At 37.6% G+C, this 71,638-nt stretch overlaps 1 protein-coding gene across 1 annotated transcript; it reads left to right on the top strand.

Annotated features, from left to right (window-relative positions):
• The first annotated feature begins 25,707 nt into the window (after positions 1-25,707).
• On the top strand, positions 25,708-27,182 carry LOC131030814 (ferritin-like catalase Nec2). The gene is made up of 3 exons (XM_057961729.2): positions 25,708-26,042; positions 26,212-26,437; positions 26,778-27,182. The coding sequence occupies exons 1-3, from the start codon at positions 25,708-25,710 to the stop codon at positions 27,159-27,161; spliced, it is 945 nt and encodes a 314-aa protein (XP_057817712.2). The 3' UTR covers positions 27,162-27,182.
• The last annotated feature ends 44,456 nt before the right edge of the window (positions 27,183-71,638 follow it).

Here is a 71,638-nt window from a genome sequence, read left to right as displayed (position 1 = left end):
AACCATCAATTAATAATTAATTAAATTAATATTTAATTAATTCATCTTAACCCTCTTCTCCTATTAATTAAATAAATTATTCAATTTATTTGATTTAATTCACTTAACCAAATTCAGACCATTAATTAAATAAATAAATGATATTTATTTAATTAAATATTCTCTCACATTTAAATATATTAATATTTATTTAAATCCCCCAAAATCCCACCTCTCACATTTAAATAAATTAACATTTATTTAAATCACCTTTATCCTCTACCCACTTGCATTTTCCTACAAATGCAAGTTGCACAATTATTTTAAATAAATTATTTATTTAAATCACCTTTATCCTCCACCCACTTGCATTTTCCTACAAATGCAAGTTGCACAACTATTTTAAATAAATTATTTATTTAAAATCCTATTTATCCTCACCCACTTGAAACCTTTAATGGTTTCCCTTAAAGTCTTCAAAACTTGATGGCTTTAAAGTTTTCAAACTTGATGGCTTCCTTCTACAGTCTTCTTAAGCCTTTAATGGTTTCCCTTAAAGTCTTCAAACTTAATGGCTTCCCTTAAAGTCTTCTTAAGACTTTAATGGTTTTCCTTAAAGTCTTCAAGCCTTTAATGGTTTCCCTCAAAGTCTTCAAGCATTTTAATGCTTTATCTTCCTTTTTCTCATTTAAATAAATTAATATTTATTTAAATATTTATCCAAATGCAACTTACACCATTTAATTGAAATAAATGATTTTATTTTAATTGAAAATACCAAAATTCCTCCCACTTGCATTTTCCTACGAAATCCACTTGCATGCTTAAACCCCTTCTAGATTCTTCTAAACCCTTCCTAATTAACTTAATCCATCCCCTAAATATTGTCACATTCCTAAGCAAATTGGAGTCACTTCTCAAAGACTCCAAAGTCTTTGAAAAACAATTAATGCTTTGTGTGTTCAACAAATTAACCTCTAAAGTCTTCCAAACCACGTATGGCTCTTACATGACCATTAATGGTTAATTCCACTTGCATGCCTAAACCCCTTCTAGATTCTTCTAAACCTTTCCTAATTAACCTAATCCATCCCCTAAATATTGTCACATTCCTAAGCAAATTGGAGTCACTTCTCAAAGACTCCAAAGTCTTTGAAAATCAATTAATGCTTTGTGTGTTCAACAAATTAACCTCTAAAGTCTTCCAAACCACTTATGGCTCTTACATGACCATTAATGGTTAATTCCACTTGCATACCTAAACCCCTTCTAGATTCTTCTAAACCTTTCCTAATTAACCTAATCCATCCCCTAAATATTGTCACATTCCTAAGCAAATTGGAGTCACTTCTCAAAGACTCCAAAGTCTTTGAAAAGCAATTAATGCTTTGTGTGTTCAACAAATTAACCTCTAAAGTCTTCCAAACCACTTATGGCTCTTACATGACCATTAATGGTTAATTCCACTTGCACCCATGGTTAAGGACTTTGACCCCTAACTTAACCCTCATGTAACCCATGTGTCTCTTCAAAGCATTTATTTCTTTGACTAGGGTAACCATCATGTCCCCTCAAACATTTAATGCTCCTTATCTCTCCTCTCAAGCCTCCTCATGGTGACACTTGTCAACATGGGATTGGGTTGAAAGTCTCACATGGATTGAATATCTTTCAATCCTAACCCTTGTTAAGATTACTCAATCTTAACCCTTCATTTCCCCATTTCATCTATAAATAGAACCCTTCTCCTCAAGCAAAGGAGGAAGCATTAGAGTATTGTTGTTATACTGGTATTAGCATAGAGCTTTCTCATAGCATCACTATCTACACTTTCATAGCATTTGCTTATCATATTCAACCATCTTGAATCTCCATATGGCATCCATGGCTAGTGCTAACAGCTGAGAGCTACACTCATTTGGGACTTGGAGAGGAGAGGAACAAGGGAGGAGCAACTATGAGCATCTTGATTAGCTATTTTATTCTATTTTTATATGCTTTCTATTTCATGCTTAATATCTCTCTTGATATGCCTGTTTAGGATAATCTTTTGTTGCTAACACTAACGTTTGTTTCTTGTGCTCTTGTGTGTGTTTCCATCAAACAAATTAACCAAGCCTCCTCTCAAGCCTCCTCATGGTGACACTTGTCAAAATGGGATTGGGTTGAAAGTCTCACATGGATTGAATATCTTTCAATCCTAACCCTTGTTAAGATTACTCAATCTTAACCCTTCATTTCCCCATTTCTTCTATAAATAGAACCCTTCTCCTCAAGCAAAGGAGGAAGCATTAGAGTATTGTTGTTATACTAGTATTAGCATAGAGCTTTCTCATAGCATCACTATCTACACTTTCATAGCATTTGCTTATCATATTCAACCATCTTGAATCTCCATATGGCATCCATGGCTAGTGCTAACAGCTGAGAGCTACACTCATTTGGGACTTGGAGAGGAGAGGAACAAGGGAGGAGCAACTATGAGCATCTTGATTAGCTATTTTATTCTATGTTTATATGCTTTCTATTTCATGCTTAATATCTCTCTTGATATGCCTGTTTAGGATAATCTTTTGTTGCTAACACTAACGTTTGTTTCTTGTGTTCTTGTGTGTGTTGCCATCAAACAAATTAACAGCTGAGAGCTACACTCATTTGGGACTTGGAGAGGAGAGGAACAAGGGAGGAGCAACTATGAGCATCTTGATTAGCTATTTTATTCTATGTTTATATGCTTTCTATTTCATGCTTAATATCTCTCTTGATATGCCTGTTTAGGATAATCTTTTGTTGCTAACACTAACGTTTGTTTCTTGTGCTTTGTGTGTTCAACAAATTAACCTCTAAAGTCTTCCAAACCACTTATGGCTCTTACATGACCATTAATGGTTAATTCCACTTGCATGCCTAAACCCCTTCTAGATTCTTCTAAACCTTTCCTAATTAACCTAATCCATCCCCTAAATATTGTCACATTCCTAAGAAAATTGGAGTCACTTCTCAAAGACTCCAAAGTCTTTGAAAAACAATTAATGCTTTGTGTGTTCAACAAAATAACCTCTAAAGTCTTCCAAACCACTTATGGCTCTTACATGACCATTAATGGTTAATTCCACTTGCACCCATGGTTAAGGACTTTGACCCCTAACTTAACCCTCATGTAACCCATGTGTCTCTTCAAAGCATTTATTTCTTTGACTAGGGTAACCATCATGTCCCCTCAAACATTTAATGCTCCTTATCTCTCCTCTCAAGCCTCCTCATGGTGACACTTGTCAACATGGGATTGGGTTGAAAGTCTCACATGGATTGAATATCTTTCAATCCTAACCCTTGTTAAGATTACTCAATCTTAACCTTTCATTTCCCCATTTCTTCTATAAATAGAACCCTTCTCCTCAAGCAAAAAAAAGAAGCATTAGAGTATTGTTGTTATACTGGCATTAGCATAGAGCTTTCTCATAGCATCACTATCTACACTTGCATAGCATTTGCTTATCATATTCAACCATCTTGAATCTCCATATGGCATCCATGGCTAGTGCTAAAAGCTGAGAGCTACACTCATTTGGGACTTGGAGAGGAGAGGAACAAGGGAGGAGAAACTATGAGCATCTTGATTAGCTATTTTATTCTATGTTTATATGCTTTCTATTTCATGCTTAATATCTCTCTTGATATGCCTGTTTAGGATAATCTTTTGTTGCTAACACTAACGTTTGTTTCTTGTGCTTTTGTGTGTGTTGCCATCAAACAGATTTTCTAATCCTTATTGCAGAGCATCATCTGGTGAACCCGACGTGAATCGAACACGCAAAAAGATCAACTTTTTTTTTTTTAACCAATAACATGTTTGAATGTTGAAAATGTGACACAGGTTGCGCTTTTGACACTGTTTTGGCGTGTTTGACATTATTTTGGCGCTATTCACCCTGTTTCAATGCTTTTGCCTTCTTTGTCTTTCCCTTTCTTTTAGCGCGTTTGTGTTAAATAGCACCTCTGTTCAAACACAGACTAGCGCTATTGTAACAGAACGTTGTACAAATCACCTTGTAACCAAAAAAAAAAAAAAACACCAAAAAAAAAAATTAGGCTTGTAGAAGCCCACCAAATAGGCGGATTTTACTAACTATTTTTCTCTTTTGTGCAGATTTAAATTAGATTAAAAAGTAGATTTATATTTTTTACTAACTTGTTTTTGAAGTTGGTTTTAAAAATGAATTCACTTTTTATTTTGGTTTAAAATTAACTTCACATTTCAAATTTGGGCTTTTAAAAAAGAATCACACATTTGTTTGGGCTCTTAAAAAGAATTTCATTGTTCCAAGGTAAAAAGAACCACAAACTTATACAAAACAACTTTATTTCTTGCAAGTTAGGAAACAAACTTCATTTTGGTGCTTAAAATCAACAAAACAAAATTTATTTTCTTGCATCAACTTAAAAGAAATTTACAATCAACACTTTGTTTTGGGCAATCTAAAAAGAACAAGCCATTTTTCCTTCAAGCTCAAAAACAATTTTACTTCAAGCAAGACGTGTTTTTAATTCAGTTGACTAGGATTTCAAAGTTCCTAGTTTACAAAATATTTTGCCTTTGAAGTTAAAAAGAACACCATGACTGTTGGAGCAACATCTCCAAATAGTTAGATCACATTGCAATGACAGATTAAAAAGAACAAGTGTTTTTTGTGCTTGGCACACTTGTGCAAAGAGTTGGTCGAGTGGTCCTACTTCTAACACACACTATCCTCTCCCTTGGCTTTCGTGGTCCTAGGCGCAAGAGAAAAGTGTTAGTAACACTCGAAATTTTATCTTTTTAAGAGAGGCCTGCCAAGAGACACATCACTCTTGGGAACGACCTCGAGCGATAAATCCTTCGAGCCGCTATAGAAATCAGGTGAGAGCGAAAGCTGTAGCCTTGGGTATAGCTGTTCCTACAGTGTAACTAGCCGAAAGGACAAATGGGCCCCACCACCAGTTACAAGGCTCTTAAGTGAGTCACTGCAGAATGAACTTATGTCCAAAAACATCGAACATGACTAAACACCTTTAAGTAGTAGCCCACCCATTCTATTGATTGAGGATATTTGCGATATAATTTAGTGCAAGAGCATAGATGGTTTTGCTCCCAAGATACTCACCATACATATTTCCTTGAGTAGAAACATAGCTTTTTGAAAAGTCACTTGTGGCTTGATAAAAGTGGTGACTCCCCCATCATAGGGGTCATCTATTTGTTATGCTCGTGCAAGACTTAGTATATCACATCCTTACTTGCCACGACGGGATTCATAAGGTATGTAGTACCAAAGTCGAAGAAATATCAAGATGTGGGCTAAATTTATCACAACTGGCCATTTGACCTTAGGAATAAAAAGTGTTTGAAGTGTGTTCGTTTTAAAGACCAAGTGCAAATTGAGCCGACTTCAGGCTTTGGAAATACACTTTAAAATACATCTAAAGGAAGGGTCATATACAAGTCCAAGGATTGGGTTGATTTAGACCCATACTCATTTGTGCCTTTGAATTCAACATTCTTGTGTTTGTGTGCTTGCTTTGTTTTCTTGTCAAAGAAAAATTAGAAAATAAATCCCAAAAACAAAGTATTCATCCAACCAAACATTTCTCAAAACAACCAAACACATCAAAAACAAAGTGCAAACAACAAAGAGTCAAATTTTATGACCATTCTTCACATCTTGCGAAAGAAGAAGCGTCATCAGAATATCAACTTGAAAAGAAGACCATTGAGCTCAAAGGCTTTGATCAAAAGGAGGAAATTCTTCTATATAAATAGACAAATCTTTGTCTCACATAGAGTCTTTCTGCATCACATAGAGTCTCTACCTTCAAGGAAAAACAAATGAATTTGATTCCGAATCATTGAACCGCAGAGCTTTTATGCAATCTAGAGCTCTGAGTTATCACAAAAGCCAAGGAGGAAAGATTAATCCCAACTTCTTCCCAAACGTATGTATCACATACAACACAGCTCGAGAAATACCACCAACACTCGAAAGAGAAGAGATAGAGTTTGTCCCATTTGTAACACAAAGTTTTTATTGAAGTTGAAAACATTTTCATCCATCATCTCACTCATACATCATCACTTCATCATCAATCCGTCCCAACTCTCAAAACATTAAGAGGTTCTTGTCCCAAGTTCTCTTTTAGATATTGCTTGAAATCAAACACATCACATCACTTTTTAGATTGTTTCTACATCTAGGATAAGCTCATCCTAAGAGACACATCTACGCAGGTTAAAACTAGTTCATGAGTGAATCCTCTCATTACTAGGTAGTTAAATCTGTAACACATCTCAGATTTCTCTACACCTTATCACATCAAAACTTATCAAACAAACAAGCAATTCAAAGAAGGAATTTCGGTTACATCCACCTTAAAGGTGCTAGAGATCCACGTGAAACACAATTCACCAACCATCAATCTCTCATTTCAACAAAAACTCATCATCATTTTCACACAACTTCAACAAAAAGCTTATAAACAAAATGGCCCAAACCCGATCACAGTCCAGGCAACGAGAAATAGAAAGGGAAGAAGAAGAAGAGGAAAATCTCAATGAATTTCAAGAACCACTTGGAGGAAATGCAGATGACGAAAACCCAAGTACTCCCACTCCTGCAACAATAGAAAGGGCTCAGCATAACCCTCTCTTTAACAGACTGTTTGATGAAATACTCAGGAGCAATGCGGATGCTCACTTCTTAAAACTCGCTCAAGAAGGAGCAAAACTCCCCTTTGAATTTGATCTTGCCCAATTAAGACAAGCATCAGAAAGACAAAGTCACCATGAAGAAGAAAGAGGTAGAGATCCCATCAGATATAAAATTCCTCGAGGTAACCCACCACCTCCTCCTCCAAATGAAATGGAGCTGTTGCGGCAACAAGTCGAGAATCTCACCCAACAACTTCATAGTGGTGTCAAGACTAACCAATTCTCACTCAATGACATCTGTCCCTATCCTTTTGATAGGAATCTTTATATGCCACCCTTTCCACGAGGATTCGAAACACCCAAATTTGAAAAATATAGAGGAAAGGGGGATCCCTGCGATCATGTCCGAGAATTTCATTCCGCTTGTCTCGAAGTGGCATATGAAGACACCTACCTAATGCACCTTTTTCCCCAAAGCTTGGGAGGAACAACCACATCATGGTTTTCCCAACTAACAGGTGGCATTCGAACATTTGAGGAACTCATCCAGAAGTTCCTAGCTCATTACTCTCATAACATTGAACGCAACATCACCATGGCTGATCTGTGCAACACCAAACAAAAACCCAGTGAACTATTCTCAGTATTCCTGCAAATATGGCGCCAAATGTCTAGCAGACGTTCTCTTCAGTTGCCTGAACGAGAACTAGTGGAAATATTCATTTCCAACTTAAACGAAGAAATAGAATTTCACCTGGATGTCAAAGACACAGACTCTTTTAATGATATGATCACCAAGGGTTTAAAATGTGAACGGGCACTCATCAAGAAAGGACTCATCAAAATCTTTAATGAACCAAAAGATGGTCCTCGCCCGCGCTTCAATAGTGATAAACTGAACTTCTGGAACAAAAACAAGAATATCGTCAATGATGGGGTTGTGGATGCCTGAACTATCCAAAACGCACAACCTGTGGTTCGGTTTGCAGGACAAAATCTTCCACCTTAGAATAACACAAATATTCCTTCCAATCAAGGTCACATCACATCTCACGATGAACCTAGACCTCGTCAGCAAAAATAGAAACGCACATACACTCCCTTAGGGGAACCCATTGAAACGGTGTTGCGACAACTCATTTCTCAAAATTTGGTCACTCTACCTAAACTATCAAACTATGAGCCTCAGGTCAAACCGGCATGGTGGATAGATACTGAACACTGTGAATTCCATCAAGGAAGAGGACACAAGAGAAGTAATTGTCACTGATTGAAAGATCTCATTTAGGATCTTATAGATCGAGGAGAAATTGAAATTGAAGGACATGACCCAAAAACAACCAATAATGATCATCTGATGTTCAAAAATCCACTTCCATCACAAGATCAAAGGGGTCCTTCCACTTCCAGGTGAGGCACTGATACCACTGATTATACACAGGTTGCGTATAATTACACTGTAAATCATCTGTATGATGCCAGTGAACAAGTTGCAACTATAACCTTCAAAAATCCCAACTCAAATTGCAATGTTGTTACACGTCGTGGCAAAGTTACCATAAAGGCAGCTCCACAAGGCACCACCTCCATCCCAAAGTAGTACAACCTTGTGGAACAATTAGACAAAATACCTGCGCTTATATCCATTTTAGAGCTATTGCGCCTATCGCCCTCTCATAAAACTATCTTGGATCAAGCACTCCAAGAGGCGTCAGTCCCTGCAAATCTGAATACAGACCAATTTCAAGCCATGGTTGGAAGTCTCAAGTCATCACCTTGTCTCACTTTTTCTGAAAGCGACAACTCTTCCTTCCAGCAACCTCATAACGCCTCACTCCACATTGAAGGATTTATTAACCAGCATAGGATCAAGCGAGTCTTGATCGATAATGGAGCAGGCTTGAACATTTGTACACTACAGTTGGTCACAGCATTGGGCTATGCAGTAGAATCAGTGGATCCTCGTCAAAAGATCACAATCAAAGCCTATGACGATGCGGAACGGTCATCCAAAGGAGCTGTGGTACTACCAATCCGAGTGGGCCCTATGGTAAAGCATATCATTTGTCAGGTTCTGGACCTTCCTCTGTCGTATAATCTATTGTTAGGGAGACCCTGGATACATGCCATGCAAGCCGTTCCATCTACCTGCCATCAATGTATCAAGTTCCCACATAACGGTGTAGAGATCATAATCCTGGGCGATGCAAACCCCTTTGCATACTGTCATAATATCAACCATCAACCAGAGATTACCATTCCTAATAATAGAGAAGCCATTTCCTCCACATCATATATAAGTCCCACCTCTCTTGCCAGTTCAAACACCACTATACCCAAGCAAGAAATGCTTAAAATGAAAGTAGCAGAGGAAGGTCCTTGGGAATACAACTTGAGTCAACTCTTTTGTGTAGGACAAATGTCCACTTCTCCTATAACACATGGTAAACCACAGCAGGTACTCCAGCAACCACTAAACACGCCAGCATGTGCTTTGATGCCTTTCATTCTTGGAAAGAGTCAAGAAGAAGAGACACAAGATGAGGATCTCACGGAATGGATCTATAAAGATCCCATCACCACTGATATACCGCGAGTTACACTTCCTACGGATCAGTATGGCAAAGGTCTCCTCATTATGCAACGAATGGGGTATGATGTTCAGAGTGCTTTGGGATATTGCAAACAAGGACGACATGAACCGCTGCTGCCAGAATTAAAGCCCAAAGGTAATATAGGCTTAGGTTTTGAAAAGGAGATCTTTCCTAAACTCAAATTCAAACCTAGCAAACCACTATGTCAGCCTACTGCAAAGAGGACACCTTTCATCATCAAAGCACCATCACAACTGCCCCATCGAGGCTCAGAATCCCAACACAACCATCACCAATGTCACTCATCCCACCAAACAAACCAATAATCCCATCAGCAACACCATTAGCAGCAGCAGTTGTATCAGAACCCGCAACAGCATCTATGGCACCAGCAGTTCTAGCAGAAGCAACTGAGTCAACACTACCGATACTCCCCGTATTGGATTCCTTAATCCCCATCGACCTTCCTGTAGCACCAATCACTACAAAGGTACATCAACCAATCACACCTGCAGTATTTAACTCCAAAGACATCCCAGTATGGTATAGTAATCGGATGCTGGAAAGTGACTCAGAGACTGACTCACATGAGTGGGAATTTGATTCTGTACAGCTTAACACTTCAGATGAGGAAGACACATCACCGCCTCCACCACGCAAAGACATCCCTGTTTATGGAGAAGCACAGATAAAGACCACTTGGGTTCCTGAACTGGAAACATCTTCCACAGACCCTACGTCTCATCCTACGCCTGATTTTGACAGGGAGAGTACCATCAACGACCTTCACCATAACATTTTAACCCTCATTGATACCTCTAACGAACTTAACCTAATCGATGAAGTAATGCCCATTATTCACCCCGAACTCATCGAATGGAACCAACCAAATTCCCCATGTCTTGACTTCTTCCAAAATGATGAGGCTATCATAGACTTTTTGGAATTAAGGGATAACCTACCAAGCGGGGATCACAAAGCTGGATTCGCCATTGAACTTAATAGCGCAGCATACTTCGGGGCGGATGCCAAACCTTTTAGCTGCAAAAATATAACAATAAAACATGGATCTTCCAGTGAAAACCACACTGTGGCACTGTTTGATCTGACAAAAGTAAAAAGAAAGAGCGTATCCAATGGTGAAAACCTCTCTAAGGCGCCTGAGGATGAAGGGTTTGACATTCTCCCTGATAGTACACAACAAGAACGATCAAAGATTCTCATCGAGGAAACCAAAGAGTACAATGTGGGGACTCTTGAAAATCCTCATATCATACATCTGGCATCTCTTCTCACTCCAAAGGAACAACCTAGGTTTATAGAGTTCTTTCAGTAGCATCAGATCAACTTTGCATGGTCATATGCAGACATGCCTGGGCTTGATCCTAATTTAGTCATGCATCACCTCACCGTCGTAGAAGGAGCCAAACCTATCAAGCAAAAGCTTCGTAAGATGCATCCTCAAATTGCAGTGCTAGTCAAAATAGAACTCAAGAAACTCCTGGATATTGGTTTCATTAGACCAATTGATTATGCAGAATGGATCTCCAATATTGTGCCTGTTGGCAAACCAAAAGGGGGCATCCGCATTTGTACTGACTTCAGAGATCTAAATAAGGCCTGTCCTAAGGATGACTTCCCCCTACCAAATATCGACATCATAGTCGATCTGACAGCAGGACATGCCATGCTTTCACTCATGGATGGCTTTTCAGGATACAATCAGATAAAGATCGCACCAGACGATCAACATAAGACAACCTTCACATGTCCATGGGGCACATATTGCTGGGATGTAATGCCTTTCGTTCTAAAGAATGCAGGAGCAACCTATCAAAGAGCAATGACCACCATCTTCCATGACATGATGCATACTATGATGGAAGATTATGTTGATGACTTACTAGCAAAATCACTCACTAGAGAAGGGCATCTCCACATCTTAGATAAAATCTTTGATAGACTGGAACAATACCATGTTCAACTCAACCCAAAGAAATGTGTCTTTGGAGTGACCTCCGGGAAGCTTCTAGGATACATTGTCTCAAGCAAAGGTATTGAGGTCGACCCAGCAAAGGTAAAAGCAATCATGGACATGCCACCTCCAAAGAATATCAGTCAGCTAAGAACATTACAAGGACAGCTTCAATCCATCCGAAGATTCATTGCACAATTGGCTGATAAGTGTCACCCATTCACACACCTGCTACACAAGAACATCCGCTTTCAGTGGGATGCCCGATGCCATCAAGCATTTCAAACACTTAAAGACTATCTCATGAATCCACCATTGTTGATGCCATCAGATCCAAGTAGACCGTTGTTACTCTATATCTCAGCAACAAGTATAGCATTGGGTGTACTACTGGCACAACATAATGCAAAAGGAAAAGAGTGTGTTGTTTACTACATCTCTCGCACACTGGTGGGCTATGAACTCAATTACACACTTATTGAGCGAGCTTGCTTAGCAGTAATCTTAGCAGCCACTAAATTAAGGCACTATCTGTTAACACACAAAGTACAACTCATTAGAAAGATTGATCCACTCAAGTATTTACTTAACAAAGCAACATTGACAGGCTGCTTGGCCAAATGGGTGATGATTCTAAGTGAATTTGACATTGAGTACGTGGACCATAAAGCTATCAAAGGTCAAGTTATTGCAGATCAGTTGGCTGATGCACCACTCATAGGTGATCATCCTCTCATTTCCAATTTTCCAGATGAAGAGATATTCATGATCACAACAACACAACCATGGAAACTATATTTTGATGGTTCATACACTAGGCACGGCTCAGGGGCAGGCATTCTGTTTATCACACCTCAGGGTGATAGCATCCTGAAGTCTTACTCAGGTTAGCCGTACAATGGAAATTACAAGAACTGCAAGTATATGGCGACTCACAACTGGTCATTCGACAAGCAACAGATGAATATGAGACCAAAGATGATAAACTCATGCCATATAAGCAAATGGTGGACAATCTAAAGACATCATTTACTACTATCACTTTTGAGCAGATACCAAGAGATCAGAATCGAGCTGCTGACGCTATGGCTACCATCGCATCTCTACTCGATCTACCACAAAATTCAACACGCTACGAGTTCTTGGTAGAACAGCTTTGGATCCCCGCTTATGATATCCCCGAATCCGAAATGATATGTCGCCTTGTCGGTTCTGAATCCCCATGGTATGGTGAATTCTACACCTATCTCCATGATCACACCCTTCCTCCCAACCAATCGAATAACCAACGAAAAACCTTCATTCGCCAAACTGCTCGATATACCATTATTGCTGAAACCCTATACCGACGCAGTCTTGATGGTACTCTCCTTCGATGTCTGGAACAGGATGAGATAACAAAGGCTTTGGAAGAAGTCCATGAAGGCATTTGTGAGACTCACTCAAGTGGTCCGTCACTCGCTAAGAAACTCCTGCGCAATGGATACTATTGGCCATCTATGGAAAAGGATTCCTACTACTTTGTCAGAAAATGCAAGAAATGTCAAGTTCATGGTGACCTGATACATGCACCGGCCCAGGAACTGCAACCAATCACAACACCATGGCCTTTTTGTCAATGGGGCGTTGACCTTGTGGGTAAGATTCATCCATCTTCATCTAATGGCCATAAGTTCATTATCACCGCCACCGAATATTTCACCAAGTGGATCGAAGCTGTTCCACTTACCCAAGTCACTAGCAAGCAGATTGCCTCATTCATCCTCAACTACATCATCTGCCGGTATGGTGTACCCATGTCCATCATCACAGATAATGGTCTTCCTTTCAAAAATCAGGATGTCCGTGAACTTTGTGAGAAATTTCATATCCAACACCGCTTTTCCACTCCCTACTACCCACAAGGCAACGATCAGGCCGAAGCATCCAATAAAAACATATTGAGGATCCTCAAGAAGACAGTCAATGATGCCGGTCGTGATTGGCATGTTCAACAGAATCCAACGCTATGGGCATATCGAACTAGCATTCGAACCCCTACTGGTGCAACTCCTTACTCATTGGTCTATGGTGCAGAGGCTATCTTACCTATTGAGGTTGAGATACCATCATTATGGGTTTCCTTGCACAATCTCATCGATGATGAAGCATACAGAGTATCCCGTCTTCAGGACTTAGAGTTCCTTGATGAGAAATGACAAGCTGCATACAATCACCTCAAAGCCTATCAGCAGCGCATGAGTAGAAGCTACAATCACTGCGTTAGACCTCATACATTTGAGGTAGGTGATCTTGTTCTACGAGAAAATCCTCGCAACCAACCAAACCGAGAACATCAAGGCAAGTTTGAATCAAACTGGCTGGGCCCATATGTTGTCACTGCTGTGTTCGGGTCCGGGGCATATCAGTTGGCTACATCAGAAGGAGAACTGCTTGCAGATCCAATCAACAGCATGCACCTCAAATGGTTTTATACCTAAGTTGTACAGAGCATCAGGCTCCCCTACATACCAGAAAATACCAAAAACATTCAGAAAAATGTCCTGAAGAAAATACAAAAACATTCAAAAAAAGTAAAGAAAAATCATGCATCCAAACGGTGAACAACCACTCCGGTGGCACCTTGGGTAAGTACAGTGGTGAAAACCTGGCAAATAGGCGCCACTCGTAAAGGCTATGGTTCCATTGTCTTTCAGACTTGTTGCGATCACATCTACTTCATACATACATCCATCCATTCGAAAACCATGGCTTGTTGTTTCTCTGCAATTATGATAAATACTTCATGCGTCTAAGCATCCCGCTTTTTCATAGTCATGTCTAAAACTGGGGGCAATGCCCTTAACCTATTGATGGAAGTGGATTCTACATTGTATTATGATTCATTAAAGTTCTTCATTTAGAACTATCTCACAAAATCCAAAAAACATTCAAAACATTTCAAAAAACCAAAAAATCCAAAAACATCAAAAAACATCAAAAATAAAAACAAAAACATGGCAACACATTGTACATACTCATCCACATAGATACCAAACAAACATTGTGATATACTCCACAAAATGACCACTTATCAATTGACCACACAATCAACATCAACACTCAAAACTGTCTTCAACAAGGATGCATCCTTCCTTACCAAAACAAAGACAAGATGACATTTTCTTTGACAAGAAAATTTTGTTTACGCTATCAAATACTTGGTTGATTTATGGTCTAGTAATTTATATCAAGTTCCTACGGCATTGTTTGTGTATCTTCGACACATTCTTCCGATGAAGTTCTGGGGCATGTACTAATGGTGTCTACATGGGAAGTTCACTAAGCTATGTGATCATAGGCAAAAATACAATCATAGATCACTACGGCTTGCTGACTACAGCATATACCTCGACCATATGAGCATGAACCATTACCAAGGATCTATATTCTTTATTCTTTATGTATATATTGTTTGTTTGTAGGTACAATGTTTTTTATTTGGTTCCTCCTACCTCATCCAAACTGGATAAAGGTTTTATCTCTTATTACAGTATGCACTTGTCTCAGGATATGATCAACCTAAGATCAAGGAGGACGATCCAAGTCATGCATGAAAGGAGATAATCCTTGTCTGTTCTGCAAGCAATACTCAGGTCAACTTGATCCATTATATCAAGTTGCTTGTATTAACTTGCTATATCAAAATCCATGTAAGAAATACTCAGGTCATCTTGAATCATTATGTCAAGTTGCTTGTATTTTCTTACAACATTTTAAAGCTCAATGATGAAAAATAAAGCACCATGGATCGTCATTCCATCTCATTTGTATATATTGCATTCCGTTGCATTCCATCCATCCATACATTCATAAATAGCTGCATATCATTCATACATAGTAATGACAATGGATACTCTATTTTCCTCTTCTTCCATAGGAATGTAATAGGTCCTCCATTTCTTCTATCTAACATTGAACCCCCCCCTACCCTCCCCATCTTGATAATCAGCATCACATACCCTACATCGTGTCCCAATTAACCTACTCAAGCCATGTTCATCACCATCCATCTCTAAATAGGAGGGATTGTGTTTCCTATCCTAAGTCATCCAATAAGTCAAGACAGTTACTCTGTCTACACAGATACATCAACTCCCACACACCTAGATTATCAACAGATACTCTGATCAAGTATCTTTGGGTCTCAATAGGTAATCGATCATGGTAATCCTAGACTACATCAGGCATTTATCATAATGACCTAGTCTCAACGGGGCTGCCATGATTCCCCACAACCATCCATCACACGCACATACTATCAATTGATCAACCAATCAAACACAATCCAACGGATAATTACATCAATTGTCTACGTCTCAACGAGTATTTTGCTTCATATACCTTGACTTCATCGGGCAATTACATCAATTGTCTAAGTCACATCAGGTCACTTTGATTCACTTACTCAGACTTTATCATGTCCAAGCAAACAACTGACATTAACTGTCACGCTTTGACTTGATCGGGGCAATTAAACCGATTGCACCAGATTGTCCAGCCAATTTTGATCAATTGTATAGCATCAATCCAAACCCCACACTACATCTGCTATGTATCTCTTGCATGACCTCATGGTACTCGCTGGCTTGTTATTTCTTCATATTCACTCCATTTTCTCCCATTCTTTCATCATTAGTTCTAATTTCTTCTATTTTACCTCTCCTCCACTTTTCATTCTTTTTCAAGAGATCGCCCAATTTTTCAAAAAAAATAAAATTCGGCCCATCTCTTGAGGGGGCATACCACCCACTAAATTTACATTTTATGGGGCATTTCTTCACACCTATCTTTCTTTCTTTGAAACGACGCGATAAACCGCACCGTCTCAAAGAGGGGCAAATGTAATCACATAAATCTGTCCACTTAATTAAATGAATATTTAATATTTATTTGATTATTTAACCATCAATTAATAATTAATTAAATTAATATTTAATTAATTCATCTTAACCCTCTTCTCCTATTAATTAAATAAATTATTCAATTTATTTGATTTAATTCACTTAACCAAATTCAGACCATTAATTAAATAAATAAATGATATTTATTTAATTAAATATTCTCTCACATTTAAATATATTAATATTTATTTAAATCCCCCAAAATCCCACCTCTCACATTTAAATAAATTAACATTTATTTAAATCACCTTTATCCTCTACCCACTTGCATTTTCCTACAAATGCAAGTTGCACAATTATTTTAAATAAATTATTTATTTAAATCACCTTTATCCTCCACCCACTTGCATTTTCCTACAAATGCAAGTTGCACAACTATTTTAAATAAATTATTTATTTAAAATCCTATTTATCCTCACCCACTTGAAACCTTTAATGGTTTCCCTTAAAGTCTTCAAAACTTGATGGCTTTAAAGTTTTCAAACTTGATGGCTTCCTTCTACAGTCTTCTTAAGCCTTTAATGGTTTCCCTTAAAGTCTTCAAACTTAATGGCTTCCCTTAAAGTCTTCTTAAGACTTTAATGGTTTTCCTTAAAGTCTTCAAGCCTTTAATGGTTTCCCTCAAAGTCTTCAAGCATTTTAATGCTTTATCTTCCTTTTTCTCATTTAAATAAATTAATATTTATTTAAATATTTATCCAAATGCAACTTACACCATTTAATTGAAATAAATGATTTTATTTTAATTGAAAATACCAAAATTCCTCCCACTTGCATTTTCCTACGAAATCCACTTGCATGCTTAAACCCCTTCTAGATTCTTCTAAACCCTTCCTAATTAACTTAATCCAACCCCTAAATATTGTCACATTCCTAAGCAAATTGGAGTCACTTCTCAAAGACTCCAAAGTCTTTGAAAAACAATTAATGCTTTGTGTGTTCAACAAATTAACCTCTAAAGTCTTCCAAACCACGTATGGCTCTTACATGACCATTAATGGTTAATTCCACTTGCATGCCTAAACCCCTTCTAGATTCTTCTAAACCTTTCCTAATTAACCTAATCCATCCCCTAAATATTGTCACATTCCTAAGCAAATTGGAGTCACTTCTCAAAGACTCCAAAGTCTTTGAAAATCAATTAATGCTTTGTGTGTTCAACAAATTAACCTCTAAAGTCTTCCAAACCACTTATGGCTCTTACATGACCATTAATGGTTAATTCCACTTGCATACCTAAACCCCTTCTAGATTCTTCTAAACCTTTCCTAATTAACCTAATCCATCCCCTAAATATTGTCACATTCCTAAGCAAATTGGAGTCACTTCTCAAAGACTCCAAAGTCTTTGAAAAGCAATTAATGCTTTGTGTGTTCAACAAATTAACCTCTAAAGTCTTCCAAACCACTTATGGCTCTTACATGACCATTAATGGTTAATTCCACTTGCACCCATGGTTAAGGACTTTGACCCCTAACTTAACCCTCATGTAACCCATGTGTCTCTTCAAAGCATTTATTTCTTTGACTAGGGTAACCATCATGTCCCCTCAAACATTTAATGCTCCTTATCTCTCCTCTCAAGCCTCCTCATGGTGACACTTGTCAACATGGGATTGGGTTGAAAGTCTCACATGGATTGAATATCTTTCAATCCTAACCCTTGTTAAGATTACTCAATCTTAACCTTTCATTTCCCCATTTCATCTATAAATAGAACCCTTCTCCTCAAGCAAAGGAGGAAGCATTAGAGTATTGTTGTTATACTGGTATTAGCATAGAGCTTTCTCATAGCATCACTATCTACACTTTCATAGCATTTGCTTATCATATTCAACCATCTTGAATCTCCATATGGCATCCATGGCTAGTGCTAACAGCTGAGAGCTACACTCATTTGGGACTTGGAGAGGAGAGGAACAAGGGAGGAGCAACTATGAGCATCTTGATTAGCTATTTTATTCTATTTTTATATGCTTTCTATTTCATGCTTAATATCTCTCTTGATATGCCTGTTTAGGATAATCTTTTGTTGCTAACACTAACGTTTGTTTCTTGTGCTCTTGTGTGTGTTGCCATCAAACAAATTAACCAAGCCTCCTCTCAAGCCTCCTCATGGTGACACTTGTCAAAATGGGATTGGGTTGAAAGTCTCACATGGATTGAATATCTTTCAATCCTAACCCTTGTTAAGATTACTCAATCTTAACCCTTCATTTCCCCATTTCTTCTATAAATAGAACCCTTCTCCTCAAGCAAAGGAGGAAGCATTAGAGTATTGTTGTTATACTGGTATTAGCATAGAGCTTTCTCATAGCATCACTATCTACACTTTCATAGCATTTGCTTATCATATTCAACCATCTTGAATCTCCATATGGCATCCATGGCTAGTGCTAACAGCTGAGAGCTACACTCATTTGGGACTTGGAGAGGAGAGGAACAAGGGAGGAGCAACTATGAGCATCTTGATTAGCTATTTTATTCTATGTTTATATGCTTTCTATTTCATGCTTAATATCTCTCTTGATATGCCTGTTTAGGATAATCTTTTGTTGCTAACACTAACGTTTGTTTCTTGTGCTCTTGTGTGTGTTGCCATCAAACAAATTAACAGCTGAGAGCTACACTCATTTGGGACTTGGAGAGGAGAGGAACAAGGGAGGAGCAACTATGAGCATCTTGATTAGCTATTTTATTCTATGTTTATATGCTTTCTATTTCATGCTTAATATCTCTCTTGATATGCCTGTTTAGGATAATCTTTTGTTGCTAACACTAACGTTTGTTTCTTGTGCTTTGTGTGTTCAACAAATTAACCTCTAAAGTCTTCCAAACCACTTATGGCTCTTACATGACCATTAATGGTTAATTCCACTTGCATGCCTAAACCCCTTCTAGATTCTTCTAAACCTTTCCTAATTAACCTAATCCATCCCCTAAATATTGTCACATTCCTAAGCAAATTGGAGTCACTTCTCAAAGACTCCAAAGTCTTTGAAAAACAATTAATGCTTTGTGTGTTCAACAAAATAACCTCTAAAGTCTTCCAAACCACTTATGGCTCTTACATGACCATTAATGGTTAATTCCACTTGCACCCATGGTTAAGGACTTTGACCCCTAACTTAACCCTCATGTAACCCATGTGTCTCTTCAAAGCATTTATTTCTTTGACTAGGGTAACCATCATGTCCCCTCAAACATTTAATGCTCCTTATCTCTCCACTCAAGCCTCCTCATGGTGACACTTGTCAACATGGGATTGGGTTGAAAGTCTCACATGGATTGAATATCTTTCAATCCTAACCCTTGTTAAGATTACTCAATCTTAACCTTTCATTTCCCCATTTCTTCTATAAATAGAACCCTTCTCCTCAAGCAAAAAAAAGAAGCATTAGAGTATTGTTGTTATACTGGCATTAGCATAGAGCTTTCTTATAGCATCACTATCTACACTTGCATAGCATTTGCTTATCATATTCAACCATCTTGAATCTCCATATGGCATCCATGGCTAGTGCTAAAAGCTAAGAGCTACACTCATTTGGGACTTGGAGAGGAGAGGAACAAGGGAGGAGCAACTATGAGCATCTTGATTAGCTATTTTATTCTATGTTTATATGCTTTCTATTTCATGCTTGATATCTCTCTTGATATGCCTGTTTAGGATAATCTTTTGTTGCTAACACTAACGTTTGTTTCTTGTGCTCTTGTGTTCGTTGGCATCAAACAGATTTTCTAATCCTTATTGCAGAGCATCAGAAAGTATAACCAAAAGTGGGATTTGAAGGATTTGATATCAACATAGACAAACATGAACAAGGAAAATAGAGGAATTGAAGGTGGGTTCCAAGGAAATTTTTGTATGTAGAAGTTTTCATGCATTAAATTAGGATTGAGACTTGGCTTAAGATTTTCATATTTATAGGGTAATTTTGTTCTAATTGGATCAATTGAGGTTACAATCCTAGAGAGAGTTGAGCCAATGAGAAATGGGTTTACAAGCTTGGCACTAGTTGTTTATAGAGAACTTTGAGAGGAAAATATATGAGGAAACAACCATTAGGCCAACTCCAATCCCTAAGAAAGATATAATAATAGTTATAATAAATCGGGATAGTTAGGTTTGAAGCACAACTTTTTAAACTTCCATCATAGTAGCCTTGTTTCTCTAGTTTAAATCAAAACATAGTTTGAGTTGGTGCCAAGATTTCCACATGAAGTATGAGGTGTACCACAAATATTTTAATTTTTTCATGTCTTTCTTGAATAGGCACCTAGCTTTCAATCTAAGAACCACAACTAATAGGTTATTTTCTTCAATCAAACTATTGCACCAAATTGAAGAAGTTGCAAAACTAGGCCTATGACAAAAAGATATATCAAACTAACATAGGTTGTGGGGAGCTAGTTATCAATCTTTCTATATGTAGTTGAGAGGGGCTTGTTACAAATATGAGTTTCCATTGTCATTGATTTCAAACTTGTTGACAATGTTGATATATTTGGTCTGGAAGTTTGTATTAGTATGTTCAGCTATATTCTCAAGTAGTACAATGACAAAGTCTTAGTTTGGTGTTCATGCAAATCTATGGAGATTTTGTGTAGATGAATCGAATAGTATATCTGGTTGTCTTATGGACATAGTGAATCTTTGGAGATGGATTCAGTGATCCATAATTAGTGATTAGTTGAGTGTGATTATTCCTATGAATCATCTGTCTAATAGACTTCAATTTTCTAGTCCACATTATGGTGCATATGTTTCATCAGTTATTGCAGTTGTAGATGATGTTGGTGGATATAAATACATGATATATTTTAATTTTTCAGATTCTCATTTATTATATAGTTGGAGTTATGTTGATCTGAGTTCTAGTTTGTATAGTAATATTGTGACAGTGTACAGGAATGTGTTGCATTCCTCTACCTTCAAGTGCTCTTGGTGGTCCACATTATAATTTGTGTATGTTTTGTTGGTGTGACTTAACAATTCTACCCTTTGGAGCCAACATATGATGTTTTGGTCCATGTTGTATCATTGGGAGCTATAAGGGTTAATTTGGGATGGTTAGGAAGGTGTGCCAACATTGTTTGATGCCTCATACATTTCATTTTGCCTTCTTCATTGCCTTGGAGATTGTTTTAGGGTTGACTATTTTTTATATTACATGTTACATCTAATCAGGTCGACCTAATAGATGTTGTTTTGGTTGCAAATGGTATGTAAGGGATGAAATCATTTTGGAGATGTATGAATGACTCATGTGTGTTGTCCAAAGTGAACTTGAAGTTGTGCAAAGGTTTTAAAGTATAGTAGAGCAATAATGAAGGCAATTTCAGATGTGTTTTATTAGTAAATTGTAATCAACATATCAGTGGATGAGGTTGCCTGTAGTACAATCATATTGATGTTTCTCTGTTTGATGTAGTATTTCCTTGAGGAAGTGATCTTCAATGTCTACAAGTCTACATTATGTCTTTCCCTAAGGTTTTGCACCTTAGTCTTGCAAGTCCCTTATATCTTACCTTGGGGTGGTGCACCTTAGTCCTGTAAGTTGACATCAAGAGTAGTGAGCTCCTTTCCCTCTAGCCTAAAGCATTGTAACTTATGTTTCATATAGTGACATAGTTCTCACCAAAAAATTTCCACATAAAATTCTCGGTGTTCTTTTGTGATTGTTTTTGTGTTCTTAGTTCTTTACTTCTGCACATGTGGTAAATGAAATAAATGATATGTGAAAGGTTTAACTGGTTAAGTTTTAATATATGCTAATTCACCCACCCTCTTAGCATCCAAAAGTGTTCAATAATTAATATTAGATAAAGGTTACCGAAGAAACAATCTAACCATTGACATAGATCCAAGATTTGAACAAAATATTTGAACCTGAAGATTTGGAAGATATGGAAACAACATGATTGGAACACTAATGTTGTAGTGGATATGGAAGGATAATTGAGATATGCTTTTGCTGATCTAGATGAATGTAGACAAAAGAACAAGAAAGAAGAAGAACACATTGGTTATTTGATAAAACAAGTTGCAAATGGAAAGAAGACCATTGATGGTATGGAAACAAATCTACGTGTATCAAATCCAAAGAATGTACTAAACCTGGAGAAGTAGAGAAGTTGAGGAAAGAGTTAAAAGAAGCAAAAGAACAAATTGACAAGGGCTTGAAGCTTAAAGATGGTAGTGAAATTCTTGATGTGATACTAAATACTTAGAAGAAAAATAAAGATAAATGTGGACTTGGTTTTGAGAAAGGCAAAAGCTCTAAGACTCTCAACAAAGAAGATAAAGGAAAGGAAAATGTCAAGGATAAATTGAAGAAAACTAATGAAGATCAAAAAGATTTTATTTCAGCTTGAAACAAGAATTTCAAGAAGCCTTCTCCTTCTCAAACTAGCTCCTCATCATCTTTTAATGGTAATTGTTTTTCTTGCAATAAGTTTGGACATAGAGATTGTGAGTATATAACTCAAATCAAATCTCAATCATTTAATAGTCAATTCTACTTTTGCAATAAGTTTCGACATAAGGGAAATGGTTGTAGAAGTAGGATGATGTGGAATGAATATGTGAATACAAACTATGGTACAAATGTTCAATCTTTCAATGGATATTGTTGTTCATGCAACAAGTATGGGCACAAGGCTATTGAGTGCAGGTCTAATGTGAAAAGGAATGGAAATGGTTTGCAACAAGGTCCAACCTGTTATAACTACAATAAATTAGGACATATTAATAGGTTCAATAGAGGAAAGAATGAGAATACTTCCGGTCTGGTACAGAAGATTGAGATCAATGAAGAAAAGTATAAGATGAAGATGACATGGGTGAAGAAATCTAATGAGAAAATGGAAGTAAAGACAAAGGGTGGGTCTATACCTATTGGTGGTGCAGATACTTCCTCAAGAAAATAGGTTATGTGCAGTTTTTGAGGGAGAGAACTCATTGAAGACCATTTGATACCCTTTACAGTTTGGATATTGAATCAATTTTAGCATGGCAGATGTTAGAAACGTATTTTCATAGCATTCCAAATGTTTTCAATGATTCGTAAAGATGTTTTAGGTTTCTAGTAGAGAAGAGTTTCATTTTTTAGGTATAACAGTAAAATACATTTTGAATGGTAAAACCCTAATAAGGTGAATGTAATGGATAAAATGGCTTTTTGAGTTCATTTTGATCACTTGTGATCTTGTGAATTTAAGAGATTCTATGTGCAAAGGAGATTTTTGGTGCTAACCCTAAGCGATAGTGCGATCAAAGGTATTTGTCAGTTCATGTGCTATCAATTTCAATTTGCAATTAATCAATTGGCTACACCATTTTTTTTTTATCCAAACCTAAAGTCATGACCAATTTTCAAGTCGTATCCATTTGTGGCCATGGTAAGAGACAAGGAAGCAGATTTTTTAAGGATTCCGACGGATGTGGTTTACATAAAGGACATTAGGGCATGCATTCATGTGCAACTAATTGTGATGGTGGGAAAATAGGATAGGCCAACTAGGTCGAGAAACCCCTTTTCCAATCACATTAGAATATGAAGCCACCAAGAGATGAATATGATTGACTAACCCCTTATCTAAGAGATTTGATTCAATATCTATGCTCTTAGGGCTTCTATTCTTTTGCTACTTAGAGATATGTATTTGAAGGCTATTAGAAAGGGCTAGGGTTTTAAGATTTAATTTTAAAACTAGTATTACAAAAGTTTGTGAATTACAAATTAGATGCGAAAATGAAGATGGAATAGTACAGTGCGCATGTGATTCAAATTTGGACAGTTTCTACATAGAATGAGTCACCTTGGGTGACTGGTTCCTGAGACTAAAAAACTTGAAAGAGTTCTGGATCTTGGTTGCTTGAGGTCTATTTTGACTCTAGGTGAAATTTGAACTGAATTCGATCGGACTAGGGCACCCTAGGTGACTGGCTCCCTCTAAAAGAGACTAAAACTTGATATTTAAGCTTGTACAGTGTTGAAAGGTAGTTTCTTCTACTGGAATCTAATATGCATGTATAGTTGAACCTGCAACACACAAAAATGGTGTATGTGTGGCTATATAGGGGTTTTAGTTAATCAACCCCTTGTTTTGGTGATTTCCACCTCCACAAATAGCTGATATCAAAATTAGAATTGTGTAAGCTCTTGAATCTTAAGTGTGTCTAAGATTGTTATAAGCTAATAATGCATAAAAAATAATCTAGAGATCTACTCAAATATATTAGAGTAAAGCCCTAAATGATATTGAAAATAAAATTACATGAATCACATAAATTGGAATAATGAAACTTAGATACGAAGCTAGTATGTAGAAACATGAGAATAAAATAAAATTGTACCATTGAAACAGGTCATGCTTTCTCTACCATTGTCCTTGATCGTTGGCCCTCTTGTAGATAAACACATCAGGATCCCATTCATGTACCTCTTGAACCTCTTATAAATGCATGTGCTAATAAGATAGCAATTTCATCCAATTGAGGTTCACGGGGTACATTGACAGAAAAGTAGAGGTAAAAATTGCATGCATTAAGTGAGAGTTTTTTTTGTCTACAATCCACTTATTTTGAACAAGCTTGCTTTCATTTAAGGTATGAGTAAACTATATTAATGCATTATAGTAGTTTTGTATTCGATGGTAATATATTTTAATTTTGGTATATCAAATAAAGATTAGTCTACTCAATTATCTTTTTTATGAAATAATTATTTAAAAAGATAAATGACTACATGTTTTGACTACATATATAATTTTTTATTTTATACAAGTAATCATTGTATGCATATAATGATGTGGTTGCATAAATTATTTACACAAATCAAATCATGTAGAAAAATTAAATAAATTCAACAAGGAATTTTTTTTTACTTCTCTCTAAAAATTAAGATCAATATTGATTTTGCACCAATAAGAGTTACATTATAGTGTCTAGCTTCTCTTTTTGTTTACATCTCTTCAATATGAAATTAAGATCATCATCCATTTTAATTGATTTATGCAATTAGAAATGCATAAAGGAAAATAAGTTGTTTTTAAAGCTCCCTTTTAAAAGTCCATCAATCTTATATGTATTGAAACACAATACTGTTAATTGGAAGAACCTTAATATATAACCACCTTAATTTATAAGTTGGCTATCTTGCTGACATATTGTTTCTAATAATTAGCTTTTACCTCTTATCTTAAACGGGAAATGAAAGCTGCTAAGAAATAATGAAAGGACAGCTGTTGGATAAATATGAATGATCTTTATAAGCTGTAAAAGATCATTCATAATTATCCAAGTCTAGCACCCACGTCAAAGCCAAAGCTATAGTCATCCACCAATATAGTCAAAGTTTGTTGTATAAGTGGTGAAAACAAATCCACAGGAGATCCTTTCTAGATAATCACAAACCATGTTTTCAGTCAAGTACAGATGCCATGCTACTTAGGTTTATATTTATATATGTATTGGATGAGAGGGAGGACAAGATATGCAATTGTACTGAGCGACAAATAGTAAGCAATGGCTCAACTAGTATATACTGGATTTTTGGCTGTGCTCTTATGTGCATGTCTATCTAAGGGTACAGCTTTGGAGCATAGGCAACATAGAGGAGGGGGTTATGTGCCAGGAAAAATTGATCCTTCAGAAAAAGACTTGCTTGAGTTTCCTCTAAACTTGGAGTATTTGGAGGCCGAGTTCTTTCTTTTTGGGTCTCTTGGCTATGGACTGGATAAAGCTGCACCAGAGCTGCCAGAAGGTGGACCTCCACCCATTGGAGGCAAGAAAGCCAATCTCGACCCTGTCACATACAATGTAATACTTGAATTTGCTTACCAGGAAGTTGGTCATCTAAGGTCAGCCAATCTCAACAATGTCTCTTAAGTTTTAAGCTTTTGAAAGAGCTTAAATAGTTTTAAGTCGTATATAGGACTAAAGAAAAAGAAAATAATGTGTAGTTTCTTCATAATTTTTTTATGGGTATGCTGTTTTTCTGCGTATCTTTGTCTTATGATGCAAATGCAGGGCCATCAAGGCAACTGTACCGGGATTTCCTCGACCTCAACTGGATCTTAGTGCTGAAGTATTTGCCAACACCATAGATGCTGCATTCCAGACCAAGTTGAATCCTCCATTTGATCCTTATCTGAACTCTTTAAATTACCTGCTTGCCAGTTATCTGGTTCCTTATGTTGGGCTCACCGGCTACGTTGGCACCAATCCCAACCTCATATCTCCAAATGCAAAGCGGGTGAGTAGAGTTCTAACAACACCATCCACCTAACCAAATTCTTTTCGAAACGTATATAGCTCGTGTGAATAAAGAAAAAAAACATAAGAAACTATTGCAATGATGTCATAACAACAGAAACCCTAGAAATAAAATACTGCTCTTTTACACCTCTTCACCTTGTCTGTAATATATAGAGTTGAACTGCAATTAGCCATGGCAGGCAGAGGTAATGAATCTTTACTAATCAAAGTAGACGACAGAGAAGCAAAATGTAGCAATCCTTTTCTATAAGATTCATAATATATATAACTAGAACTGAATTTAGTTCTCTATTTCTGTCTGCATTGCAATGCATTAGCTTCTTGCAGGGCTTCTTGGAGTGGAATCCGGGCAGGATGCAGTGATACGAGCCTTGTTATTCAAGAGGTTAAATGAGAAGGTGGAGCCATATCCATACACAGTGGCAGAATTCACACGCAAGCTTTCCATGCTGAGAAACTCGCTAGGGCACACTCCGAGTGTGGACGAAGGTCTGGTGGTGGAAAGACAGCATGGAGCAGAAGGAAAAGTGACGGGCAACATTCTTGCAGGTGATGAGTACTCGGTGGCGTATGCACGAACCCCCGAACAAATCCTGAGGATTGTTTACTCTACTGGCAATGAATCGATTCCCGGAGGAATCTACCCTCGTGGTGGGAATGGAAAGATTGCTCGCTCCCACATTCATCGCCATCTGTTTTAGGAAAAACTCCCACATTCATTGCTATTTGTTTTAGGATAAAATAAATGCAGTTGTTTTTTCACCCTTGATAATAAACTCTGTGAATTCCCCACATAAACAACCTTCCATTCTTCATGGGTACAAGTAATAATGGCGAACTTTGAAACGACTGCGTTGTTTGTTTGAAGATCAGAATAGCATAGAGAGTGGATAGCAGTATAGTACACTAAAAATTGCAAATAGTATAAATATAATTTATGTTCGACTCATTGTCAGTGGAATAAAGGTCATCTCTGCATTGGTGGCTCCGGGGTCCTTTTTGGACTGGAGTGTTTACAGGTCTGGATTTTCATAAAAACAATTATGTAGATCATACCTCTTCTAATAAGAGATACTTTGCAATCAATGCATTTAACATGTTGAGAAACAAAACTTATAAGATAAGTCAACTAATTAAATGACGAATATAAGAAATTTAATAATGAAATTTTTATGTAATTTGTGTTTGGTGGTTTATTACTTGTATATTTATATTTAAAAAATATATGTAAAATATGCAAATATCTTATAATATCTTATAATAGAAGAGAATGAGTTCTTCTAAAATACTAAATACCAAGAATACAAATCCATTAAAGTTGTGCATGCAAAAAGCTATGAAGGCTAGCCGCTAAGGCCTTGTTAGCAGAAAGCATATCAGCAGTGGTTGCCTCGTAAGACCGCCGGCGAAAGATGGCCAGCTGGTGCCCATGAAGATGGCCAGATGGCTTTCCCTGTGAATTTTACAAAGCTCTCTGGGACTGTGTGGGTCCCGACTTGTTTCAGGTTTATTAGAGGCTTTTCATTCTAATTCTCTAGGAGAGCTAATAAATAAAGGAAATATTAAGTTCATACCTAAAGCCAATGATCCTGAGGACATTTGCAATTGGCGGCCTATCACGCTCCTCAATGTTTCTTACAAAATTATTGCTAAAGCTCTTGCTTTAAAAATCCGCCATCTTTTGGCTCTCATTGTGTGCCCGGAACAGACTGGATTTATCAAATCCAGGTATATTCTAGATAACATCATCGCCGTCTAGGAAGGCATGGAGTGGGCCCGGCACTCCAACCAGAAGGTTGTTTTCATCAAAATTGATTTTGCTAAAGCCTATGATCGTATTGAATGGCCTTTCATTCTTGCAATGCTGCAAGCTTTGGGTTTTGGGCCCAATTTTATCCAGTCTGTTCGAATGCTCTTTGCGGATGCCTCGGCCTGTATCACCATCAATGGTCGACAGTCTTCAGCCTTTGGCCTCTTCCACTCTATTCAGCAGGGTTGCCCTTTAGCTCCCTCGCTGTATGTGCTTGCCGCTGAAGGGTTTGGTTATCTGTTGGCTAATGTTGCATCTTTGCAGCGTGTTAAAGGCATTTCATTGCCTAATTCTCAATTGCAATTACTCAATGGGCACTTTGCGGATGACTCTTTTCTCACTCTCTTGGAAGAAGAGGAGACTATTCGAGAGGCGCTCCAATGCCTCAATATATTTTGTCTTGCTTCGGGCTCCACCATTCAGTGGCACAAGACGCTTTGTTACCGGCAGTCTGTTCTGCCTTGTCCTGCTTGGCTGCAACCCTTTGGCTGGAAGTGGATTGGGCCAGGCGAAACTTTCCACTTTTTGGACATTCCTTTTGCTTTCCAAGCCTCCCCAGCGGAGCTTTGGCAGGTAGTGCTTGCTCGGGTGGAGAAAAAGCTGGCTTATTGGATCACCAAGCCTCTGTCTTTGGCGGGAAAGTTCCAGATTTGTTCTAAAGTTCTGGCCGCTACTCATGTTCATTATTCTTCTTGTTGGGCGCCTTCTAAAGCTGCTTATAGCAAGCTTGAAAAATTACTTCGGGATTTTCTTTGGGCCTCCTCTGATACTCATCATGGCTTCCATCGTGTCGCCTGAGATTTTTGTTGTCTCCCCAGGGACTCTGGAGGCTTGGGTCTGCTGTCCACCCAGAGGCAAGGAATTGCTTTATGTGTCAAATGGGTTATTTGCGCCCTTACGGGTGATGAGGCCTGGAAAATTCTCCTTCGCCACTGCATTTAGTCTGGTTTCCCTATCAACAGACCGACCTGGAAAGGAATTGGCCTCCAGACCCTTCTGGTTATGAAAGAGCCAATTCAGATAGTTGGTACATTTGTTGCCAAAAACATTTGGCGTGCCTGGGAGTCTGTCAAACCCTGGCTCCGATGGTCTGGCTTCAGCTTTCGAGACGGGCTCTCATTGAACCAGCACAATGTGTGGTGGTTGCCCCTGTTTGCCAGAAATGGCCAGCCCTTGGCCAAAGTGCCATGGCTCAAAGCTCTCAGATTTCATAAGAAGGGTATTCATACTCTTCATCAACTTTTTCTCAGACCTGCCATGCGCATCATGAAGTGGGACGAGTTTCGTGCTTTGTATAGTTTTCAAAACCAGGACCGGGCTACTTTTGAAGGTCTGGTGAGTGTTATCCCAGATGAGATGCTTCATAAAATTGGTATTCGTGGGCCTAAGCCTTGGTGGAAAGATTGGAAATGGTACCCAGATACTCCTTTGAGAAACTACAAGCCTCGGCTTGGTTACAGGTGGTTGTCGCCTCACTTCCCATGATCCAGAGTCTGAATCAGAGGTGGTTACTTCAATCTCCTGAGCTTGTTTGGCATAAAAGATTTGCCAACACTTAGCCTGCAAGTGTTGAGCCGAAGCTCGCCCATTTTGCCTGGTGTATTCTTTTCCAAGGCTTGCCTGTGGGCTCTCGGCTTGTTCATTTGGGGGTTCCAGACCCTCGGTGCCTGTTTTGTGGGCAGTCCGAGACTTTTAAGCATCTCTTTTGGTTTTGCCCTAGGGCCAAGCAGTATTGGAACTGGATACATGATTTTTTTTGGCCATTTCGGCTGGAGCCGTTTTCTTGGCACATGATTCTATTGGGGGATTCGCCCAGATTCCCAGCTAAATATACCCAGCTTTGGCACACTTTCAGGGTGGAAATCCTCTTTACTATTTGGAAAGATAGAAATGCCTGCATATTTGCTCATTCTCAAATGGATTGTCAGATTTCTATGTATTCTAAAGCTACTATTTTCTCTAATGTATTATTTCAGATACAGGTGTAAGCCAATAAAGTGGTGCTTGAAGTGGCTCACCTCCAGGTCCTCCTGGACCATTGGGGCAATGCCCCGTGCACTGTAGCCCGGGTCCCCGACTCGCCCTCCTCCTCCCGCCACCGGTCGCCTTCTCGAGGCCGGCGGCAGAGTGGCTTCGTGCGCCCTCGCTCTCAACCTCTGCCTTAGCACGACTCCCGCCCCCCTCGGCGTGCTCGCTCTCCTCCATTGCGAGCTAGCCAGGGGTGGTTTTCTGGTGGGCCATCAGGGAGTGGGGGTGGTTGGCCCTTTGATGGCCTTTTTTTAATGTTTGTTATCTTAGATTTCTGGGCTTGGCCCATGACTTTTTGATTTTCTGGGCTCTGCCCATGTGACTTTCAGGGTATGCTTTCTTACCACCCAACCCTTTTTTTGTGAATATGTATTTAATCTCTTTATTAATATAGATTAGAGGCTTATTCATTAAAAAAAAAAAAAAAAAAAAAAAGCTATGAAGGAGGGTTCTATTTTATTTGGACTAATAAAATAACACATCCACAAAAGCTGAAACAAGACATATTTCATGCATTTACCAGTTATTTGCATCTCAAATTGTTTCAAAAATGGATTTTTGTTTACGGACATTTTGATGTCATTGCAGATTCCTCTCGACATAATTAAGGGTAAAGATGGTTTTATGAAAAGGTTCAGAATTTTATAAATATAAGAATGTAATAATAATTAGTTTGTTTGTTTTTTTAATTTTTAAATATAGATTATAATAGATTAATTATAATTTTTTTATTTTATAAAATATTATTAAAATAATTAGCTAATTAATATGTTCTATTTTTAAAATAAAAGTATTTGTCTATTTTAAATTATGGTGTAAAATATTTTGATAATTTAATAATATATTTCAATTAAGAAATGTTGGCTTAGTAATCATATCAAATTATGGGAATGGTATAACTCTATGCTATTACTTGCATTCGTGTACTATATAGTACAAGCTCTCTATATCATGACATATTCTTGGCCCCAAAATTATTCTTTAAAGGTTCATTCAAAATATCAATTTCATAAAATAAGATTTGTGAGCAATCAACTAAAATCTTTATCATATAGATTCATACTTGTACTCCTTTCACTTTTATAATTATCCATTGTTGACTCCCGCCTAAATTTTGTACAAATAAGGATATGGTGATTGTCTTTCAATAGTATGTCTATAGGTCAAAAAAAAAAATCTCCTACTTTTCAAATAGTTCAAGATCCACATCTCATTGAAAAATCTTAGGCATTCAATCTTTAAAATTAATCACAATGCTTGATATTATTTTATGTCCTTACCCATTGTACGCTAAGAACATCTAACTCCAAGAAGTTCAAAGACCCACATGTTTTCCAAACCACATCAATTGGTTCATCTTACTCTTCAATAACATGTAATTTTCTTTGATGATCATTACTATCGAGTCTCCACTTATGGCATCCAAGTGCACGTGGAATTTGATGAAGAGATCGACCGATAGCAATTACTAGTTGCCTATACTAATATACCAGGTTGCCATGTTCATAATCAATAAAATGAATCTCATGTTGAACAACATAGACTATTTTGAGATATGTCTCTTGCACTACAATTGAACTTATGGGAAACAACATTCCATTGTTTTTTATCGTTTTATTAACGTATGTATCTCTTCTATCTAATGCATTAAATAATAACTAACACATTCTATGTTTCCAGCATCTGTTATGATTACAAAAAACATCTCCTAGTCCACAAACATTTAATTGTAAAAAATTTAGAGCCAAGAACTATTTAAGATTAAAATAATTATCATATTTATTAAAATTTAATAAATAAATCTAACTACATACATACTTTACATGATTTATGAATACATGTGTTAGTCAATCTTAAAGTATGGTCATAATCAATTGAAAACAAAAGAATATCTTCAAAGATTTTATCCCCATCTTTGTTCCATGTGTTGGTAAAAAATATTGTCACCAAATTCTATGCACTGGCACATGCATGTTCTTGGTTGTTGCAATTATCATAACTTCCCAAAATATAGTCATAACAAAATAATAGTAATCCCTAGTGCACAACATTCATTCATGACTATATGTCCTAATGACACAAAGCAAAGATCTTGTTTTCTATACCCTCTTGCATCCATGCATTAATCTTTTGTCCAAAAATACAAAAATTATATTACATATAAATATTTAAAATTAAACTTAAACCAAGAAAAAAATCCTCTAATAAAAATTAAAAGCTATCACATGTACAAATAAATATTATTTTCTTAGTAAATCTTTTGTACATATTTATAGCTTAAGACTTTAGTGCATGAATTTATTTTTTCTCAATTCTGAGAAATTCATTTTCTAAATAAGTATTAGAATGTGTGTATTGAAAAAAAAACTATTTCCATGGGACGCCCTCTTTTGTCTTGAATATTCATCTAAAAAAAAAAAAAATACTATCTTAACATAAAATCTTTTATCTACTACATCATTTTTTTTTCAATATTTTTTATAAATTTAGTATTTTCTCTTGACATGATAACCAACCTTATATTTTGTTGTTGATAACTTAACCTTGTAAAAAATTTTAAAAAGACATATTTTAGATGATTACTTATCCTAAAGAAATTAATTCTTAATGTGAGTTTCTTTAAGTTTGATCGTAGTAGAAATTCATTCTCCTTTTGTAAGGCTCTTGATAGTGTTGAATGTATCCTTTTTATTGCTCTTTTTCTAAAGGAACCTAGTTATTTTTTCATTTTATTTTTAATCTATGTGGGTGGAATAAAATAGCAATTTTCTTGGCTGAAAATCATGTTTAGATATGTGGATGTTTTAAATAGGAAATATAATTTTTTTGGGCTTGTTTCAACCACTTAAATTCTTTGGTTTTTGTGGAAAGCTAAAATTGAGGATTGATTTCAAGATGAGGAAGCACCTTATGAAGTCCTTTATAAAACTCACATTTTATATTATTGCCTTTGAGGTTACCTTAATGCTAGAGGTTTAAAAAAAATGGAGTTAATGATAATGAATAAAGAATATAATAAGGTATGAGATTGAAACAACAAATTTTTGGTCGTATTCTAAATAAGAAGATGACAAGTTTGTGAAAAGATACATGGAAATACAAAAAATATATAATAAAAAAATGAGAGTCAAAAGAAGAAAAAAAAAATTCACCTAATGATAGCATGGAAGTTGTGAGGTCTAATTATAATATTTTAGAGATTAATCGACCAATTGGAAAGTGTGAGATGGATAAATACAATGAAAGTAGAATAACTAGTATAGCTACAAAAATATCTAGTTTTTGAGATAATGAGGTTTTAAGAGATAACATCCTTGTTGTTTTATACCTATTTATTGGACTATAGTGTCTATAAACTCTTTTTATATAACTTCCAAGAATTGATCATATTGCACGCTATTTTTTGTTTTGGTAAATATATAATTAATTTTAAAAAATTAACTAAGCCTCATCATACGATGGATAGAGTGTTAATGCATGACAGCCTCGGTAAGATAAATGATTGAATGAGAGATAAATGAAGTCTCTCATTCAAACATCTATTATCGTGAGGGGGCACGATCAAGTGATGTCTTGATCGGCCATGTGTCCAAAAGACATGGCCGATCAAGGCATCGCTTGACCGTACCCAGCCCACTACATATACCAAATGAAATGTGTGAGAATGGACATTGAAATAAAAATGCTCCTCCTCTCTTGCAACATAAAAGAAGACAATCAGATTTATACAACAATTCAGTGATAGATAATACATAGAACAAGATAAATTTTAATTCTAATCCACAAAATTAACATGGTATCAAAGCTAGGTTTCCTTCTATAAAGCCTAACTGCCTGAAGGAAGATCTGATTAAGATCAGATTGATATCTCCTTGAAAGTCTCGAATATGTCCACATTGCAAGAACTTGTCCTCTCAAACTTAAACTACAAGTGTCCCTTGCTGAAGTCAGAAATTCAGAAAAATATGTTCTCTAGAAGAAACTCAGGATACCTTGTGATTGAGAGGGAGCTTACTAATCAAGATTGAGCACTTCTGAGGTAAAAATTGTAAATATTGATTATTATTATTAATACTAATAATTATTTTATGGGCCCTGTGTAAATCATAAGGAAGTGACGACTTCCAAATGATTTCCACTTGTATTTTTGAGGTTATTGGAAGGTGATGATCTTACAATAACTCAAGATTGTGGATAGAATCACCAACTGAGGCAATCCACGTAAAAGCTTGTGGATAGAATCACCGACAGAGGCAATCCACACAAGAGCTCATGGATAGAATCGCCGACTAAAGTAATCCATGTAAGAGATTGTGGATAGAATCACCGACTGAGGCAATCCACGTAAGAGGTTGTAGATAGAATCGCCGACTGAGGCAATCCACACAAGAGCTCATGGATAGAATTGTCGACTGAGGCAATCCACGTAAGAGTTCATGGATAGAATCGCCGACTGAGGCAATCCATGTGAGAGCTCATGGATAGAATCACCGACTGAGGCAATCCACACAAGAGCTTGTGGATAGAATCGCTGACTGAGGCAATCCACACAAGAGCTTATGGATATAATCGCCGACAGAGGCAATCCACTCAAGAGTTTGTGAATAGAATCACCAACAGAGGCAATTCACATCTTGAAACTATGATCCCAAGATAAGCATCATATGACTTATGAATATTGCTCCCAATACCTTTTACATTTATCTTACCTAGCTAAGAGGGAGTGTTAATGCATGATAGCCTCGGTAAGAATAATTATTGAATGAGAGATAAATGAAGTCTCTCATTCAAACATTTATTATTGTGAGGGGGCACGATCAAGTGATGTCTTTATCGGCTATGTCCAAAAGACATGGCCAGTCAAGGCATCGCTTGACCGTACCCAGCCCACTACATATGCCAAATGAAATGTGTGAGAATGGGCATTGAAATAAAAATGCTCCTCCTCTACTGCAACATAAAAGAAGACAATCAGATTTATACAACAATTCAGTGATAGATAATACATAGAACAAGATAAATTTTAATTCTGATCCACAAAATTAACATAGAGCTCCCAATATCCATCACCTCTATGGTTTTAGTGACAACTAACTAAACCATGAGATATAACAATTAGCTCTTGGGATCTATTACCTACATGGTACTAGTGAAAATTGGTTAAAGTACTCCAAAATCATACCATGGATAGCTCGTAATATCCATCTTTTACTGTTACTAGTGAAAGATAGCTAACTTTATAAAATACATTAAATAGCACTTTACATGTGTCACATACATTATATTGATGACAACTAGCTATCTATGTGTGTATCAAACTTGGTTCTAACATGTGAATGTTATCTTATAGCTAGGTGAAACAAAACCAAGATATCTTAATGATTCACAACCCCTAGCTAGGTTGATTTGGTTACATACCACATGGATGAATCTTAGACTTATACACATGATCATATAGATATTGGGATTAAAATTACTAACCCATAGGAATCATAATGAACCCAAATGAGCTAGCCTCTATCTAGAGACATGAACCAACTGTAATATTGATCTCAAAGACCATTTTGTACGTTCAAAATAAATTAAACACACTATAGTAGTATGAGCTAAGACTCTAAGTATGAATACATAAAAGTTATATACATTGCCAATCATAAAGCTTGGAATAAGATTATCAGCTAAATAGATATAAAGATAAAACGCCAAACCATATTCAATAATACTTAGCATTAATTGCCCATATTTGGCAAGGGTATTCATAAAGTCAATAGATATTAAGGCTCCTATTTAGGGTAGGTAGGTCATCCATGAATACTAAGATTTGTCCCAACATCATATCATAATGAAGCAATTTGGCATCATCCAAAATGTAAAGTGAGCAAGTTTCTATAACATATTCATAGCAATTTCAAACTATATTTATCAAGCCCTTATTCTTGGAAAAATAAAATTCATTGGTGTCTCAAGATGCTAACCTATATCGTCCAACAACTATTATTGAGCCAAGACACAATAATTTGATTATTTTAGCTCAAAAAAGTCTAACTTGGCATCTCATGCATTCACATAAGAGGCAAACCATTATGATAATAATTTTAAAATTTTATCCAAGCTTGGAGTAGATTTTAGAAGAAAACAAAACCTCAAAGTCGATAAGATTGATGATGGTAGAGTTGTCTCGTATATGCTTAGTTCTATGCAAAGGGAATATATCAATTGGAGAGAAAACTCCACGTCAATTCAAAATAATTTTACTCTCAAGCTAAAACATAAATAAGAGGGATCTGGATGATTAAGTTTAAGAACAAACCCAAAACTTAGAGCTACTTTATAAACACCTCCCCAATTGACATGGGTCCAAGGGCATCCTTAACCCAAGAATTGTGTACATACCTACTTCTAAATTGGATAAAAATCAAATGCACCTCTCCTAGGATTTTACTTATAAAGATGAGAATTTGTCATTTCCTAAATTAACATAACATTAACATATAATAGACTCAACCATTTTAACACACATCAACAAGATATAGCCCTTAAGAGTTCCCATCTTTGATCAATGGTTTCCTTGAAGAAATTGAGGTGAGAATAACCAAGAAAGTTCATGTAGATGAAGCGAAACATAACTATAAACAATTCTTACGCAAATGAAATAGTTCAACATGTTAAGATAGCACATTACTAAGAAGAAGGTTCTTGAACTACCTACAATAGTCCCAATCATCAACAGTTTTTATAATTAACTAAGGATTAAATATCACTCATCTTAATGACACACATTAGATACTAGTGTCTTATAAGAGAAAATAATTATAATCAAATCCATACCAAAAAAATATATTAAAATATAATAAATATAAAATTAATCCAAACATATAAAAGTTCAAAGTAGTAGTCAAAATATCACCACCAAACAATAATTATGAAAAAGCTTTAGTATGCAAGCATCATAATCATATTAACTTAGGAAATCCTTCTTGATGGAGCACGACATGAATCAAGAAGCCACATAAAATCATTTGCACTTTGAAGTGCATACAATGTTCATTAATTACAAACTTTCTTAAGAAATGATCAATAGGTCCAAGTTATACACATGATAGTAAGCAATACTGTGAATTGTTTTTCAACCATTTCAGCATTAAGCAATAAAGTATATTAGTCTAAATCACTAATAGATCCAAAACGTAACGGATTGTTTATGCCATCTTACATGACCTAATTCTAAGTTCCCAAATTTAATTATCACAAAGTATGAAGTATGCATTGTAATTCAGTTACTAAAGTTTATTTTTCTCAACATAAATAACATTAGCACTCCTTACTATTTTTTCTAATACTTGTTGTAGTCACATAAATCTGTCCACTTGATTAAATGAATACTTAGTATTTATTTGATTATTTAACCATCAATTAATAATTAATTAAATTAATATTTAATTAATTCATCTTAACCCTATTCTCCTATTAATTAAATAAATTATTCAATTTATTTGATTTAATTCACTTAACCAAATTCAGACCATTAATTAAATAAATAAATCATATTTATTTAATTAAATCTTCTCTCACATTTAAATAAATTAATATTTATTTAAAACCCCCAAAATCCCACCTCTCACATTTAAATAAATAAATCATTTATTTAAATCACCTTTATCCTCCACCCACTTGCATTTTCCTACAAATGCAAGTTGCACAATTATTTTAAATAAATAATTTATTTAAATCACCTTTATCCTCCACCCACTTGTATTTGCCTACAAAAGCAAGTTGCACAATTATTTTAAATAAATAATTTATTTAAATCACCTTTATCCTCCACCCACTTGTATTTTCCTACAAAAGCAAATTGCACAACTATTTTAAATAAATTATTTATTTAAAATCCTATTTATCCTCACCCACTTGAAACCTTTAATGGTTTCCCTTAAAGTAGTCAAACTTGATGGCTTTAAAGTCTTCAAACTTGATGGCTTCCTTCTATAGTCTTCTTAAGACTTTAATGGTTTTCCTTAAAGTCTTCAAGCCTTTAATGGTTTCCCTCAAAGTCTTCAAGCATTTTAAATGTTTTATCTTCTTTTTCTCATTTAAATAAATTAATATTTATTTAAATATTTATCCAAATTCAACTTACACCATTTAATTGAAATAAATGATTTTATTTTAATTGAAAATACCAAAATTTCTCCCACTTGCATTTTCCTACAAAATCCACTTGTATGCCTAAACCCCTTCTAGATTCTTCTAAACCCTTCCTAATTAGCCTAATCCATCCCCTAAATATTGTCACATTCCTAAGCAAATTGGAGTCACTTCTCAAAGACTCCAAAGTCTTTGAAAAGCAATTAATGCTTTGTGTGTTCAACAAATTAACCCTCAAAGTCTTGGATAACCTTTGAAAGCTTCCAACCTTCAACCACTAAATGGCTCAAAGTCTTTGATAACCATTGAAGGCTTTCAACCTTCAACCACTTAATCCCCAAAGTCTCCAATAACCATTAATGGTTACCTCAAACCCTCCCACATGGTTAAAACATTTGTTTTGACTCAACCTCTACCCAACCCAAAGGTCTCATCAGGCCATTAATGCTTTGACCATGATTATCTCTTAAACATTTGCACAAAGGTTTATCCTTGGATTAACTCTTAATCCAATGGGTAATCTTAATTTAGACTTGACCCTTACCTTCTAGATAACCATGAGGTCTTCTCAGGCCTTTAATGCCTCCAACCTCTTCTCTTAACCCAATCCTATGTTGACACTTGTCACCATTTTATTGGTGCCAATTGTGCACATAGATCCCCAACTTTCAAACTTGGCCCTTGATTAAACCATTCAATCTTAACCCTTCATTTCCCCATTTCTTCTATAAATAGAACCCTTCTCCTCAAGCAAAAAGAGAAGCATTTTAGAGTATTGTTGTTATACTGGCATTAGCATAGAGCTTTTTCATAGCATCACTATCTACTCTAGCATAGTATTTAGCTTTTCATTTCATATTTGAAGCTTAGTATTAAATCTCAATCCTCCATAAGCATCCATAGTGCAAAAAGCTGCTGAGAGCTACACTCATTTGGGACTTGGAGAGGAGAGGAACAAGGGAGGAGCAACTATGAGCATCTTGATTAGCTATTTCATTTTATGTTTATATGCTTTCTATTTCATGCTTAATATCTCTCTTGATATGCCTGTTTAGGATAATCTTTTGTTGCTAACACTAACGTTTGTTTCTTGTGCTCTTGTGTGTGTTGCCATCAAACAGATTTTCTAATCCTTTTTGCAGAGCATCACTTGTTTCAAAGGATTTAGAACCATCCACTATATATCTTCTCCTACGTGTTTAGTTGTTTTGCCTAAGGATCAAGGCCATCTCTGGTTCCAAGCACTTTTACCCTCTCCGTTCTACTACATATTTACATGGTGGTGTTGTTTGATAGTCCGAATATGCTCCTATAAATAAAATGAATGATGTTGTGTTTTTGTTTTCTTTTGTTGTTTCTCTAGTTGTTTACTAGAAATATTATATAGTTCAAAGTAGTGCCAAGGTTTCTTCTATTGCTTCATGGTATTATTGTTGTCCCTAATGGTATTGTTCTTTCTAACTATATATGAATTATTGCCTATGATCAATAAATGCCAAAATGATCAAATCTCTATTTGACTATATGATTAAATAATTATCTAAATTTGTAGATCTCACTTTCTCATTCACATGAATGTTATGATGATAAGAAAATGCATTTGCATTGACAACATAAATGGAAAATCAATTTTCAATTACTTTAGATGGATATACAGACCCTCTTTCCCAAATCTCCAAAGGTAGGATGCTTGTTGACCTTTAAAGCCTTCTCAATAAACCCTAATGATATTGTTCTTTCTAACTATATGAATTATTGTCTATGATCAATAAATGTCAAACTGATCAAATCTCTATTTGACCATATAATTAAATAATTGTCTAAATTTATAAATCTCACTTTCTCATTCATATAAATGTTATGATGATAAAAAATGCATGTACATTGATAACATAAATGAAAATTCCATTTTCACTTATTCTAGATGGATATGCAAACCCTCTTTCCCAAATCTCCAATTTGAGTACTACAAGTAGGATATTTGTTAACCTTTAAAGCCTTATGAACAAACCCATATTCTTTTACCATAGCATTTCGTAAGACCACACTTCATTGATGCATTGTCACCTTTCTATGCTTCCACATTCTCAATTATTTTATTAGTTAAACTATCAATTAATATTTTCAGTTAAACCTTTACCAACACGACCTACAGCCAGATTTGGTATGGAAATTGCTATGTTTGTCAATAGATAGTGGTTGTTCACACCACATGACCAATGACCGGAGCAAATTTCTTACTTTGAAGGAATTTGATGGAGGAGTTGTGAGATTTGGTAATGACTCACCCTGCATGGTAAAAGGAAAGGGAATTATTTCTCTTAATGGAAAGAGCAGTGCAGATGATGTTTACTAGGTTGAACAATTAAAGCATAGTCTTTTGAGCATAGCACAACTCAATGACAGAGGTTATCCATTGGAATTTAAGAATGGAATGTGCAAAATATATGGGAGCAAAGGTGAACTAATTTCAACTGGCAAGCAGACAAAAGCTAACCTGTTTCACCTGAATCCTAAAGTCAACAATTATCTAATTGCTAAAATAGATAATAGTTGGCTTTGGCATTTGTCATATAAATTTTGATAACATTGTCAAAGTTAGTAAGTCCAAGTCAGTGAGAGGATTGCCTCAGTTGGACAAACCGGTGAATGCTCTATGTAAGGAATGTCAATTGGGAAAGATGACATCCTCAACTTTTAAGAGCAAATCTTTCTCAGCAGAACATTTGTTAGATCTTATTCATACAGATCTTTGTGGACCCATAAGGACTAAAAGTATTCAAGGTGACAGATATTTTATGATCTTCACTAATGATTTATCAAGAATGATGTGGGTCACATTCTTGAAGGATAAATCGGAAGCCTTTAGTAAGTTCATGGCATTCAGGGCCTTAGCTGAAAAAAGAAAGTGGCAAGAAGATAAAGTGTCTGAGGATTGATCAAGGTGGTGAATTTACTTCTGAGTAATTCATTAGATATTGTGAAGAAAATAGAATCAAGAGGCATCTTTCTGCACCGAGGACACCATAGCAAAATGGTATTGCATAGAGGAACAACCAGTCAATTGTTGAAGTTGCTAGAACGATGTTGTGTAGAAAAACATTTCTAGAGAGAAGTTGTCAATACATTTGTCTACACTATGAATAGGATATTGTTAAAAAGAGGTAAAGATAAAACTCCTTATGAATACTGGTATGGTAGATCACCTAATGTTAGTTTTTTAAATATTTTTGGTAGTAAATGTTTTATTAAGAGAGGTGACTATGTTAGCAAGTTTGAGGCTAAAAGTGATGAAGGCATATTTCTTGGTTACTCCACCAAGAGTAAGGCCTATAAATGTTATCACAACCGGACACAGAGAATCATTGAAAGTGTTGATGTTTGAGTGGATGAGTATCCTGAAGTCTCAAGAGAAACCAGTGAGGAGAAAAAGGAAGAAGAACCTTGCATTCTGATTCTAGAACCAGAAGCGATGAAGCCAGAAGCTGGTGAAGAAAATGTTGTTGTACTAGTTCAACCGGAACAGGTAGATTCAAAAGAAGATGATGATAATGAATAAGAAAAACCTAAAGATAATGATCATGTCATTCTGAGGTATGTGAGACTCAATCATAATCCTGACAAGATTATTGGAGATAAATATGATGGAGTGTTAACCAGAAGAAGAATAAGAGATAATTCTTGCATGATCTCCACTATTTAGCCTAGAACTGCTAAGGAAGAATTTGGAGATGATCACTGGATCAAAGCTATGGAGGAGGAGATTGACCAGATTGAGAAGAACAACACATAGACCCTAGTACCCAGACCAGTGAATAAAAATGTCATAGGTACTAAATGGGTATTCAGGAATAAACTGAATGAAGATGGAGTAGTAGTCTGAAACAAAGCTAGATTGGTATGCAAAGGTTATGCACAAGAAGAATGAGAAGACTATGGTGAGACATTTGCACCAGTTGCCAAACTGGAAGGTTTTAGGACTCTACTTTCTTTTGCAGCATATAAGGGATTCAAAGTATATCATATGGATATGAAGTCAACATTTCTAAATGGAATACTGGAAGAAGAAGTATACATTGAGCAGCCAGACGATTATGCTTTGACTGATGTAAAAGATATGGTGTGTAAATTGCACAAGGCACTATATGGTTTGAAGCAAGCACCGAGAGCATGGTATGAAAGGCTACATTCACACCTATGAAGATAGGTTTTTGGAGAACCAGTGAAGACAACAATATATATCTCAAATCTAAAGGAGATAAGATATTGGTCAGTTGAGTGTTTGTGGATGATATCATATTTGGAGGCAATGATGACATGAGTGATGACTTTGCAAATGAGATGAAAAGTGAGTTTGAAATGTCTCTAGTGGGAGAGATAAAAAATTTCATAGATTTGCAAATTCAGCAGATGAAGAGTGGTATTTATATCACACAGTCTAAATATGTGAAAGAGGTATTGAATAAATTTGGAATGAGTGAATGTAAACCAGTTGGGACACCAATGGTTATAGGTTGTAAAATGTCTAAGGAAGATGAAGCCACATCTGTTGATGAAAATGAGTATAGGTCAATGATAGGGAAATTGCATTATGTTGTTCACAGCAAACCAGATATGTCTCATGCACTTGGTCTAGTTGCCAGATTTCAGAAGAATCCAAAGGAGACACACTTGATAGCAACCAAAAGAATATTCAGATATTTAAAAGGTACTATTGACTATGGTTTGTGGTATCCATATGCAGGTAACTTTGATTTGAAGGTTTATACAGATGTAGACTGGGTAGGTAATGTTGATGATAGAAAGAGCACAACCGAAGGTGCATTCTTTCTTGGAGGAAGACTTGTATCTTGGAGTAGCAAGAAGCAGAGTTGTATATCACAGTCCACTGCTGAAGCTGAGTATGTTGCAGCGTATATGAACTATACCCAGGCAATCCAGATGAAACACATTCTAGAAGGATTCAAGTTGAAGATTACAGAACTGGTAAATATTTTATGCGATAACACCAGTGCAATAAATATTTCAAAGAACCCTATGTTGCATGCTAGAACCAAGCATATTGAGTTGAACTATCATTTCTTGAGAGAGAAAAGTGCAGAGTAAAGATGTGTTATTGGAGCATATTTCTACCAAGGAGCAGCTTGCAAATATCTATACTAAACCTCTGCCTAAGACTACATTTGAGTATTTTAGAGGTTAACTAGGGGTTGTGCCACTACATGAGGTCAATTGAGCATGATGTAGAATACATTAGTCCTAGAGATAATTGAAGAATCTTACATCAGGATTGGTGTAGAGAGGATTTATTCCACAAGGGGAGCATCAAGTTGCAGGTTGATGATACTGAACACTGAAGTTTGACATTGCATGTTTTACTTTCATTTTGGCATTGTTGTCAAAGGGGGAGAAGAACTATAAGACTATGAGGAGAATTGTATGATTGTGAGAAGATCTATAGCCAGTTACCAGTTGAAGTCATGGAGACTCAGTTTAAGGAGAATACATGGTAAAATGTAAATCAGGATTCCTATACACATCATCACAATCAAGGGGGAGATTGTTGGCATTCGCATGAAGATTGCATTAATAAAATTTTATGTTGTCATTGATGTCAATTAACCATTAATGATGTTGTAATAATGTTGTTTTGCAACCGGTAGGAAGAGCTAGTAAAGGGAACTACAACTGGTAGGTGAGCTTGTGGAGGAAACCGGTATTACTTATGAAATATAGAGATCAACTGGTAACCCTACCTATTGATGAGACCAAACCCTAACCGATGGAGCTTCGTGAATCAATTGTAATGGTTTATGATCAAATGGTGAACAGTAAAGATTATGCCACGTATGCATGTTGTATGAGAAGAGTTTCAAATAATTTTTGGCACGTAGAGATAACGGTTTTATCTTGGGAATAAGCAAGTTCATTGAATGATGTGGAGACTGTGTGATGAGTTACAGAGTTCGATGAAGTGGTGATCAAGGAGCGGTTGAGGTTGTCTTGAATGATGTGTAGTAATTTCTATGTAATCCAATGGTCATACTTGAACCGATTTGTTTGTAATCTCTATGAGATAATTAGGTTTGTGATGTGTTACTGACATATTAGTTTTGTTTATAAGGTCGATGAGTTGTTTTGTTGTAGTGTTGGCAATTTCTAGTTGAGAGTAAGAGTGAGTGGTTTCCGAACCTGATAATGTATCTTCAATATGTGTAAAGGTAGATAGGAGCATGAAAAGGATATGAACAAGCAAGTGTAGTGCTATTCAACATATCAGCAAACCCTTGATGATCTCTAACAATTACAACAGTCAAATCCCCTAACCGAGTAAGCTCTAAAAAGCTTAGTGTAATCTAAATCCTCTAACCAGGTGATCCATTAGCTTGGATTTCAAATCCTCTACCGAGGTTACTCCTAACAGGTTATTGCTTCTAATAAGGCATTATAGTCAATCCCTTAATCGGGTGGTCCCTAACAGGATATGTTCTGTTATCACTGTTTAAAAATTGGCTAAAAGTCTGCAAAAAATTGAGTATGATATAGCCTTATTGCCTTTGATTGTCTTAGGACAAATGAGGGTTTAAGGTTTAAGTTCTAACCCTTCCAGTTTTTGACAAAAACCCTCATGTTCTAATTCCACGTTACTTTTGTCACTTAAATAAGGGTCGATCTATCATGAGAAGTGTCCCCCCATTAGATACTTTCCTAGGCGGTCCCTTAATTTTTTAAATTTATGCGCCTTTACTTTACCTTGTTCTAATGTTTGTCGGGCCCCGTAAGTACTATGCAACTCTTTGTTAATCTAACGATTGTCATTGTTTCGTTAAGCGATGTTGCTAGCAAGTTAATGTTCGCGAAATAGCGAAAAGCCTAGATGGGCCTGACCAGATGGATAGATCGTCAAATAAAAGAACCGCATCTTGATTATGATCCAATGGCTCGCATTGATTCGCTAGCCCGAGATGCACATGAAATAAGTTCTATGAAATAGCAAAAACATGTGGCGAGTCCCAAAGACGAGCGGTTTTCCTTGGCAAAAGGGTGATTGGGTTGGAAAAGGATCAACGGCTCGCATTGATTTGCAGCCAGAAGATGCACGTGTTTTATCTATCATGAAGTAGCGAAAAGGTTAGGCGGGCCCGGGTGAGGTGGTCATAGAAAGGATAAACAACAGGCAAGTTCCTGAGATCTAACGACCCACGTGGATTCGCGAAGACAAGATGATCACAAGTTAGTCTTCGCGAAATGGCGAAAGACGGGTGGCAATCACACGAAGGCATGATGTCGCAGGACAGGTGGTATGTTTCATAGAGTGTAATAGTGACATGTCCAGTACATGTGGCTTTGAAGGATAGTTAAGGGACCTAGAAATAGGGATATCAGGTTTAGGACTGTTTAAAGTGGTTTTTGGGCAGAGACATTCCCTAGCCCCTTTGAATAGCATATGGGAATTGGATGTGGGGAAGCTTGTGGTCCCTGGTGTATTTATGGATGTTGATTTATTGACCCTAATTGCACAAAATTATGACCCTATAGCAAGATGTATCAGGAGTGTGAAGGGATCAGCCTTGATTGAAATAAAAGATGATGAATTCATAAATGTGTTCAAACTCAGTGAGGCTTCAAATTTGTTAGAGCCTATTGACTTTAAGTCATTAGCCCAGATCTACAATGCACAAAGGGATCATCTTAGGAGTGGCCCATTGAAAGAATTTTTTGTTAAGATAGGGCGGTTAACAGTTGTAGGCCCCAGTACAATGGAAGCATTCTCCCTCAATTTGTTTACTCTGAGAGCCAAGGGTATGTATTGGGCACTATGTCAAATCTTTGGAGAAGAAGCTGAGAAAAATATGCCAACACATTACATGCTGATGATCGCAAAAATTCTAAACCCTTCCCTGGCAATAAAATTTGATTTTGCGCCATACCTTACTAATACAATTCATGCAGGGCTAGTTGGGATCAAAAATGGTAAGGTGGATAGGCCGTTTGGATGGTACTCCCTGTTAATGCACATGTTTTTGTTTAAAGGTGCTAACTATTTTGCAAAGGAAATGGACTTGGTCAAGGTAAAGGATAAGGAAGAGATGCATGTCCAACTTTGGAGCATTGTCTTATCCTGGGATAGAGAGGATGCTAGTTTTCTGAAGTTTGATAGATGCTTTGCATCTAGGATTAGAATTCTTTTGTGCACAAAAAACCCTATGATTCCTAAGGCTCTTTCGGAATTCCTCAGACCTAAATAGTTTGCAGAGGGTATTAAGATTGTTCACAATTGGGGACATATGTATTTATACCCTGTTTCTACTATTTTCAAAATGTGTGGTTTCAGAGGTACTCCTTATCTACTGCCTTATCAGGTCCCTTTGAAGATAGGAATTGCAGAAGTATTGAGACAAATTGGAGGAGTACAAGAGGTAGAGCTTACCAATAGGGGTAAAGGGACCATTTTCCCAACTATCACCATGGCCCATCATTTTGTAATTACCAAAGGTGGCTGGAAATATTTTGAAGAATTCTTTAAGCCATATAGGCTGTCAACTGCAGTTTCAAGATGTGCAGACCCTGCGGACTTCTTCAATAGCATTTTCAGAAAGAGGGTAGTGTGTAAAGGTAGGCCTCATCAATTTCAGTTCCCTCAAGATTTAATTAGGAATGAATTCGGCTTAGATGAGTAGGAACTAAGAAAGGAGAATTGGGTTGCATATAAGAGGGCACTTGATTTCATTCATCAATTTGATAGTAGCTATGACCCTCTTTCTAGTTTCAACCCTTTTGAGGAGAAAGTCAAATTCTTGATTCTTTACTTTGAAGACCTCATGCAAACCTTAAAAGAGAAAAGAGAGGCTATAATGCAAAATGAGTCTGACAGGGTTAAATTGGTCTTAGCTAAGCCTGCCTTTGCTAAGGCTATCCCACCTGGTGACTATATAATGCATAAGAAATCAAAGTACACTGTGATGATGCTAGTGACAGGTGAGCCTTCTACTTCAAAAGGGAAAAGAGAAATTGAGGATGTCATTGACATCCAAGATTCCCCCAAAAGGCAAAGAGTGGGGAAGGAAGTTGAAACTAATGAACCTCAATATTCTCCATCTCAATCCCCTATCCGCATAGGAGATGAGCAAGCGGTAGCTGAATAGTTGTTACAGTTAGGGAGTCTCAGTGAGATTACATACACCTATGATGAGACCCAAGAGGGGATGCCAGAAGAGCCACCTAGTGCTGAAATGAATTTGACTGATGGTGACCTAAGGGGCCAAGAATTGGACCTTACTGTTAAACAAGCCAGTGAAGAATTCCTAGCTAATAGTAATTTTGTTACAACGGGGGCTTCCATGCAATTTGTGTCGAAGCAAAACATGGAACAATTCGAGGTCAGATGTGAGTAGAGGAAGAGTGAATAGCCTCTCAGAGATGCAACTCAGGTGGAAGAAGAAATAAAGCAAGAAATGATGGAAGAGTTTAAGACTATTACCCTTGAGAAAGGAAGAGAGATGGTGTCTAAAGCTGGTGTGTTAATCCTCTCTGAATGGGATATAGTTGATGCTTTAGTTCTTGAAGTAGTGAGGAAGGAAACAAAGCCAATGGAAGGAGTGACCTTCAGCAAAGATAATGCTACTTTAGTCATGTGGTCACTGAAGAATGATGAGAACAAAAGGAGGAAAAGTGCATCAGATTCTAGTCTCTTAGGAGGCATGATTGTTAAGAGAGTCCAACATACAGGGGTAGTGGAAGCTGCAAGCACAGTTTTGGAAACTGCAAAGTTCAATGTGGTAGTAGTAGAAAAGGAAGCAAAGGAAAAGGCAAATCTCCAATTGAAATTAGAGACCATCTTAAAGGCTTACAATGAGGCCAAAGAGGGAATAGCCAACAGGGACAACATTATCACTAGACTTCAGAGGCAGTTGGTAGGACAACACCATCCAGGTGAATCCTCTACACTCATGATAGCTTCCTCTCAAGCAAGACCTCCACCTACTAGCCCCATTATAGAATATCCCCCTTCTCCTATGCCTTCTGGTTTCCAATCAGCTGAAAATATCCAACATGAGTTGGAAAAGTTGAAACAAGTTCAAGCCTTGTTTGCAAACAAGTATGAAGAAAAGGTGAAAGCCACAATCTTGAAGTTTGTTGATTCAGTCAAGGCGTCCATTGTATACATTAATATGAAGAGGATTCTAGATATTTTGATCAAATTTAGAGAGGAGGAAACCACCTTGGAACCAATCCTTAATAAATGGATGCCTAGAGGTAAGGAGTTAGAGCTCATGTGTTCATCCCATGCAGATGCAGAGGAGAATGATAATCTTAGGTCCACTAGTGAGTTCATAAAAGAGATTAATATACTCTCAAAGGAAAGGGAAGGTGTAAAAAGAAAAGCCCAATTATATACAAAAGAATATTCAAATCATAAATTTGAATTGTTTCTAGGGGGTTTTGTTGGTCCCATTCAGTTGAAAGAGGAGAAGACCTAGTTAGCAGAGCTGGATTACAAATTGTCCAAAAGGATTTATGAAATTATTAACACTGATGACACATCCTTATTTGTCCAAACAGTTGAAGAAATTGAAAAAGTGAAATCACATTATGGTTTCATAGAAACAGAAATTGGGCAATTAAGGGTCACTTGGAAGAGGCTAGAAGGAATGAAATAGAAGATAGTTAACTTTGCTTGGCCAAATTATGGCATGTTCCAAGAGTGGAAGGACAAATATGCCGAACAAAAGGAAGATGCTCCAAAGCAGGGAGAAGAGGTTGCAACAGAACCACAAATAGAAGAGGTCGTTGATATTGAGAAGGACTTGTAACTGTTTATTGGAGAGTATCGCGGTTTGTAACAACTTTTCTTGGGAATGTCTGAAGCTTGTAAGCATCCATAATATTATAAACGGATACCAGGACTAAAAAAATGGGATCATGAGAATTTTATAAAGGAACTCTGTAGAAATATATCTGGGTTTTTCCTAGTTATTTCAGAGAATATTTTGGGTCATGTAAGAATTTTTCAAAAATGAATATCAATATGCAGATCAAAAACTTTCAAGCCTAAACCTATGTTGTCTTCTGGTGTGCTTTCAGTAATTTACTGGTTTCATTTGAGTAGTCTAGGGTTATTCAATTGAACACGGATTGTAATGAAATCTCTATGGATATGTTTTTAGCTTTTCTCTTCAGGAGAGGAATTAAATGTGCATAAAACATCTTTGTCAATAGATTATTCTGTTTGAAGCTTTTAATCTGATAAACAATGTTTAGTTTGATAGGTAAGAACTCTTATGTATGCAAGGCATGTATAGGGTTAATAAGAAGTCGAAGTAATGAGATGTATGGGGATGTTTGATTGTGAAATCCTTGCTTAATTTAGATGACTCTATAGCCTAGATAAGGCACTGGTATTAGTTGTAGTTTTCTTTCTACATCTCTTGAGGATCAATACTGAAAAATGAGCATAAGCTTTCCTTTATTATTTCAGTTTATGTTGAGGCGATAAAATCCATTGGTTTACTATGGATCTTGTTCAAAAGTGTGAAACTATTCATAGAAGGTATACCCACCTGAACTTTGGATAAGTTCAAAGTGTAGAAGGTTCTTGAAACCTTGTCATATGTTTCTCTAAGGTTCTCTTTCCTTGATCTCTTCATTTGCAGACAGAGTTATTATTTTTCTTACAGGGGATAAGAGGGGAATCAGAATTTGAGAACAACAAAAGTGGCGACTCTGCTAGGGAGAGTCATAGTGTGTATCCATGTTGCAAATTGACGTTTAAATTGGTTCGGAATGTTGTTCGGATATCTGTGTTGAAAAAATTTGCATGATCTTTGATTTGTTTTGTCCCTCTCTCTCTCTGAAAAAATCTTCGTGATTTTTGCTTTAAAAAAAAATCAGCAAATTTTCTGTCTAAAGCTTGTCTTCATATTTCTCACAGTCTTTGTGGGTGGCGACTCTGACAATTATAACCAGTCTTTTGAAATAAGTGAATCTTTTAAAGAAAACAAGCATAATGCAGAGAGGAAGAAACACCAGGTCTTTCATGAAGAAGCATCCTCGTGAGACATTACAGGAGGGACTACCTGAACAGTCACATAGAGGTCAGAAAAGATCAGTGGTACATGAGCCATCTAATGCTTCTTGGGTACAGAAAAGCATCAATACGGGTAAGATATCTGAGAGACCTGTCTATGCAAATTCAAATTCTTCTTCCCGCAAATCTGAACATGATATTTTAGGTTTTCATTCTAGTTTGTTTGGGAATATAGAAGATGTCCAAGTTGCAAATCAGGGGATCTCCCATGCTAGGTTTTTTGGGAAAGATAGAAGTAGTTCAAATATTAAGAGAGATTTTGTACCTCGAACAATTGATGGAAACATCAGTCTAATTGATATTGACCAAGTCAATATATCAGACTCTGAAGAAATCTTCCCTGATGAAGATAAGGTATCCCAAGAAATAGAGGACTTGAATAGAAGAGTCCATCATTTAATTTCCTTAAGGGCACAAAAGGAATAAATAAAGAGAGAGAAGTAAAGGAAAGATTGATGGAGAGAGACAGGCTTCTAAGACAAATTGCTGACCTTGAGTTACTTGCCCAAGAAAAAGCCAAGAGTGAGGACGAAGGTCCAGTGATTAGAGAAATCTTAGTTCCCAAGACCAAACCTGCATACAAGTCAGTAGTACAACCAAGTAGGGAAGTTCTTAGTGACCCACAGCCGGTTAGAGAAGATGTTGACAAGGGAAAGCAGAAATGCATGGAAGGTGGGTCTGGATCTCGGACTACAGTGGAGATCTCTCACATGATGTCAGCACATGAAAGAGAGATGGAAAGAATGAGGAAAGAGAAGGAAGATTTGCAAATGGAGTTATAAAAGGTTGAATTAGAAGCAGCCAACCAATAAGTTAAAAGAAAGATTAGCTATCTGAAAGCACCTCCTATCATATTTCCCTCTATAGATCAAAGTAAACCTGCTCCTCAACAAGCTTCACTTCCTCCAGTTAAAATTCAGCCAACTCTGCCTATTAGCACTACCATAGCCAATCAAGCCCTTGTTACTAACCAAGGTAACCAGATCTCTCTGACTCAAAGCCCCAATGTAAGAATGAACATGGGAAATTACCATGCTGCTAACCAATTCCAGACAAGACCTATTAACCTAGAACTTTATAGGCAACTCTTTTTTGATGGAATTCCAAGGTACCCTAACCATATTCCTACTGAATTGAGAGATAGACTTCACAAATTTGGTGGAAATAATGCAATCAGTGCCGAAGAACTCTTGAAGTCTTTTGGTGACTTGATAAATGACTATGAAATTGTAGATGAAGATGTCATCATGAAATTGTTTGTATTGTCTTTAGTAGATGATGCAAGGGACTGGTATAGAGGTCTTCCTGTGAATAGCATTGGGTCTTGGGAAGATTTTTAAAATTGTTTTCAAGAACAGTATGGTGACAAGATGAATGTGAGCTTCATGCTCAATGAGTTCAATAATATCAGAAAGTCTGACAATGAAATTGTCACAGATTTTAATGCCAGATTTCTGAAAGCAATGCATAGGTTATATCAGGTAATGAGGTTAGATGTCAATATGTGCCAGAATACTTATTACAATGCCTTTGATTCTAAAATGGCCTATATTTTGAGGGATAAAAATCCGCATAGCCTGAAAGATGCATTTAGAATTGCCATAAATGTAGAGAGCAATAGAAAAGCATCTAGGAAACTAGGGAGAAGAATTGATGGTAGGTTGTGGCAAGAATCAAAACAACAACCTAATAAAGTTGCTAAAGAAGAAGACAAAATAGAGAAGTTAGTAACTGCCATGAAGGATCTTACTGCCAAGGTGAGTAAAAATGATAAACCACATTATAACTGGCAAGACAGACCTCCTAGGTTGCATGACATGCCTTACAACACTACTTGGAAAGATGGTAAGCCTCAAAACGAGAAGCCAAAAAATACTCAGAGCCAAGATAACCCTGATCCTTTAAAAGGAAGAAATGTTCATAACATGGAGAATACTCCTTGGTGTATGTCTTGTGATGGACCACATTCTCCTCATCAATGTGTTGTAGCTCAAGCCCTTGAAGAATCCATGAGACAAGAAGTTGAGCTTGATATAAATATGTTTGAAACTATCATAGAGAGTGATGATGAGTCTTTACAAAGTGAATTTGGTGAATGTGATGTGTTGAATAGTAAGAGGTCTTACCAAGGATAGCTAACACTTGATTGGCATCCCACTTTGAATGTGGTAACAATTGAAGATGAAGAAGTTCATCTCAGGAGGCCTAGTGATGAAGAAGTAAAAAATCTCACTAAAGCTGCCATAGCCAAAGCCAAGCACAATTACAATCAGAGAAGTACTAAGAGGGATAGCGATCAAGGTGAACCTAGGTCCATGTTTATAAAATAAGTATCCCAGAAAAAAACAGCAAGTAGTGCAGCCCTGCCTCAAGTTGGTCAAGAAAAGAAAAATCAAGTAAAAGAAGTACCCAAGGGTACAGATGATAAAGCTACTAGTGATATACAAGAAATTGCCACAATGAAGAAGGCAAGTCAGCCTAAGACAGAGAAAGTTAAGGCTAATACTGAGTTGATTAATAATTCCACATTTGATATGACTTAGGCTCTTACCCAAATGAAGGTCATTGTCCCATTGATAGAATTATTGAAAATAAAGGAACACAGAGAAGCAGCTCTATCTTTATTTTCTAAAATATCTGACAGTAACACAACTTTACCTTCCGGTTCAACTAAGGATGAAAAGGATCAGGAGCTGCAAACCCCAGAGGTATATGTTGGATAAACTATTACACAAGAACCCTCACAGGTTTATCCTTTCTATGTTACTTTGTTAGTGAATAACCGGTTGATTAAAAATTGTATGATAGACTCTGGTGCAACTGCAAATGTAATGCCTTATGGTGTCATGCAAGAATTAGGATTGTCAGTGAGTACAGTGTATGGGAAGTGTTATGCTATGGATAACAGAGAAGTACCTATGATAGGTATAAAATGAAAGATGTTGAAGTAAAAATAGCAGCATTCCCAGAAGAAACATACAAGATGGATGTCATTGTAACTGACACCAAACCTCATTATGGCATGTTGTTATCTAGGCAGGGGGCTGCAGCAGTGGGTGGAAATGTTCATTTGGATTTGTCATATGCGGCTATCCCAATTAATGGAAACCAAGTCAAATTGTATAGAGAACCGCATGCCCCTAGGGTAATTGAGAAAGTAGATCCTAGTATGCTCAATTGTATGATTGATGTGGATCTTGACAGTTTTAGATTACAACCAATTTTACCTCAATTGAAGAATGCTGACTCTATTGTGACTGAATTAGAATCTCAACAGCAGGGTTTGTAGCAAATGTATTTTGATGGAGCTTTCTCTAAAGAAGGATCTGGAGCAGGAGTTCTATTTGTGTCCCCTTCAGGTATAACCTTCAAGTATTCCTTCTTGTTATCCTTTCAGTGTACAAATAATACTGTTGAATATGAAGCCTTGTTATTGGGGCTTGAAGTTGCAAAAAGGCATGGGATTCAATTGTTAAGGGTGTTAGGAGATTCAGAATTGGTTGTTTCTCAAGTGAGATCCAAGTATGCCTCTAAAAATTATAGACTAAAGAGGTACAAGTATGCAGTATGGGATGTGATTGAGAATTTTAGTGCATTCTCTATAAATTGGATAGAAAGATCTAAGAATATCATGGCAGATTTCTTGGCTAATGTTGCATTAAAGAATGATGATGCAACATTGATCGGTATATCCACAGTTGAGATAAAATCTAGGCCTGCTATTCCTGACAATGTATACAATTGGCAAGTGTTTGTTGATGATGAAGATATTCTTAGGTTCATACAATGCATTGATGACTATGATGGACAAAAAATTGATTGCAATGCTTTGGTGGAAGTGGTTGACAACAGAGAAACTGTGTTTGGAAACGACCTGGTTTAGTTAGAAACTAATGAAATACCTAAAGGGTTGGTAGAACTTGAAGGTATGTTCAGTTACAGTGATAGTCATCTGCACCAACAATCAACCACTAGGTTAGATGAACTAGAGGAAGTAAACTTGGGGACCGAATCATCCCCTAAGTTGGTATATATTGGAAAAAATTTGCCTCCTCATGTCAGAGTAAATCTTATTAATTTATTAAAGAAATATGAGCATGTCTTTGCTTGGTCTTAGGAAGATCTAAAGGCATATAGACAGGATCTATTTCAGCATGAAGTCCCTTTGCTTCCAGATGCTAAGCCTTTTAGACAAAAACAAAGACCTATTAACCCCCTGTTGGAATCTAAAATGCATCAAGAATTAACCAAGTTGAGGGAAGGGGGAATCATTAAGCCTATAAGGCACTCATCATGGGTCTCAAATTTGGTCTCAGTTAGAAAGAAGAATGGGGACATAAGACTCTGTGTTGACTTTAGGAACCTAAATGTTGCTTCCTTGAAAGATAATTACTCTTCTCCTAATATGGAAGTTATGTTGCAAAGAGTGACTGGTTGTGACCTATTATCTATGATGGATGGGTTCTCAGGGTATAACCAGGTGTTAGTAAAAGAATCTGAACAATTCAAAACTGCTTTCACCACCCCTTGGGGAACATATGTGTATGTCAGAATGTCTTTTGGTCTGAAAAATGCTGGAGCTACTTTTCAAAGGGCAATGGATGTAGCTTTCAAGGAATTCATCAATATTATCATGGTGGTATATCAAGATGATCTGACATGTTTCTCCAAAAGGGTGGATGACCATTGCGGACACTTAGAACAAGTTTTCAATAAAGCTCTGGAATTTGGAGTATCCTTAAATCCTAAAAAGTGTCATTTTGTTGTTACTGAAGGGAAGATGCTAGGGCATATTGTCTCTAAAGAAGGAGTAAGAATAGACCCTGAAAGAATTGAGGCTATAAAGAATGTGCCTAAACCAAAGAATGTTAAAGGTATCCAATCTTTTTTGGGCAAAGTAAATTTTGTTAGAAGATTTATTGCAAATTTTGCAGAGATAGTCAAGCCCATTGTTAAACTATTTAAAAGGGATACAAAGTTTTGTTGGGATCAAGAAGCTTCAAAGGCTTTTGTTGAGATCAAAAAGGCTATTCAGGAGGCACCAGTGTTGAAATCCCCTAACTACAGTAAGCCTTTCTCTTTGTTTTCTTTTGCCTCATATCACACAATGGCTGCAGTTCTTTTACAAAAGGATAATGAAGGATATGAACATCCTATAGCTTTTTATAGCAAATCTTTACAGGCTACAGAGTTAAAGTATGAAATTATGGAGAAGCAAGCATATGCTTTGCTCAAGGTTGTTAAATCTTTTAGGCCATATCTTTTAAATGCACAAGTAATTGCCTATGTCCCACATGTTGTTGTCAAGGATATTTTATCCCAATCTGAGGTCATAGGTAAGAGATGCAGATGGATAACCAGGATCTAGGAGTTTGATTTGGAAATTAAGACCACTAAATTGGTGAGAGGTTTAGGCCTTGCTAAGCTTATGGTTGAATCAAACCTTCTTGATGTTGAGTGAATAATGTTGAAGTTGAGAACATCCTGGTCACCAGTATTGAAACACAACCCTGGTACTCAGAGATAGTACATTTTTTGAGGGATGCAACATTTTTAGAAGGAATGACCCATAACCAGAGAAGAACTCTGAAGTTCAAGTCACAGAAGTATGTCCTCATTCGAGGTGATCTATTTTGGAGGAACAAAGATGGGGCATTGCTAATGTGTTTGGATAAGTCCCAGGCTAAGAGAGTTTTGACTGAAATGCATGATGGAGTGTGTTGGGGTCATCACTCTGCCAAGACAACTGTTGGTAAGATATTTCGGGCTGGATATTATTGGCCTACTTTGTTTAAAGATGCCCATGAACATGTCTGAAGATGTGACCCATGCCAGAAGTTTTCATCAAAGTTGAAGTATGAGGGAGATTTACCCCTCAACCCAGTCACAGTGGAAGCCCCTTTTGTCCAATGGGGCATTGATTTCATTGGAGAAATCATTGAGAAATCAAGAAGAGGTCATAGGTGGATTATAGTAGCTACTGATTATTTTACCAAATGGATTGAAGCTATACCCACCAGGAGAGCTACAAGTAGGGTTGTTATTGAATTTCTGATAGATAATGTCATAACCAGATTCGGAGTCCCTGTAAAACTAGTGATGGATAATGCCATGAGCTTCAGGTCGGAAGAGTTTATTGAATTTTGTACCAGTCATGGAATAGTTATGTCTTACTCTTCGCTGTATCATCCTCAGGGTAATGGGAAAGTTGAATCAAGTAACAAGAGCCTCTTGAATATTATCAAGAAGATCCTGGAAGAGAATAAAAGGTCTTGGGACCAAAAGTTAAAACTAGCTTTATGGGCTGACAGAGTTACTGTCAAGAAAGCTATTGGGGTTTCACCTTTTGAATTAGTTTATGACACACAATCTAGAGTTCCAGTCAATAATCTTCTTCCAGTATATAAGTTCCTGTGAGCTAAAGACATGCAGTTATCTGAGCCTATGGAAGACCGGATGATTCAGATAGTGGAAGTAGAAGAAATCAGAACTTTGGCTCACAAGAGGAATTTAAAGATCCAATTGTAGTCCAAATATTTGTTTGACAAGAGAACTTTATTGAGAAATTTCCAAATTGGTGATGTAATTCTTCAATGGAATGCAAAAGGACAGGATAAGGGAAAACACAAAAAATTTGAATCACTATGGATTGGCCCCTGTGTGGTTTGTGATCTTAATGTAAAGGATTCATATTTTTTGAAGAATATGAATGGTGAAGTACAAGATTTTCCAGTGCATGGATAATTCTTGAAGCATTACTTCTCTTGATGTCCATGCACAGTAGGTCCCTGTTTGTACATATTTAGGTTTTCTTTTGTTGTTGTTTTTGGGCTTGTTTTTGGTCTGTTTCTCCAGAGAGTTTCTGAATTCTTGTGTTGATCTTGCGATCAACCATCCCCAGTCAGAGCCGTTGTTATCATTGTTTAAAAATTGGCTAAAAGTCTACGAAAAATTGAGTATGATATAGCCTTGTTGCCTCTGATTGTCTTAGGACAGATGAGGGTTTAAGGTTTGAGTTCTAACCCTTCCAGTTTTTGAGAGAAACCCTCATGTTCTAATTCCGCATTACTTTTGTCACTTAAAGAAGGGTCGGTCTGTCATGAGAAGTGTCCCCCCATTAGATATTTGACTAGGCGGTCCCTTAATTTTTTAAATTTATGCGCCTTTACTTTACCTTGTTCTAATGCTTTTCAGGCCTCATAAGCATTGTGCAACTCTTTGTTAATCTAACGATTGTCATTGTTTCATTAAGCGAAGTTGCTAGCAGGTTAATGTTCAAAAAATAGCGAAAAGCCTAGGCGGGCTCGACCAAATGGATTGACTATCAGATAAAAGAACTGCATCTGGATTATGATCCAACGACTCATGTTGATTCGCTAACCTGAGATGCACATGAAATAAGTTCTGCGAAACAGCGAAAACACGTGGCGGGTCCAAGAGACAAGCGACTTTCCTTGGCTAAAGGGTGATCGGGTTGGAAAAGGATCAACGGCTCGCGTTGATTCGCAGCCAGAAGATACACCTGTTTTACCTATCGTGAAGTAGCGAAAAGGTTAGGTGGGCCCCGGTGAGGTGGTCATAGAAAGGATAAACAACAGGCAAGTTCCTGAGATCTAACGGCCCGCGTGGATTTGCGAAGACAAGATGATTGCAAGTTAGCCTTCGCGAAATGGCGAAAGACAGGTGGCAATCACACGAAGGCATGACGTGGCAGGATAGGTGGTATGTTTCGTATAGTGTAATAGTGACATGTCCAATACATGTGGCTTTGAAGGATAGTTAAGGGCCCACCCTAATCTCAACTGGCAGTTATGTGGTGAAAAGTGAAGTAAAGCATGTGGCAGTTTCAGAATGGAACCCGATGAAACTTCTTGGGCAAATGGCCGACTGTCACATGGTGTTCATTAAATGGTGGCGAGGTGACGTAAGTGATCTTTGAGATAAAGGGCCCACTTGAAAGGTCTGAAGCCTATTAAAAGATATTCATCTCGTGGTTGATCCAATGGTTGTCATTATTTCGTGGCCCGAAGATGCCTGCAGCTTAGTCATCATGAAATAGCAAAAATCGTTAGCCGTCAAGGTGAGGAACGGTTAGTTAGTGTGACTAACGGTCATTGTTGGAGTTAAAGACCGGGCAAGTAGATCCTAATCTAACGGTCGGCGTAGCTTCGTGAAAGAAAAGTGCATGAGTGTTAAGGCCCATGAAATAGAGAAAACAAGGTAGGGCCCAACACTAACATAGAGAGATCAGATGGCGGTAAAGGCAGTGTAAGTTCTTGTAATCCAACGGCCAGTGTTGCTTCATGAAAGAAAAGTGTGAAGGTTTTATGTTCTGCGAAATAGCAAAAGCAACGAAACAGAGAAAATACCCAAAGAAGTTATGACCCGTTGGAGCCCATTTTTGAATTCGGTTTGTGAATTCAATTCTGAGGTGATGGCAAAAGCATGCGGGGTTAATTCTTGAAATTCAATGCTAACTTGTTGTATTTAGAGTCCACGTCAACTTTATTGTTAGCATTATTTCGTCGAAGTCTATTGCAGAGCAATTGGTGCGGAGCAGTTTCTCTTCAAGCAAATAACAGGTTTTTGTGCCTTTTCTTGGTAATTCTGGTCTGCTTTCAGTTCTTTCTGTGTGTATTGTTTCAGTAGAGGTCTATGCAAAGTTTCAATTGGTTTAGTTGCATATTCAAGATGGCACCAAGAAGGGAGTTGACAGGAAAAGTGAATTACCAGGACATGAGCATTTGTGATGATTTTTTAGAACAGTTAACCATGTCTACCAATGTCGGGGCTAAGGCCAAAGAATTAGTGCCAAAGAACCCTTGTCTGAAAATTGGGGATGGCCTGTATGATAAAGGCAATTGGTTAAGGGACCCAGAAATAGGGATATCAAGTTTAGGACTGTTTAAAGTGGGTTTTGGGCAGAGACATTCCCTAGCCCCTTTGAATAGCATATGGGAACTGGATGTGGGAAAGCTTGTGGTCCCTGGTGTCTTTATGGATGTTGATTTATTGATCCTAATTGCACAGAATTATAACCCTATAGCAAGATGCCTCAGGTATGTGAAGGGATCAGCCTTGATTGAAATAAAAGATGATGAATTCAGAAATGTGTTCAAACTCAGTGAGGCTTCAAATTTGTTAGAGCCTATTGACTTTGAGTCATTAGCCCAGATCTACAGTGCACAAAGCGATCATCTTAGAAGTGGCCCATTGAAAGAGTTTTTTGTTAAGATAGGGGGGTTAACAGTTGTAGGCCCCAGTACAATGGAACCATTCTCCCTCAATTTGTTTACTCTGAGAGCCAAGGGTATATATTGGGCACTATGTCAGATCTTTGGAGAAGATGCTAAGAAAAATATGCCAACCCATTACATGTTGATGATCGTATAAATTCTAAACCCTTTCCTGGCAATAAAATTTGATTTTGTGCCATACCTTACTAATGCAATTCATGCAGGGCTAGTTGGGATCAAAAATGGTAAGGTGGATAGGCCATTTGGATGGTACTCCCTATTAATGCACATGTTTTTGTTCAAAGGTGCTGACTATTTTGCAAAGGAAATGGACTTGGTCAAGGTAAAGGATAAGGAAGAGATGCATGTCCAACTTTGGAGCACTGTCTTATCCTGGGATAGAGAGGATGCTAGTTTTCTGAAGTTTGATAGATGCTTTTCATATAGGATTCGAATTATTTTATGCACAGAAAACCCTAGGATTCCTAAGGCTCTTTTGGAATTCCTCAGACCTAAAGAGTTTGCAAAGGGTTTTAAGATTGTTCACAATTGGGGAGATATGTATTTATACCCTATTTCTATTGTTTTCAGAGTGTATGGTTTCAAAGGTACTCCTTATCTACTGCCCTATAAGGTCCATTTGAAGATAGGAATTGCAAAAGTATTCAGACAAATTGGAGGAGTACAAGAGGTAGAGCTGACCAATAGGGGTAAAGGGACCATTTTCCCAACTATCACCATGACCCATCATTTTGTAATTACCAAAGGTGGCTAGAAATATTTTGAAGAATTCTTTAAGCCATATAGGCTGTCAACTGCAGTTTCAAGATGTGCAAACCCTAAGGACTTCTTCAATGGAATTTTTAGAAAGAGGGCAGTGTGTAAAGGTAGGCCTCATCAATTTCAGTTCCCTAAAGATTTAATTAGGAATGAATTCAGCTTAGATGAGCAGGAACTGAGGAAGGAGAAGTGGGTTACATATAAGAGGGCACTTTATTTCATTCATCAATTTGATAGTAGCTATGACCCTCTTTCTAGTTTCAACCCTTTTGAGGAGAAAGTCAAATTCTTGATTCTTTAATTTGAAGACCTCATGCAAACCTTAAAAGAGAAAAGAGAGGCTATAATGCAAAATCAGCCTGATAGGGTTAAATTGTTCTTAGCTAAGCCTGCCTTTGCTAAGGCTATCCCACCTGGTGACTATGTAATGCATAAGAAATCAAAGTACACTGTGATGATGCCAGTGACAGGTGAGCCTTCCACTTCAAAAGGGAAAAGAGCAATTGAGGATGTCATTGACATCCAAGATTCCCCTAAAAGGCAAAGAGTGGGGAAGGAAGTTGAAACTGATGAACCTCAGTATTCTCCATCTCAGTCCCCTATCCACATAGGAGATGAGAAAGTGGTAGATGAATAGTTGTTATAGTTAGGGAGTCTCGGTGAGATTGCATACACCTATGATGAGACCCAATAGGGGATGCTAGAAGAGCTACCTACTGCCGAAATGAATTTGATTGATGGTGAGCTAAAGGGCCAAGAATTGGACCTTACTGTTAAACAAGCCAGTGAAGAATTCATGGCTGACAGTAATTTTGTTACAATAGGAGCTTTCATTAAATTTGTGTGGAAGAGAAACATGGAACAATTCAAGGTCAGATGTGAGCAGAGGAAGAGTGAACAGCCTCTCAGAGATGCAACTCAGGTGGAAGAAGAAATAAAGCAAGAAATGATGGAAAAGTTTAAGACTATCTGGTGCAGGAGCACCCTTTCAAGCTCTCCCTCCTTCTTGTTTTGTTTGTGTTATGCTTCTTATGAAGCCATTGTACATAAAATAATGAGCCATGTGCTCATAGGTCCTAGTTAGGGTCCTAGTGGAGATCTTAGGGGTCATAAGTCAAGATTGTGATTTTCTTGAAAATGGAGGGTATGTGTGTCTTTGTGGTGTTTAGGGGTCCTTTATAACATGGTGGTGTCCTTAGGTTGGCCCAATGTGGGTTTAGGAGTCAGGAAAAGCAACATTGAGAAAGTTGCTCAAAAGTTGCAAAAGTTGCATGACAACTTTTAAAAGTTGTCAAGCAACTTTTCCACCAGGAGGTCAAAATCCTTAGTTTGGTGTGGAAAACCCTAATATGGGCACACAGACCAAGGCCAAGGTGGTATAAGTATTTGCAAACCCTAAATGAATGGGTTGGATGTCAGAGCTTGTACGGCCCAAGCAAGAAGAGCTTGATTGTGACTGTTTATTGGTTACCAGTCAGATTGAATGAAGTTACCGAGCAAGTAAATAGATTGAACTGCATGCAAAACTATGTGAAATGTCTTCTATGGTGTAAATACTTTCATTGTGAGTGATTAGTTTAGGTTTTTGTTTACCGGTTGAGTGTGTTTGTAAATAGTTTGTAATTTGCAGTCTCACTGTCCAGTTTTGGACTGGTTGTGCAAATGAAGTCATAACTCCATTCCCCATTGTGGAATCACCATGAAACCATGGGGAATGGAAGTGAAGACCCTGTACTATAGTCCCATGCAAGAAGGGCCCTTAAAAATGTAGGAAGGCCAAGCAAAGACCCACTCCTAGGCGAGACTGGATAGTGCCCAGTTAGGAGAAGTCAAATTGCAGAGGTCTTGGAGAGCAAGGTTGGTCAGAGGAGAGTGAACCCTTTGGAGGAGGTGTAGAGGAGTGTGTGAAGCATCACTAGTGTGAAGGAGGATTCTCCACCAATCCAAACAAGGTGGCTAAAACATAGAACCTTCATTGTGACTCAGGCAGACCCCAAAAACCCTTGAAAACCCTAAAATCCACCTAGGACAGTGTACGGACACTTGGAGGCCTAAAACCTAGAAAATCCTTGATTTCTTTCCAAATGAATGGCATTCCATTTTGGGAGTTAGGGTTGTTTGTGCATCGTTTGTGAGAGGGAGCCCTAAAAGACCGGGTAGGAGGCCTAATTGGTCCTAATCCTTGTAGCCCTATTTGAAGGCAAAACCACAAACTGGTGGAATTGATAAGGGGTTGAAGGCTTGAAACCTCTTGAGGGCACATGAATGGGTGAGAAGACCATGAGATAGGCCTATTATAACCTTGCTAAGACCTTGGAAGGTGTGGAATAAGCCTAGCCCTTATTAGCCATAGTAAGGGGTTTTGAGTCTCATCAGTAGGTGAGACCTTAGGAGCAGCATAGCAACTCATTGGTGGGTGGATTGGGCAAGGTCAGAGGATTCCTCAAGCAAAGGAAGTCCTAGAGACCCTAGGGTGTGAAGAGAACACCAGATGATCCAAGGAAAGGATCCAAGAGCATAGACTAGGCTAGTCTATCCCAAGCACCAACCCATCAGATTGGTATCAGAGCGAGTAAAAGACTTGTTGGACTGTGTATGTCTCTATATACTGGTGAATCAGTAGGGGAGAGCAGAATGGTCACTAATGCAGAGCTGGCTAGAGAGGTGGAAGAACAGAAGGAGAAGAATAGACTCCTTGAAGAAGCTATGAGAGAGATAAGGGATAAACTGCAGGAAGTGGTGGATCAGAGGACAGAAGGACCTTGGGATGAAGACACCAAGGGTAAAGGCAAGAAGACTATAGACATAGATGACATTATCCCTGAACCAGATCCCTTGTTCAATGAAGAATCTTTTGTGAAGGCTATTAAGGCCTTGAACACCAAATCCATTGAAGGATTGCCACATTTCAGTGGAAGAATGGACATAGACACTGTTATGGAATGGATTGAGGGCATGGAAAACCACTTTGAGTGTGAGGGAGTGATAGAGGCTCAAAAGGTTAAAGTTGCCAAATCAAGATTAAGGGGAGCAGCTTTGACATGGTGGAGGTACCTGCAAGAAGAAAGAGTTAGTATGGGAAAGCTACCTATTGCAAATTGGAAAGCTATGGTGAGTAAGATTAAGGAGAACTACTTACCAGAGGATTATGAAGTCCATCTTCATAAGAAGAGACAAGGATTGAAGCAGAAGGATCTTGATGTGACCTCCTACATAGAAGAGTTTCAAAAGCTATGTCTTAGATCCAAATTCCAAGAAGATGAATCCATTAAGGTGGCTAGGTATCTAAGTGGCCTAAAGTGGAACATTCAAGAGGAGATAAGCCTATGGACTCCTACTACTATCCAAAAATGTCATCAGCTTGCTGCCAAGGTAGAAGAGAGGAACAAAAGGAAAGGAGACTCCAATAACAGGGGTAGAGGCAGAGGTAGAGATCAAGTGAATCACCGAGGTGGTTACCAAAGCAAGGCAAATGCGCCAAGGAACCAAGGAGAAACCAAGTTGACTGAGCATGGCAGTGAAGCCAATCTCAGAGGAGGACATTCTAGAGGAAGAGGTGCACAAGGTGGTCCAAATAGGGGTAGAGGTACCGGCAGAGGTAACTCCTATTTTGCAACAATGAAGTGTTACAAGTGTGGACAATTGGGACACTCGGCATATAGATAACCTGACAAGCCTACATCATCAAACAGTGGAAAGAGGGTTGCATATGCACATGAAGACTCTTCAAGCAGCAAGGCACCTGAGGTGGACCATATTGAATTAGAGATTAGAGAAAATCTGATGTTCAATAGGGTCTTGATAAGACAGCCAGAGAAGAATGAACCTAAGCATAGGAGAGCATTGTTTAGGATGAGGTGCAAGATTCTTGGTAAAGTTTGCAAGGTGATAGTTGATTCAGGCTCAACTAACAATATCATATCAGAAGAGGCATTCAAGAGGTTGAAACTCACAAGGATACCCCACACTAACCCATACAAGGTGACATGGTTGAATCATGAGCAAAGTGTGCTAGTCAATGAGCATACTTGGGTAGAGTTTTCTATTGGAGGATACAAGGATAAGATCCTTTGTGATATGTTACCTATGGATGCATGTCACTTATTGCTAGGAAGACCCTAGCAATTTGATAGGAAGGTGATCTATGATGGAGAGGAGATCTCCATTTCCTTTAAGAAGGACAGCAAGACCTTCAAGATTCAGTCTTTGATAGAAAGTGAAGAGGGAAATTCAAGAACACCTAGTGTTTTATTGGCTACCGGTAAAGAGTTTTTAAAGTTGCTACATGAGGAGGAGATAGTGAAGTGTGCCATCTTTGTGAAGCCAAAGGAGGAAGAAGACAAATTGCAGGCAGAGATACCCAAGGAGGTGAAGCACATGTTGCAAGAGTATAAGGACATAGTGAGTGATGGAGCACCTGCAACACTCCCACCAAGAAGGTCTATAAGTCATCAAATAGACTTTGTTCCTGGTGCATCCTTACCTAACAAGGTTGCATATAAGCTTACACCTTATCAGAATAAGGAGGTAGCAAGGCAAAAGCAGGAGTTATTGGAACAAGGACTGATTAAGAAGAGCATCAGCCCATGTGCAGTCCCAGTAGTGCTAGCATCAAAAAAAGGAGGTAAGTGGAGACTTTGCACTAACTCAAGAGCAATCAATAGGATTACCATAAGGTATAGGTTTCCTATTCCTAGAATAGAGGATCTAATGGACTATTTAAGAGGGGCTATGTATTTCACCAAGCTAGACCTTAAAAGTGGTTATCACTAGATAAGAATTAAGGAGGGTGATGAGTGGAAGACTGCTTTTAAAACCACAGAAGGATTATATGAATGGCTTGTGATGCCATTTGGACTCACCAATTCTCCGAGCACCTTCATGAGGTTGATGAATGAAGTGTTGAAGGATTTCACAGGCAGATTTGTGGTGGTGTACCTAGATGACATTCTCATCTATAGCAGAACCAAAGAGGAGCACCTTGAGCGTTTGAGGTTAGTCTTAGAGAGGTTGAACGAGGAGAAGCTATCCATCAACCTAGAGAAGTGTGACTTCTTGAAGCAAGAGCTGGTCTACTTAGGATTTGTGGTGTCGAAAGGAACCTTCAAGATGGATCCAAGCAAAGTGGAGGCAATCTTGAATTGGCCTGCACCTAAAACAGGGACTGAGGTTAGAAGTTTCCATGGATTAGCTCAATTCTATAGGAAGTTTGTGAGGAACTTCAGTGGCATATGTGCACCAATCCTTGACACCATCAAAAGAGGCCTTAAAACTAAGTTTAAAGGGACTGAGCAGGCTGACAAAGCATTTCAATTGTTGAAATAGGAAGTAGCCACAAAACCTATCCTTCTCCTACCTACGTTTGATAAGCTATTCACTTTGGAGTGTGATGCAAGTGGAATTGCAGTAGGTGGTGTGTTGAGTCAAGAGGGAAGACCTGTGGCATTTTTCAGTGAGAAGCTTAATGAAGCAAAGAAGAAGTACCCAGCCTATGACCTAGAGTTGTATGCATTAGTGCAGTCACTAAATAAATGGAGGCATTACCTACTCCCAAAGGAATTTGTAGTGTTGACAGACAATCAGGCATTGAGTTACATCAACACTCAAGAGAAGCTCAGCAATAGACATCTGAAATGGATGGAATACCTCCAATCCTTCACCTTCACCATCAAGCATAAGAAGGGGCAACTTAATAAGGTGGCAGATGCCTTAAGCAGGAAGTTGTTGACAGTTCAAGAGTTACAGTTGCAGAGCATAGGCATAGAAGGTTTCAAAGACCTCTATGAAGGAGATGAAGACTTCTCATCAGCTTACAAGGTTTGCAAAGAGTTTGAGAACCATTTCCATGGTGAGTATGCAGATTACACTCTCCAAAATGGTCTCTTGCTCAAGGGTAACCAGTTGTGTGTACCTAGAGGATCCATGAGGGAGAACCTCATCCAAGAAAAACATAATGGCAGTTTAAGTGGACACTTTGGAGTCAAAAAAACCTTGGATTTAGTATAGAGGTACTACTATTGGCCAAAGTTGCCAAGAGATGTAAAGAGGTATGTAGAGCAATGTGGAGTGTGTCAAAGAGCAAAAGGAGGATCAAGCAATGCTAGTCTTTATCAACCATTACCGGTCCCTAACAGACCTTGGAATGTATAAGCATGGACTTTGTAGTAGGACTTCCCAAGACTAAAACAGGTATGGACAGCATCTATGTAGTAGTAGATAGATTTTCCAAGATGAGTCATTTCATACCATGTAAGACTACACATGATGCTAGCTATGTTGCACATCTCTTCTTCAAAGAGATTGTTAGGATTCATGGAATCCCTCTAAGCATTGTTTCAGACAAGGACAGCAAGTTCATGGGTCATTTTTGGCAAACATTATGGAGGAGACTAGGAACTAACTTGTCATTTAGCTCAGCTTACCATCCACAAACAAATGGTCAAACTGAAGTCATCAATAGGGTGTTAGGCAATTTGTTGAGGTGTCTAACTAAGGAATATGGTTAGATATGGGACCTAATCAATCCTCAAGTAGAGTATGCATATAATGATAGTGTGAATAGAACTACTAGTAGAAGCCCTTTTGAGGTTGTGTATGGTAGACATCCAAGAGGAGTATGTGAGTTGAGAGACCTTAGTACTTTGGAGATGAAGAGTGGGCAAGAAGAGGACTTCACTCAAACCATCAAGGAAGTTCAAGAGCAAGTTCAGAAGGCCATCCTTGAATCCACACAAAAACTGAAGGCCAAAGTGGATGAGAGAAGGAGAGAAGTTCAGTTCAAGGTGGGTGACTATGTGATGGTAGATTTGAGCAAAACTAGGATGCAAAGTGGTAAGCCTACCAAGCTGCAAATGAAGAGAGTAGGACCTTGTCAAATTCTGGAAAAATATGGTGAGAACGCCTATAAGGTTGATTTACCTTCAGACTTAGCCATTTCACTAGTCTTTAATGTTGTTGATCAGGTAATGTACAAGGGAGAGATAGCAGGGCAAACTGAGAACCAAACCAAGGTATTACAAGACTTGGATGTGAATACCTTACCTCAAGTGAAGAAGCCTATAGAAGAGGAGATCTTGGAATCAAGGGTGAAGAAGTCTACTAGACACCAGGTCTACATGGAGCACTTAGTGAAATGGGCAGATCAACCAGTATCTGAAGCTACATGGCTGGAGGAGAGCAGGTTCAAGACACTTGGAATAGACCCGGCTCTCATTTCTTCTTCTTTTTCTTAGTTATGTGCAGAGGGGGAGTATGGTGCAGGAGCACCCTTTCAAGCTCTCCCTCCTTCTTGTTTTTTTGGTGTTATGCTTCTTATGAAGCCATTGTACATAAAATAATGAGCCATGTGCTCATTGGTCCTAGTTAGGGTCCTAGTGGAGATCTTAGGGGTCATAAGTCAAGATTGTGATTTTCTTGAAAATGGAGGGTATGTGTGTCTTTGTGGTGTTTAGGGGTCCTTTATAACATGGTGGTGTCCTTAGGTTGGCCCAATGTGGGTTTAGGAGTCATGAAAAGCAACATTGAGAAAGTTGCTCAAAAGTTGCAAAAGTTGCATGATAACTTTTAAAAGTTGTCAAGCAACTTTTCCACCAGGAGGTCAAAATCCTTACTTTGCCATGGAAAACCCTAATATGGGCACACAGACCGAGGTCAAGGTGGTATAAGTATTTTCAAACCCTAAATGAATGGGTTGGATGTCAGAGATTGTACGGCCCAAGCAAGAAGAGCTTGACTGTGACTGTTTGTTGGTTACCAGTCAGATTGAATGAAGTTACCGGGCAAGTAAATGGATTGAACTACATGCAAAACTATGTGAAATTTATTCTATGGTGTAAATAATTTCATTGTGAGTGATTAGTTTAGGTTTTTGTTTACCGGTTGAGTGTGTTTGTAAATAGTTTGTAATTTGCAGTCTCACTGTCCAGTTTTGGACTGGTTGTGCAAATGAAGTCATAACTCCATTCCCCATTGTGGAATCACCATGAAACCATGGGGAATGGAAGTGAAGACCCTATACTATAGTCCCATGCAAGAATGGCCCTTAAAAATGCAGGAAGGCCAAGCAAAGACCCACTCCTAGGTGAGACTGGACAATGCCCGATTAGGAGAGGTCAAATTGCAGAGGTCTTGGAGAGCAAGGTTGGTCAGAGGAGAGTGCACCCTTTGGAGGAGGTGTAGAGGAGTGTGTGAAGCATCACTGGTGTGAAGGAGGATCCTCCACCAATCCAAACAAGGTGGCTAAAACATAGAACCTTCACTGTGACTCAGGCAGACCCCAAAAACCCTTGAAAACCTAAAAATCCACCTAGGATAGTGTACGGGCACTTGGAGGCCTAAAACCTAGAAAATCCTTGAGTCCTTGCCAAATGAATGGTAGTCCATTTTGGGAGTTAGGGTTTTTTGTGCATCATTTGTGAGAGGGAGCCCTAAAAGACCGAGTTGGAGGCCTAATTGGTCCTAATCCTTGTAATCCTATTTGAAGGCAAAAACACAAAATGGTGGAATCGGTAAGGGGTTGAAGGCTTGAAACCTCTTGAGGGCACATGAATGGGTGAGAAGACCATGAGATAGACCTGTTATAACCTTTCTAAGACCTTGGAAGGTGTGGAACAAGCCTAGCCCTTATTAGCCATAGTAAGGGGTTTTGAGTCTCATGAGTAGGTGAAACCTTAGGAGCAGCATAGCAACTCATTGGTGGGTGGATTGGGCAAGGTCAGGGGATTCCTCAAGCAAAGGAAATCCTAGAGACCCTAGGGTGTGAGGAGAACACCAGATGATCCAAGGAAAGGATCCAAGAGCATAGACTAGGCTAGTCTATCCCAAGCACCAACCCATCACTATCACCCCTAAGAAAGGAAGAGAGATGGTGTCTAAAGCTGGTGTGTTAAGCCTCACTGAATGGGATATAGCTGATGCTTTAGCTCTTGAAGAAGTGAGGAAGGAAACAAATCCAGTGGAAGGAGTGACCTCAAGCAAAGATAATGTTGCTTTAGTCATGTGGTCACTGAAGAAGGATGAGAACAAAAGGAGGAAAAGTGCATCAGATTCTAGTCTCTTAGGAGGCATGATTGTTAAGAGAGTCCAAGATACATGGGTAGTGGAAGTTGCAAGCAGAGTTTTGGAAACTCCCAAGTTCAATGTGGCAGTAGCAGAAAAGGAAGCAAAAGAAAACGCAAATCTCCAATTGAAATTGGAGACCATCTTAAAGGCCTACAGTGAGGCCAAAGAGGGAATAGCCAACAGGGACAGCATTATCACTAGAATTCAGAGTCAGTTGGTAGGACAACACCATCCAGGTGAATCCTCTACACTCATGATAGCTTCCTCTCTAGCAAGACCTCCACCTACTAACCCCATTATAGAATATCCCCCTTCTCCTATGCCTTCTAGTTTCCAATCAGCTGAAAATGTCCAACATGAGTTGGAAAAGTTGAAACAAGCTCAAGCCTTGTTTGCAAACAAGTATGAAGAAAAGGTGAAAGCCACAATCTTGAAGTTTGCTGATTCAGTCAAGGCCTCCATTATACACATTAATATGAAGAGGATTCTAGATATTTTGATCAAATTCAGAGAGGAGGAAGCCACCTTGGAACCAATCCTTAATAAATGGATGCCTAGAGGTAAGGAGTTAGAGATCATGTGTTCATCCCATGCAGATGCAGAGGAGAATGATAATCTTAGGTCCACTAGTGAGTTCATAAAAGAGATGAATATACTCTCAGAGGAAAGGGCAGGTGTAAAAAGAAAAGCCCAATTATATAGAAAAGAATATTCAGATCATAAATTTGAATTGTTTCCAGGGGGTTTCGTTGGTCCCATTCAATTGAAAGAGGAGAAGACCTGGTTAGCAGAGCTAAATTACAAATTGTCCAAAAGGATTTATGAAATTATTAACACCGATGACACATCCTTATTTGTCCAAACAGTTGAAGAAATTGAAAAAGTGCAATCACATTATGGTTTCATAGAAACAGAAATTAAGCAGTTAAGGGTCACTTGGAAGAGGCTAGAAGGAATGAAACAGAAGATAGTTAAATTTGCTTGGCCAAATGATGACGTGTTCCAGGAGTGGAAGGACAAATATGCCAAATAAAAGGAAGATGCTCCAAAGTAGGGAGAAGAGGTTGCAACAGAACCACAAACAGAAGAGGTCGTTGATATTGAGAAGGACTTGTAACTGTTTATTGGAGTGTATCGTGGTTTGTAACAACTTTTATTGGGAATGTCTGAAGCTTGTAAGCATCCATAATATTATAAATGGATACCAGGACTAAAAAAAGGAGATCACAAGAATTTTGTAAAGGAACTATGCAGAAATATATCTGGGTTTTTCCTAGTTATTTCAGAGAATATTTTGGGTCATGTAAGAATTTTTCAAAAATTAATATCAATATACATATCAAAAACTTTCGAGCCTAAACCTGTGTTGTCTTCTAGTGTGCTTTCAGTAATTTACTGGTTTCATTTGAGTAGTCTAGGGTTATTCAATTGAACAAGGATTGTAATGCAATCTCTATGGATATGTTTTTAGCTTTTCACTTTAGGAGAGGAATTAAATGTGCATAAAACATCTTTGTTAGTAGATTATTCTGTTTGAAGCTTTGAATCTGATAAACAATGTTTAGTTTGGTAGGTAAGAATTCTTATGTATGCAAGGCATGTATAGGGTTAATAAGAAGCCGAATTAATGAGATGTATGGGGATGTTTGATTGTGAAATCCTTGCTTAATTTAGATGACTTTGTAGTCTGGATAAGGCACTGGTATCAGTTGTAGTTTTCTTTCTACATCTCTTGAGGATCAATACTGAAAATGAGCATAAGCTTTCCTTTATTATTCCAGTTTATGCTGAGGTGATAAAATCCACTGGTTTTTGGACACTGGTTTACTGTGGATCTTGTTTAAAAGTGTGAAATTATTCACAGAAGGTATACTCGCATGAACTTTGGATAAGTTCAAAGTGTAGAAGGTTCTTGAAACCTTGTCATATGTTGCTCTAAGGTGATCTTTCCTTGATCTCTTCATTTGCAGACAGAGTTATTATTTTTCTTACAGGGGATAAGAGGGGAATCGGAATTTGAGAACAACATGT

This window comes from Cryptomeria japonica, chromosome 7, assembly GCF_030272615.1.
Source record: "Cryptomeria japonica chromosome 7, Sugi_1.0, whole genome shotgun sequence".
Taxonomy (NCBI): Eukaryota; Viridiplantae; Streptophyta; class Pinopsida; order Cupressales; family Cupressaceae; genus Cryptomeria; species Cryptomeria japonica.
The sequence above is the reverse complement of the archived record's forward strand: the minus strand, read 5'-3'. Positions and strand labels throughout refer to the sequence as shown.

Bases quoted from the DNA above. Each gene is read 5' to 3' on its own strand.
- LOC131030814 (XM_057961729.2), top strand. From the start codon at position 25,708: ATGGCTCAACTAGTATATACTGGATTTTTGGCTGTGCTCTTATGTGCA. The intron at 26,043-26,211 runs GTCAGCCAATCT...ATGCAAATGCAG, and splicing joins CAGGAAGTTGGTCATCTAAG to GGCCATCAAGGCAACTGTAC. The intron at 26,438-26,777 runs GTGAGTAGAGTT...GCAATGCATTAG, and splicing joins TATCTCCAAATGCAAAGCGG to CTTCTTGCAGGGCTTCTTGG.